The sequence below is a fragment of the Salvia miltiorrhiza genome, chromosome 8 (genome assembly GCF_028751815.1).
Source record: "Salvia miltiorrhiza cultivar Shanhuang (shh) chromosome 8, IMPLAD_Smil_shh, whole genome shotgun sequence".
NCBI classification, from domain to species: Eukaryota; Viridiplantae; Streptophyta; class Magnoliopsida; order Lamiales; family Lamiaceae; genus Salvia; species Salvia miltiorrhiza.
In genome coordinates this window covers 45,035,213-45,107,301 of record NC_080394.1, presented here as the reverse complement: position 1 = coordinate 45,107,301, position 72,089 = coordinate 45,035,213, and the positions used below count along the sequence as shown (strand labels likewise).

The 72,089-nt window shown below is 40.3% G+C and overlaps 3 protein-coding genes and 2 long non-coding RNA genes across 5 annotated transcripts; 3 read left to right on the top strand and 2 right to left on the bottom strand.

Annotated features, from left to right (window-relative positions):
- Positions 1-3,826: 3,826 nt before the first annotated feature.
- On the bottom strand, positions 3,827-4,216 carry LOC130998537 (uncharacterized). The gene has a single exon (XM_057923952.1). It carries the CDS (start codon positions 4,214-4,216, stop codon positions 3,827-3,829), a length of 390 nt encoding a protein of 129 aa, XP_057779935.1.
- Positions 4,217-29,755: 25,539 nt separating this feature from the next.
- LOC130996770 (7-deoxyloganetic acid glucosyl transferase-like) lies at positions 29,756-44,421 on the top strand. Its single transcript, XM_057922072.1, has 2 exons — positions 29,756-30,358; positions 43,401-44,421. Exons 1-2 carry the CDS (start codon positions 29,878-29,880, stop codon positions 44,321-44,323), a joined length of 1,404 nt encoding a protein of 467 aa, XP_057778055.1. The 5' UTR covers positions 29,756-29,877; the 3' UTR covers positions 44,324-44,421.
- Positions 44,422-45,876: 1,455 nt separating this feature from the next.
- Positions 45,877-47,374, top strand: LOC130996807 (uncharacterized). Its single transcript, XR_009092819.1, has 2 exons — positions 45,877-46,486; positions 46,562-47,374. It is a non-coding gene; the product is annotated as an uncharacterized LOC130996807 (long non-coding RNA).
- A 544-nt stretch (positions 47,375-47,918) lies between these two features.
- LOC130998536 (copper transporter 4-like) lies at positions 47,919-48,754 on the top strand. The gene is made up of 2 exons (XM_057923951.1): positions 47,919-47,938; positions 48,250-48,754. Exons 1-2 carry the CDS (start codon positions 47,919-47,921, stop codon positions 48,752-48,754), a joined length of 525 nt encoding a protein of 174 aa, XP_057779934.1.
- A 938-nt stretch (positions 48,755-49,692) lies between these two features.
- LOC130996803 (uncharacterized) lies at positions 49,693-51,311 on the bottom strand. The gene is made up of 3 exons (XR_009092815.1): positions 51,178-51,311; positions 51,012-51,084; positions 49,693-50,920 (listed from the first exon to the last, which is right to left on the bottom strand). It is a non-coding gene; the product is annotated as an uncharacterized LOC130996803 (long non-coding RNA).
- Between the last annotated feature and the right edge of the window lie 20,778 nt (positions 51,312-72,089).

The window sequence follows — 72,089 nt, the reverse complement described above, 5'->3', positions numbered from 1 at the left end:
CCAAAACTAAAAAAAAAAACTAGGGTTTGGCCCCCCTAGGGTTTGGAATTCGCAGCTAGGGTTTGGAAACCCTAGCTGCCGCCGCCTCCCTTGCACAGCCACCCTCCGCCGCACAGCAGCACACCCGGCGCTGCAGCAGCTCGCCGGCAGTAGCCCTAGGCGGCAGCCCCCTGTGCGAGCAGCAGCTGCCCGGCGCGGCCTCCAGCGCACAGTAGCACAGCTCGTCCAGCAGCCTCCAGCAGCTCCAGCGCACGGCGATAGCAGCGGCAGCAGCTCCAGCAGGCAGCAACAGCAGCAGCAGCAGCGGCAGCGCGCCGCCCGCCGGGCGCGCACCGTCCCTGCCGGCTGCTTTCCCGTCGCTCGCCCAGCCCGAGCCCGCCTCGCCTCACTTCAGCGCACGTCCTGAACCGAGAACAGCAGCGGCCGCGCGGTGCCGGCCTGGATGCGCTGCGCACGGCGTGCTTGCACCCGTGCGCGCGCTACCCCTCGGCACCTGCAGCCCCTTGTGCTCGATTCCGTACGTTTCCTCCTTACACCGTTCATCGTCATTGATTCGTCGTCGTGTTCGTCTCGTTCTTCAGTTTTACAGATTACAAAGGAAAAACAAATACAATTTGAAATCGTAATCTAACCACGGATTTTCTCGTGGTGCAAAACGATTACAACATCAAACGACGTATTCCACGAATCAACAGACCAAGAAGAACAACAGCAGTAAAAACAACGCACATTATTAATCGTACATAAATTAATAATAGAGCCAAGAAAATAATCCTGGGCTCTGATACCAATTGAAGGAATATTAAATTGAATTAACGTTCCACTTTGCCCGATGATCGTTTCTTGGTTATTATTAATTTATCATACAACGATTAATCCTAACATGCTCCTATGAATTTAACAGCTGCACATAGGTGTTAGGAATTACTTACTTGTAAATCGGATGCACAGATGGTTGACGATCGTGTCGAGTAACTCCAGTTCTGATCTTCTCGACTGTATCCCGCTCAAGTCTCACTGTTGGATGGACAACGAACTGTGAGAAATTCCAAGACAGAAAGCTCCCACGTTTCCTGCGCCTCCTCTCAGTTCTCAAAACCTAATAATTATCAGTGTGTGTTTCCTGAGAGCTGACAGCTGTATTTAATAATACAGAATAGGGGGAGGCGCCAGTTTTAGGGTGTGGGGCGTTTTTTGGCTCTATCTGGGCTGGGAGACTTTGGGCCAGTCCAGGGACCAGATACAAGGAATAAAGATGGGCCTCAAATAAATTAATTTATCTATGGTCAGCCCAGACCATAATTAATTTATAAATATCAGTTCATTCCACTAGAGAACCAATATTGACTTACCCCTTTATTACCGGTGATGAGTCGGGGCTTGTATTTAGACTTATTAAAACCTCGTATTTAAAATATCCGACATCCATTAATTAATTAGAGCTCTGACAGCCTAAATTAATTAATCTCTTTGTAATCCTTAAGCAGTACCACCCAAACCTTATTATTGCGCCTGAACTTAATCAACCTGCAGGGTTTAGCGCAATAAACATTATTGAGCTCCTTAAGGGGATGTCATTATCCTATACGGATACGAGTACCAATACAGATAATCAGATATCATATATTAACCGCTATCACCCAAGATACAGAGTACTCAAGTTACTATATAACTCTCGCTCATAGTAAGTCAAAGTGATAGACGAATCAACATATATATCTGACATCTTATTAGTATTAAGATCTTATAAGTCACCGAGATCTCTAATTCTTCACTTAAGTCAGATAGAAGAATGTATCTCATTGTGGTCCTATCAATACGTATTACGTACCAGTATAGATAAGTAGTCAAGACAAACTACTTCCATCTATACCGCAACCTAAACCAATAACTTGTCCTAGAGTTATTTCGGTTGTGATCATATTATATCTCTTAAGGTTAATCCAATTATATGGTCTTCTGTGATCTACAACACACCACATAATCTACTTATATAGAGATAAAGAACATACATATGCAATCATGAACCCAATCAGATAGGAGATTAAATAGTGAAAACAGGAATAATTGTATACAAGCATAAAACGTTCTTGCTTTCAGTATACAAATCCAACATCCGCCTCAATCTTGGTGTTCCCCTCCTCGATCTCGATCTCATTCAATTTGGCAAAAGCGGTGGTGAACTGGATGCAGGAAAGCCTCTGATTAGGCTTGCTGATGATGGAGTCGATGTGCTCGATCAGAAAAGCTCCAAAGTTGAGCTTCACCCCGCTATGCATTGCCCAAAGGATGTACAGATCCTTCTTGGACATAGCATTTCCGCTGTCAATTTTGCCGAAGAGGGAATACGAGAGAATGCGATGGCAAACCCTCAGTGCTGGGTCGCGAATCCTATGCCCCTTGACCTTCTGCGTCTTAAACGATCCTCCATCGCCGATGTCTGCCCACATATCATCCCACTCTTGTGCAGTGAAGGTGGGAATTCCTCTCTTCGCGTCTTTGTACTCCTTCTTCTGTAGGTCTTTAAGCTTCGCCATTCCCAAATTGAGGTTGAGCTCATTCACGGACATATATCGGGTCTCCCCATTCATGGAGAAACTCATGCCCAGAGGTCCGCAGGTTTGGTTGATTTCTACTTGCATAGATTTGAACACTTCTCTCACCACCTCCTCGTATGCGTGCCCTGGCCAATCCAGAAATTCCTTCCATCCGATGTTGTTAAAATACTCCTTCACCTTGTCCACTATGCCCAGAGGCTTCAATGTGTCCATATCCGGGATCTTGGGCACAACAATCCCTTTCACCGCCTTCTTCTTGCTCCTTGGTGCAGATGCCGGTTCTCCCTTGATCATTCGGATCGGGGTCGGGGCTAACACCTTCCTCCTCCTCTTCGCCGGAGTTTCCTCTTGCTCTTCGCCGGACTCCCCTTGCTCACTCTGCATCACCGAACCAGAGGATTCGTTTCTTTCATTGGATGATCCTTCGGCCGGCGTGGCCGATTTCTCGGCCGCCGGCTTCTTTCTCTTCGGAGCAGTGGGGGTGCGCTTCTTCTTGGATGGCTTCTTCCTCGCCTTCCTTCGCCTTTTCCGGTGTCGCTTTGCCTTCTCTTTCAGCTGCATGCGGGTCTCCGGCGCCGAGAGTAGGGACGTCTATCTCCGCCGTGAGTTGCTCAATGGCATGTTCGTCCACCGGCGAGGGGCTCTCGGTTTGCGGTAGGGTTTTGGATGAGGGAGTAGGTGTGGTTTCCATCGGGAGTGGTTTTTTACGTGGGGTTTTCTTCGAAGCTTTTGGTTTTGACGGTGATGGGCTCTCTCCGGTGAGATCGATTTCTGTTCCTTGGGGTATGCCTCGGAGTTTGTTTTTGGGTCTGGTGGAGACCATGGTGGCTGGGTGGTGGTTTTGTATTCGAAAGGCCGAGAAAGGGGGGTGGTGATTATGGGAAGTTGGATGGTTAGGGTAGTGACGTCGTGGGTAGAGGTTTTAGGGTTTTGGGGGTATAGGGCTGACAACTGTCACTTGATGTGACGTGCGTCAGGCGGTTTCAGCCGCGTTTTGCCCGAGAGCCCCCTTTCTGCTTTGGAATCAATGCTCCTCCAATCGACTGCTCTTTGCCCATAACTGCTCCCCCTGTATCTGTAAAACACATTCAAACTTCCGCGAAGGCGCGAAACTCAAACTCGCCCACAGCTGTGGGCATAACCGGGTTCCTAGGAAAACAAAAAACGAAAGCGAAACAAACTAAAGAAAATAAACTGAACGAAAATACCAGGTTACCTCCTGGCCAGTGCCCTATTTATCATCCCGGGCATGACGTGATACCTTTCACTTAATCCAAAGTGCTTGTGGCTGGGTCGAGATCCAGTTCCTCCCCAGCGTCGGGTTTATGCCCATAATAGGCTTTCAGCCTTTGTCCATTCACCTTAAACACTTTCCCAGATTTTGGATTTCCGATCTCAACGGCTCCATTTGGGAATTGGGTCTTCACCACAAATGGGCCGGTCCACTTGGTACTCAGCTTGCCTTGTGCAAATTTGAACCGTGTCTGGTACAGGAGAACTTCTTGCCCAAAGCTGAATTGCTTGTTTGTGATCAAGGCATTGTGGCTTTTTTTCATCCTTTCCTTGTAGAGAACAGCATTGTCATATGCCTCTCTCCTGATTTCTTCGATCTCTTGGATCTCTAGCTTCATTGCTTGCCCTGCCTTTGTCCCAGTCATAGTTCACTTTATTCACTGCCCAGAAAGCTTGTGCTCCAATTCCTCCGGTAAATGACACCTCTTGCCATACACCATTCGATATGGTGACATCCCGAATGGAGTTTTATATGCAGTCCGATATGCCCATAAGGCATCTTCCAGCTTAAGACTCAAGTCCTTCCCTGTGGGGCCAACGGTCTTTTGCAAAATCGTTTTGATAATGTGATTTGAGAGTTCAGCCTGTCCATTGGCTTGTGGGTGGTAGGCTGTCGAGACCCGATGTTGGACTCCATACTTTTTGAACAAGTTTTCGACCGAGAAATTGCAGAAGTGGGATCCTTGGTCGCTGATGATTGGTCTGGGCACACCAAACCTGCAAAAAATGTTAGTCTTCAAGAAATTCACCACTACCTTTGAGTCATTCGTCGGGGATGCTTTTGCCTCCACCCACTTGGAGACATAATCCACCAAAAGTAGGATGTACAAGTTTCCTCTTGAACTGGGAATGGGTCCCATGAAGTCCGTTACCCAAATGTCAAAAATCTCTACGGGCATAATGGGCATCATGGGCATTTCATTCCTCCTGATTATGTTTCCTTCTCGCTGGCATTGTGGGCAATTCTTGCAGATGGTGTAGCTGTCCTTAAAGATTGTTGGCCAATAAAAACCACACTCCAGAACCTTGGCTGCAGTCCTCTTATGCCCAAAGTGACCCCACACTCCTTTGAATGACAAAATTCTAGGATGCTTCTTTGCTCATCTTGTGGGATACATCTCCGAAGCACTTGGTCCCCGCATTGCTTCCACATATACGGTTCGTCCCAAATATATTCTCTGTTGTCTTTGGCCAATTTCTTCTTCTGGGCATAAGTGTATCCAGGGGGTACATATCCAGAACATAGGTAATTGCACAAATCTGCGTACCATGGATCTTCCCTCCTTCATTGGGCATAGAACAATTGTTCATCCGGGAACATCTCCTTGATTGGTTCCCCTTCTTCCTTCCTTACGATCCTGCTTAGATGATCGGCCACTTGGTTTTGTGCTCCAGCCTTGTCCTTTATTTCCACGTCGAATTCCTGTAGAAGTAGGACCCATCGGATCAGCCTGGGCTTAGACTCCTTTTTGGCCAGAAGGTATTTCAGGGCCGCATGATCGGTGTAGACTGTGGTCTTTCCTCCAAGCAGGTAAGACCTAAATTTTTCAAAGGCGAACACCACTGCCAACATCTCTTTTTCAGTCGTGGAATAGTTGATTTGGGCTCCATTCAGTGTTTTCGAGGCATAATAGATGACGTGACTCTCATTTCCCCGCTTTTGCCCAAGAACTACCCCTATGGCATATCCACTGGCGTCACACATCACCTCAAAGGGCATACCCCAGTCAGGGGGTTGTATTATGGGTGCGGAGATCAGATTGTTCTTCAAGATCTGGAAAGCCTCCTTGCAATCCTCATCAAAATTCCACTCCACTTCGTTTTGTAGCAACCTTGTCATAGGTTGGGCAATTTTTGCAAAGTCCTTCATAAACCTCCTGTAGAATCCAGCATGCCCAAGGAATCCTCATAACTACTTGATGTTCGTTGGGTATGGTAGCTTGGCTATGATTTAAATTTTCGCTTTATCCACCTCTATTCCTCTGCCTGATATCACATGTCCGAGCACAATCCCTTCCTTGACCATAAAGTGGCATTTCTCGTAGTTCAACACCAAACTCTTGTCAACGCACCTTTTTAGCACCTTCTCCAGATTGGCTAGGCATGAGTCGAAGGTTTGCCCATACACTGTGAAATCATCCATGAAGACTTCGATGCAATTCTCAAGGAGATCCGAGAATATGCTCATCATGCATCTTTGGAATGTGCTCGGGGCGTTGCATAGCCCAAATGGCATCCTCCGGTAGGCAAACGTCCCAAAAGGGAAAGTGAATGTCGTTTTGCCCTGTCCTCCTCCGCGACCCAAATCTGCATATAGCCCGAGTATCCATCCAGAAAGCAAAAATATTGATTCCCTGCAAGTCTTTCCAGCATCTCATCGATGAAGGGCAAAGGGAAGTGATCCTTCCTCGTCTTCTGGTTGAGCTTGCGGTAATCAATACACATCCTCCAGTCGGTTTGCAACCTTGTAGCAATCAATTCCCGGAATTCATTCTCCACCACTTGTATGACCGACTTCTTGGGCACAACGTGTACTGGGCTTACCCACCTGCTATCGGATACTGGGTATATTATGCCCAGATCCAATAGTTTGAGTATCTCTTTCATCACAACTTCCTTCATGGCTGGATTTAGTTTCCTCTGGGGATCCCGGACTGGGACTGCATCTTCCTCTAGTAATATGCGGTGCATGCATACAGTAGGGCTTATGCCCTTAATGTCGGCTAGGGTCCATCCAATTGCTTCCTTGTACTTCCCCAAAGTCATTTTGACTTTGTTCTCGTCTTCTAGTGTCAACTCTGAATTGATGATTACGGGCAAAGTGTCGTCCTCGCCCAAGAAGATATACTTGAGGTGTTTGGGCAAAGACTTCAGCTCGAGCTTGGGTGCCCTTTGGATCGATGGAACAAGTCGGTCTTCTTCCTTCAGGGTAGGGATTTTCAGCGCCTCAGTATGGTGGACCCCTCGCTCCACGCATTAAGTACCTTCACCGCCTCTTGCAAATGCTCCTCTTGCAAGTCCTCCTCCATTATGCCATTCTGGATTATAGTGTCATATGGCTCCTTGAATGCTGTTCTGGGCAAAACTTCCTCAACAACCTTTTCGATCAAGTCGACACTTTTCACCATCTCTGTATCGGCTGGATGTTTCATGGCATTGTATATGTCGAAGGTTATTGTCTCCCCTTCAAACTGACATGTCAGCTTGCCCGTATCACAATCAATTCGAGTCCTGACAGTCTTTAGAAATGGTCTGCCCAGAAGCATGACCGGATCTCGTACTTTTGACTTCCCCATGTGAAGAATGTAAAAGTCCGTTGGAAAGATGAGTTCCTCCATTTTGACCAGCACGTCTTCCAATATCCCTTCTGGGTAGACATTTGATCGATCTGCCAGTTGGATCACCACTCAGGTGGGTTTCAGCGGTCCTATCTCCAGGTCCTGGTACATGGATAAGGGCATAACGTTGATGGATGCCCCTAAATCGAGCATTGCCTTCTCCACCTTCATGGTTCCTATTACACATGGAATGTAGAACATGCCAGGATCCCCACATTTTATGGGCATATCTCATTGTAAGACCGCAGATACGGACTCGCCCACTTGAAATTTCGCATCATCAGTGTATTTGACCTTTCGAGTACAGAGTTCTTTGAGAAATTTTGCACATCTGGGCATAGAGCGTAGTGCGACCAAAAGGGGCATATTGACCTCCACCTTTTTAAAGATTTTAACCAGTTCGGTTAATTCTTCATTCTCTTGTTCCTTGGCCATTCTGCCTGGGAAGGGGATTATGGGCTCAGTCTGGCTTGATTTCTCTTTACCTTTCCCTGTCGCCTTTTGCTTTGCCTATTTCTCTTGGGCAAATTCTTCCTCATCTGCTGATCCCATTCCGACTTGCTCGTTAATCTCCAGTTTTTCTTGGTTTTTCTCTTTATCAACCTCGAGCAACTCCTTTCCTCCTCTGAGCGTCATGGCATTCACTTTCTTCACCTCCACTTGGGATGGGAGTGCCCCTTGTTTGCTTTCAAGTCTGGCGACTGCTTGGGCAAGATGTGATAGTTGGGAGTTCACATTCTGCATTCCTCCTCTCGTCTCCATTATGAACTTTTCGGTCTCTTGCTGGAACTTCACTTGTTGTTGAGCCATTTGATGCACGAGCTCTGATAGGGAGGATCCTCTTGCCTGTTGCGGTTGATGCGAGTATTGTGGTGGGTTACTCGTCTGCCCTTGGTTTGGCCCCAAAAAGTTGTTGTTGTCGTACCTAAGGTTCTCATGTTGCCTCCATCCTTGATTGTTGTACTGCCGCCTGTAGGGCTCAAAAGGTTTTTGATTTTGCCCTCCATTATTTCCTCCTTGTTGTTGCCCAATAGCATTAAGCTCTTCATATTCGAAAAGTTGTGGACATTCATCGGTTGCATGTGAATTCGCCATGCAAAGCTGGCATGCCTTCACAGGCTTCCGAATGTTGGGAATCCCTTGATTGGGTGTTCCTTGGTTCGTCATAAATTTCTCGAACATGTTGCAAAGCTTGTCCAACTTTACGTCTTGGGCAGAAGGAGCTTGCACAGGAGTAGTTCTGACTATAGTCCCTTTCCTCATCTCTCGATTCCTCTGCCATGTCGGCTATGAGCTTGAAAGCCTCCGCTGCGGATTTGTTTAGGATCGATCATCCACATGCAGCGTGTAACCATTGCCTATCTTACTTTTGGAGTCCTCCCACAAAATACCGAATAAGATCATGATCCTGTATTTGGTGTTGTGGGCATTTGGCCAGCATCTGCTTGAACCTTCCCCAGTACTCATATAGAACTTCTCCCGATCCCATCTTTACGTTGCTAATTCGAGTCCTCAAATTTTGGATCCGGGCAGTTGGGAAGTACTTTTCCAAAAACTTGCTCTGCAACTCCTGCCAGGTCCGAATGCTTTCTTCGGGAAAATCATACAACCACGCCCTCGCTCCTTCTAATAGAGAGAACGAAAAAGCAAGGAGCCGGATGTATTCGCCAAGTGCTTGACTAGCGGTGCGCACCGTTCCACATGTCATCTCAAAGTCTTGGAGATGTCTTTGAGGGTCCTCTCCGGGCATATCACTGTACTTGGGCAAAATCTGAATGAGAGTATGCTTAAGCTCCCAATTTCCAGTGATCTCCGGCAGTACTATGGCTGATGGCCGGAGGTTCAAGTTGTTCGGAAACATCATGTCTCGGAGGGTCTTGTTAGCGTTGTCATTCTGCCCTTCCGGATTTTCTGCTATCTCTCTCTCCGCTTCTAACTGTCTCTCTCTTGCCTGTGTTTCTTGTTCTGCCCTGCGTCTAGCACCGTTGTTCTATCGAACAAGTCGCTCAATCTCCTCGTGGAACAAAAGATCTTCGTTACCTGCACTCCTAGTACGATGCATACACAAACGTGAAGGCAAAACTCACACAAAAATCACAAAAGAAATTACTAGCGCTCTCAGTTCCCCGGCAACGGCGCCAATTTGACGAAGCTGTCGTTTGAGCTTTGTGCAAATAAAATATCCTGTGCCCACAACTAGACTAGCTATTGGTAAGTCCAGAGTCGAATCCACAGGGAACTGAGCAGTAACTCCTCCTGCAGGGGTGTCAATAAAAGGGTTTTGTTTTCTGCAGTGTTCTGACCACAACGTGCTTATGGGCAGAACGGGTATCCAACCTAAACTGAAATAACAAAGTAGATTAATCAAATAACAAAACAATTCTGACTTGGGTTCGAATCACTAAACATGAATTAACACTCGATCATTGGTGCAAAGATTAATCACTATATTCGCATACCAGTGGTTATAGGCATAAGAATTGTTGTGCCCCTATTGTCACTCGTCACGCACACAACAAACCCCTTGCCCAATCTATCCTTTCAGTTTATGATCCCTTAGAAGGATCAGCTAATGGAAATCAACTACCCCGGGCAACATCCACGCTCTCTGCGATGGCCTATCGCTAGTTGTGCTTTGCCCAGAATGCTTTAAGAACTAGATAGACCCACTTGACTCTTACACCGATATTTCACAGCAGTCACGGCTCCAACACCAGTTGTACTATTTTGGAGGTCAAAGGCAACTCGCCTTATGCCCAAATTATTACTTGTGACCAAAACTCCCTAGTTAACTAGTGATCAGTTAATTAACCAAGTTGTTATAGTCTTATGGGAATCAAACCTAGTGTATCGGGAATATGCTCATACAGTTATTATGCCCAAATTAGACCTCTCGAGTTTATTCATTCATGCTTAGATCATTTTGCCCAAATCAGAATATAAAACTTAGCCAACCATAACGTAAATAACACGAGCAAAAGATTGAAAGGAAAACATAACTGAAATTTAAATTACTTAAATGAAAGTAAAAGTACCTACGGCCGAAAGTGTCGTGCAAAACATAAACAGAAAAGTACGAGATTATGCCCACAGCCTGGGCTAGCTTCACTTCTTAAACAATGCACAACATAACGGAATTTTCGCACCCTTGGCTTGAGAAGCTCGTCGGGTATTTATAGGAGTAACTAGGGCAACAAGGCCCAGCCCATGACGTGCGGCCGGATCCATGCAAACATGGAGATGCTTATCCTTTTTCAGACCTAATCTTCATGAAGATATGTTTCCTTTTGGATAAGGCGGTGGTTTGGCCTTATCGGTCTCTTTTGGATAGCTGCCGCCTTCCGCCCTTTTCGGACTCCCACTTGCAATCCTTCCTCGCCCGTCTGTTGTGCCTCCATCTTCTTCCCCTGCCTTCCTTCTCTTGCCTGCCAGCTCTCGTGCGGTACTTATGGGCATAAGGGATGGTTTTGCCTCCAAATCCCCTTTGCTTCCGGCGCATACCTCTTTCACGAGAAGTGACAGCACTTTCGACCCCTGGAGCACCTCTTGCCCACAAGCTGGTCCTGCCATTGAACTACGCCCTCCCAGGCGACCAAACGACACAAACACAAGGAAAAAGACTCGATCTAAACTTAAAACAGACACAAAAATAGAGCACAAACCTGGGCTCATCAGTCTGCCCAAAGATATCTACATTGCGTCGAAGGCATTCTATGACCTCCCTCTCCAGCTCTAGAGACATCTCAGTGCCCACTCTGGTGGTAAATCCAGACTTCCCTGGGAATAGATCCACCAGCATGCACTGATCATCCGTCGATAACATGGGCTGTTTTTTAGGATTCTTCCTCAACTCCTCCACTTCTTCCCTCTCGGCTATGTTATCCGAGCTTGTTATCAGCCTGAGACTCTTATTAGCTGGCCCCTCCTACTCGCTCTGGGAGCGCTTTTCCCCGGTCTGTGCTGTCAAACTGCGGACGAAGCATTATTTCTAAGTAATTTGATTTCCGACCACTTCTCCTATCCTTCCTCCTTCCAATGGAAATTTCATCTTCAAATGATACATAGATATTACTGCTTGAAAAGCGTTCAAGGCTGGCCTCCCCACTATAATGTTGTAGCTAGGGCGAGGAAAATCGACCACCAGAAATTTCAAGATCCGAGTCCGCGAAGCTCCCTCCTTTCCCCATGTCATAGGCAACTCTATCGACCCCAGTGGTGTGATAGGCTCTCCTGTAAACCCATACAAAGGGTTGCTCGGTGGCTTCAGCGCTGTGTTCAAAGCCATAGCTGTCAAGCAATCCTTATATATAATGTTGACAGCGCTACCAGAGTCAACAAAGATACGGTGCACGGTGTAGTTGGCCATATCTGCCGAAAAGACTAGCGCATCATCATGCGGGTGAATGAGCCCCGCGTGATCCACTGGCCCGAAAGAGATGGCCCGCTCCCTCTTGGCTGTGCGAATCGACATGACGTGGCTGGGATAACTGCCAGCTCTGGCGGCGCGTATGATCTATTTTCGAGCTCAGTTGGATGTGGGGCTGTTCTCCTCCCCAATGATCATGTGCACCTGCCTCTTATTTTCCCGGGATGGGGTAGCCCTGCGACCACCACCCCTATTTCCCTGATCCTGTGCAGCCCTGTCAGGGTAAGAATTGTTTTATTGCTATGGTGGTGGTGTTTGCTTAACAAACTGATCCAACTTTCCCTGTCTTACCAGCACTTCCAGCAGATGCCTCAAGTGTCCACAATACTCTGTGGGATGACCATAATGGTTATAGTATTGACAAAGTAGGTTGTTAGGCCCGGGCTTGGCGGCCCCCTCAACATAGTCCCTTGGAGCTCTGAAAAAACGCTTGTTCTTGATTAGATGGAAAATCTCCTCCCGAGACCTATTCAATGGTGTTTGATCAATCAATCTATTCACACTACTAACTACCCTTGCCCCTTGTTCAGCTCTGGGGGCTGGAGCTTAGTACGAAGATTGGTAGGTGGGCTGTGCTTCCCTCTGCATCACTCTTGGGGGCAGACCTCTATAGGGTGCTCGCCCTTGAAAATAGTTCTCTGCTTATTCAGCCCTTTTGGGCTTATTACTTTCTTGCTCTGCCTTTCGGGCAGCTCTGGCTTCTTCCAACTGAATATAGCCCGAGAGACGGTCCAAGATATGCTCAAAATCCCTTGGCTGCCTTATTTTTAAATTATCAAAAAAGGCACTAGGTCTCAACCCTTTCGCGAAGGCATAGCCTTTGATTTGTGACTCAGCCTTGGGCACCTCCAGCGAGGCCTTGGATCTTCTAGGATGTCTTTGGAAAAAGAGCTGCCACTAATTATAGCCCTCCCTCCGTCATGGAAAGAATGATATCGGCTCTCACCGCCTCCCTCATGTGGAGATTGTTGAGTAACGTTCTTGCACTTGCTCTCTTCATCCCGAGTGTCATAGCTACTCATCTTCTCTCCAGCGAGAGTGTTTGTTTAGAGAGCTTCTGCCCTTAGAACGAGGAGACGCTGCCTGTTGACTCTTCTTGTGCCCAGTAACTTTACTTTTCCCCTTCTCCATTGTTTTGTCCGCAATAACTTCCTCTAGATCCTGAATGTGTTTCTGCATGATCGAGACCCTTTTCTACAGCAGGGCTGATTCAGCCAGTTCTGCCCCCTTTTCCAGCTCTGCCTCCTTGCCACGGCGATTGCTGATTGGTCTGGTCTGGCTGGAGGTATCCTCCAAATCCTCAATTCCTTCCATATCCCCCGAAAACTGGGGTCCCACACAGTGAGTGTTTGGTATATTTTCAGTTCTAGTTGTTCTGGTTCCCGCTGGGGGGATAATCACAGTACTCTTGATCAGCCCTGTCGAATGTTCAGCCCTGGCGCTCTCTGGTAAAGCCTGTAATGGGCGAGAAAGCCTTAGAATTTCCAACCCTGCCTCCGGAACAACACTTGAGCCCAGATTCGGGAAGAATGCAGAGGTTCCCATCATTTGTTTCGTGCAAGCATAGCTCAGAAAAGGACAGCATTTGTTCAGTCATAGTAACTGAAAGTGTTGCTTCCATCATACTTTGATATTAGGCACTGTGTTAGGGCAACACACCAGTGCACACAGAGAAAAATTGCAGCGGAAATAAAAATGGAAGACACAAAGAGCTGGAAAAATTCTTCAAGTTATAAATTATAACTTGAAGACGCCTTATGGCAAAATGACTAAATGGAGAATGAACACTCACGTTCAATACCTTTACAATGAACTAGGTATTAAACTCTAGACACTCTCACTAACAAACAGAAACTGGATTCAAGAGCTATACTCCGAAATCCGACGAAATCAGTGTATGCTATAAACAATGTTATCCTAACACTCTAAACAGCATTCGTACACAGATCACTCAAATGACTCGATTTTGATCTTCAAACTTCGTGATCTGAACTGAGACTTCTCCTTGGTATATATAGGCATCTCAATCTTGCTTCCCAAGGCTTGAAGTCGTGGCTTTGATCATGGATGAAGTGGCCGTTTGATAGTTGTTGGATTTAGTCCACTTCTCCCTTGATTTTAGGAGCTGCCAACAAGCTCCTCTCTTTTCTCTCTCTTTATCTCCACTTCCTCCTTTTTAGCAACTGAAACTCTTCCCCTTAATACCTTATTTGCAGCTTCAAATCTCAAGTCTTGACTAGGTCAAAACTCCTACAAAAAACACATGTCCTAGGAATGTTACTTCGTTCACACTCCTCTTTCCAATTGTACTTAGCTTCTTTTCTAAGTAATTGGGTCATCGGTCTTGCTATCGTGGAAAATTCTTTAATAAACCTCCGATAGTAACCTGTTAAGCCTAAGAAGCTGCGAATCTCGTTAGGCGTAGTTGGTGATCTCCACTCATGTACAGCTTGTACCTTGGCGGGGTCAACCTTAATCCCTTTGGATGAAGCAATATGTTCTAGGAACGTTACTTCGTTCAACCAAAATTCACCCTTGGTGAATTTGGCGAAAAGCTTCTCAGCTCTAAGCGTTTCCAACACTACTCTCACATGTTGTTGGTGCTCTTGCTCATTCTTCGAATAGATGAGAATATCATCTATGAAAACTAGGACAAATTTCTCCAGTTATTGATGGAACACTTGATTCAGGTGATCCATGAAAACTACTGGTGCCTTTGTCAAACCTAATGGTATAACTATGAACTCATAGTGCTCATACCTCATTTGAAAAGCTGTCTTAGGTATATCCTTCTGTTAAAATTTCAGCTGGTGGTAATCTGATCTCGAGTCAACCTTCTAGAAAATGCTCGCTTCTCTTAATTGATCAAACAAGTCATTTATCCTTGGTAAAGGACATTTGTTCTTGAGTGTCAATTTATTCAGCTCTCGATAACCTATGCACATTCTCAACGTGCCATCCTTCTTTTTGACAAAACGGACTGGTGCTCCCCACGGGGATACACTAGGTCGGATAAAACCTAGCTCAAGCAGTTCTTGTAGCTGAATTTTCAGCTCTTGTAGCTCCTTAGGTGCCATTCTGTAGGGTACCATCGACACTGGTGCTGATCCAGGTTCTAGATCGATAGTAACCTCCAACTGTCATGTTGGTGGCAAATCCTGGTAAGGTCTCGGGAAGTACATCTCTATATTCCCTTACCACTACTACATCCTCTAAGTTTTTACTTGATTCTCCTTCATCATTCAAGTAAACTAGGTAAGCTTGTGCTCCTTTCTTCTCTACCAACTTCGACGCTTGAAGTGCCGAAAGATTGGAACTCTCTTCTTTCTATTAATGCCGTGAAAAACATGTATGTTCCTTTCCAGGTGGTTGGAAAGTTATCTGTATCTTCTTACAATCACTCGGGGCAAAGTTCTCTGCTAACCAGTCCATCCCTAGATTAATGTCTACGTTCCACATAGGCATTAAGTGCAAGGTTCTTATTCTCATCTCTGGTGATCCTAACTCAAGCTCCAAGTTAGAAATTACGTGAGAAACTGTAGTAGTTCTTCCTACAGGAGTGATTACTCTCAACTCGGGACTAGCTCGTTTTGGCTCGAGTTTGAAGGTATCTACTTCAAACAATTAAATAATGTGAGGCTCCTGTATCAAACAGAATCCTGACTGGTACATCCTATAACTTGCCCCTACCTCTCAGGTTTCCCTGATTTTTCTCTCGGGCTGCTTTTGATTTAGCGCAAAGGCTCTCTGATGCTGTGGCGGCTGTGGAAGTTGTTGTTGCTGCTGCTGCTGTTTCTGTGGACATTGCGGTTGACGCTGCTATTGGGGCGGTTGGGGATATCCCATGATGGTGCTCACGGGTTGAGCCGAATTCTGATTAGGCTTCCCTCCTACCATTTCTTGTTGTTTACCCGGGTAGTGTGACGAGTAGTGACCAGCTTGTCCACAGTTGTCGCAACTATTATTTCCAGCTTTGCAAACGCCCAAGTGCATCTTGTTGCACTTGGCGCACGGCGACGTCCTCTATTGTCCTGATGACTGTCCAGGATATTGTTGTTTACCCTGTTGTTGATGGACTTGTCCTTGCCACGGCTTTTGTTGCCATGTGCTTTGTCCTCCCACTTTCTCTTTCCATTACGTCCTGGAGGTACAGTCTGTTGTCCTCTAGGTGTTTTTATCTGAGTCAACGGCAGTGTGGGTGACTGAAGTACTTTCTTTGGCTGTATAGCCAACTCCATATCCAAGGCTCGATTTAAGGCCTCGGTGTATGACAATGCACTCTATCTTGCCAATACTACTTTAAAGTCTTGCCTTAAATCGGCACATAAAACTCAAACATCTTCTCGTCAGTATCCATCTTCTGATGAGCGAAACGTAATAGCTCACAGAATTCTCGGTTATACTCTACAACTGATTTCTTTCCTTACATCCAACTTCGATATTCAGCCTCTCGCTGCTTACGGTACTCCTCGGTACATACTTCTGAGTAGCCTTGAAATGTTCTCAAGTGTAGTTTACCAGTTGCTCGGGTGTCAGAGTCTTTTGACGTGTCTCTCACTAGTCTTATACATCAAAAGAAACTACTAGGACAACTCAAAAGTTGTAAGAGTTCAACCCTAGAATGACATCAAAACAAATTGTTGCAAACAAATTTGCTCAAGAGACTCGAATGAATGACCAGTGGGTAGAATGAAGTAACTACCAGGTCGAACAAAATGACCTAGAGTAAGAACTCATCTGACTTTTTCAACTGAAAGTTGAAATGCGTTTATAAACCCAAAACACGTCTACTGAGATTTGGATCACGCGGACTGGCCAGGTCCAACATAATCACTCCCCAGTCACACGGGAATTACTATCCCGAACTTGAAAATTCTGGGTCCTTGAGACCCTCAACATACTATACATAAGAAAACTTATGTATGCAACAGCAAGCTAAAAGCTTCGTCTTTGGGTCTTTGAAACCCTCAACTCAACCATCACTCTAAGCGTCCTCGAAACTCAAGTTCAACTCACTCACTCAACTCTAAGGAAACCCTCACGGTCACCTCAACATTCATCTATGAAGCAATAAGCACTCACGAATTGCTAACATAAAGACCACTCTGGTCCACTAAATATGTCCATCAGTAGAATGCCTCTTTCTTTTGAGGACTTACATAAAGGGGTCATATAAACCCTACGAAAACCATAGTATCTATCGTGATGTCCTTTCTAAGCTAACACCATGAATAGTACTATGTCTCGGTCTGGACCTCCTACGGTAATTGCTACCTGTTAACTCCCCTAGTTGCTGCTTTAGCACACTAGGAACATCCATCTATCTAATATTAGTAGGGTACTATATTCACATGCTTATCTATCAGCATGTGAAAAGCTCAAGTACCAGTATCTCCTAAGTAAGTTATATACATTGCAAAGTAATTGAAACTAATCAAAAACGAGGGTGTACCGCTCATACTCTCAAGATCATCCTTAGCTCTAGTCTACATCGACTTCTCTTCTCATCCTCATTAACTCTAGCCCTCCTCGGCTACTTCTCATCCTCATCAACTCTAGCCTACATCGGCTCCTTCTCATCCTCATCTACTCTAGCCTTCATCGGCTACTTCTCCTCATCCTTATCGTTTATCATTTTATCATCTTTGGTAACCGATACTGAAGGATCGACTCGCTATTTACTACACTCTTCTGGAGTCCCTGGTAGAAAACAGGCATCCGGGCAGTAGATCGCACAGAAAATCTGGGTATCTGTAACAAATCCCATCTCCTGTGGGTCCAGTACTCAAGGCGACACGTCCCATCATATTGAGAGGCTTTCTTCCTTGGTCAATCCTACCACTCGATTGGTAGCACCGGGACTAGGTGCACGATGCCATCCAGTCTAGTAACAACTATAAGGTTTACTCCCTTTCATAGTCTATGAACGTGTGGTTGAAAATCTGCTAGGGTATCTCTGTACCACATACTATACGCCTCATCCTCGTATCCGATCTTCCCTGAGTTCGATCTCACAGCAGTCCACTTTCGTGCAGTGCCAACAGTCCTGGCCAACCTATAAGGAGAACTTAAAGGTGACTCTAGGAACTAACTCTACTTGGCTTAAGTAATAGGGATAATCAAAACATAACTTAAGCAAACTCATACTAAGTAGTACTGTTCTCTTAAAACTCAAGCTCAAAACATCTAAATTCTCATCTCGTCCTATCTTTACTTAGTAGGTAACCTCTTTAAACAATGATATTAGATCACTTAATCTAAATCATCGTGACTCAGTAAGACAACTCAAACAATTCTCTCTCAAAGCCATCTCCAAAGACTATGGCTCATGATACTTTTTCAAGTACCATTCAAGTTGCGTGCGCAAATACTTGCGTCACAAAACATCTCAAACATATCGTACAAAATCTCATTGCAGCATGCTAATAACTCATCATTAATCATGCTATTATGCTCAAATTCATATCTCATACAAACAAGTACTTAAAGCAGTTGCTAATTCTCTCAAGCTTTAGCTCTCAGTTCTCATTTCATCCTTCTACTTAGTAGAAAATCTCTCTTAATAATGACATTAGATTCCTTCATCTAAAATACATCACATCATAACTCATCATATAATCTCAACATCATGCTCTTCAAAATTTAATGACAATTAAACTTTGAACTTTTACATACCTCGTTGAGCTTGGTGTTATGGTGCGCTGAGCTCACGGTTGTTAATAAATATTGGCCTAGTGACTCATTCTAGACTCAACTCAAGACTTCTAATTCAGAGCTTTAACCTACAAGCCAAAGCTCTGATACCACTCTGTCGCAGCCCGCCCTAACTAGGGATAGTTAGGCCGAGTGATCCACGACTAGGGATGGGGTTAAAGAAGAAGGGGAAGAAAAGGGGCGTCATTTATAACCATAAAACTTACTCATCTTAATAAAACTCATCATTTTTACTCATTAATACTCAATTGAAAGCATTACTGAAAGAAGACATAAAACTTAATTAAAGTGTTAATCAAGTTAATACATCAACAGAAACCATCGTCTTAAACTTAAAGTACGACATATCAATACTAAAAGTATTCTGCAGTGGAAAAGTAGCTAGACATATGTATAAAGACATATTCTAGATAGGTTACATATTTATTAACAACCCTGTAACTCCACTCAATGCAGCACCATCATCACACCGGCTCAACCTGCACATTTTTGAAAAAGATATGCAGGGCTGAGTACAAAAGTACTCAGTGAACACATGCCAAACATCTCATGCATATAACATCATACATATTGTCATTGTCATTTCATATGCAAAACATAAGGGATTTATCTAAAAGGCCTTATGTTCGCTAAACTCATTTTCTTTTCGCAAAGTTGTCTGCGCAGACTTTTCTCATCAAGTAAGTATCGTATCTATTAACTCATGTACTGAGAGGGAGGCCTCTCTCTGCAGCACTGTGATCGGCCAACCTGAAAGATGACTCACGACCACTGTGTACACTAATTCTACCTTGCGTAGAACCGATATCATTTCTCATACAGATAGATAACATACCAAAACATCAAATATTTGGCAATGCAATAACTTCAAAAATATTTTCAATTCAAGCTTTGAAAGGAAAATAAAACATCAATGCATTTAATATCCATTTTAATCATACATCATACATCATACATCATACATCAATACATCAAACATCATACATCATGCATCATACATAATACATCATACATCAATACATCAAACGCATAAACATCTTAATTTTAGCGTAGAAAAGTCCACCTCGTTGCGTCTCTGCAAACAGGTAACGTCACTCTCTCCCTCTCAAGTCGTCACTTCCCAAACAGACCTTCATTGTTATGAAGAATCGATGAGAAGAAAGATCATCATAACAGAAAACTCACTAATTAAACTCACATAGGAAAAGTAAAACTTAACACCTTAACTCAACTGCCCTGCCAGCGCTGACTTGGCAGCCAGAGCTGACCTCACGGCAGAGCTAACTCGGTAGGGCTGAAACTCACTCTACAGAGCTGACTCGGCAGAGCTGACTCGCCAGCCAGAGCTAACCTCCAGAGCTGACTCAACAGCCAGAGCTGACTCGCCAGCCAGAGCTGACCTCCAGAGCCAACTCAACAGCCAGAGCTGACTCGCCAGCCAGAGCTGACCTCCAGAGCTGACTCAACAGCCAGAGCTGACTTGCCAGAGCTGACTGAACAGCCAGCGCTAACTAGCCAGAGCTGACTTCCAGAGCTAACTCGCCAGAGCTGACTTTGGTCAGCCAGAGCTGACTTCCAGAGCTAACTCGCCAGAGCTGACTTTGGTCAGCCAGAGCTGACTTCCAGAGCTAACTCGCCAGAGTTGACTTTGGTCAGCCAGAACTGACTTCCAGAGCTAACTCGCCAGAGCTGACTTTCCAGAGCTGACTTTCCAGAGCTAACTTATCAGAGCTGACTTTGGCAGCCAGAGCTGACTTTCCAAAGCTGACTCACAAAGTTCAAACTCACTTATGCTCTGCAAAACTCATGCAACATCCTACACATTTCCTACCATTATTCCAAACATCAAACTAACTCTAACATGCTCAACCTCCATCTTAGAACTCAATAACACACCAAAACCCTTAACATGCATCATCTTCAACCTCACGGAAATTGGTTGCCAAGAACTTCAAACTTTGGCAGCCAAGAACTCGACAACACATTAACCTAGCTCAAGAAAAGCTCAAAACTCACGACACATTCAGCCATGCTCGATCAAACCTACAACTTATCATGCTTGGAAAAATACAATTTAAACATATAATCATCCTAGCATGCTCCTAAACACATATATCAAGTCACAACGATTAAATAAAAATCGAAGGACGAGCTATGACGACGAACATAGCTGGCTGCCCTCCTGGGTTACATAGCTATGGTTCGAACCAACCTTAACTCCTTCATTAAACATGCTCAACATCTACCCAAGAACAACATACTAAAATTTCACGACGATCCGACGTTGTTTCAAAATAAAGTTGAGAATCGACGTTTTTCTACGCCGACGAAAATCGAAAAGAAAACCATCAAAACGTAAGGAGAGATGTTACCTACTTAGATATGTGATCGAAAAGATGATCGGCGTTCGTCTCGGTGCTCAAATCGGAGCTCAAAAGCTCGAACAAGCTTTAATGCAGTTCTTGGTGTGTGAAAGTGTGTTTTGTGCGTGAGTGTGAGAGAAAGGGTGGCTGCTACAGCCACCTTTATATAAGGCATGGGCCTTGGGCGGTTGGGGGGGGTGGTCATGGTAGGGTAGGCCTAGATATTTAGTCGTTAAATATCTCGTTTCGTCTCGTCTCGTCTCGTTTTAACGACTAACTACCCGTACTCTTCGTTACTCGCCCTCTCAACCTCTACTCACCTTCATTACACTCGTAATTCTATATAAATATAGAATACTCAAGCTCGTTCTCGAAATTCTGATAAACGAGCTCGGTTCGTTTATCGAGAAATTCTGATTCACTATTCACTCATCGTCCAAAAATAAAAACTTTCGTCGTTGGACTCGTATCGAAAAACTAAGAATATTTCTCGACGACGTGCACGTAAGATTTTGAAAGTCGACAAAAAGATGAAATAGCAGTATTTTACTATTCATCGTCAAATAATCAAAAACTTCAAAAACGTCTTAACGGACTCAGATCTCACTTCCGAGTACACCGTTCTCAATCAAATAATTATCTCAAATTTTTTGAATACTCTAACTCAATTACGGATATAAAATCCCACATCATTCTCACATCATCATTAAAAGAACATCACAACAATTAAAATATAACAAGAAAACTTTGTATAACTCCTCATCTCTATACAAAGTAATTAAACAAGGGATCTAAACCTTAATTACTCAAACTCAAGCAATTAAACACGTCATCAAAAGTCCGGGTATTACACCGAGAGAGAGAGAGAGAAAAAGAGAGATAGATCGAGATATATATATATATATATATATATATGAATAATTATATCTCTTATTTTGTGTGTAGGAATATATCCCAAGAAAATATATCTATTCACGTGTGAGGAAAATTTATCTCAATTATGATATTACCAATATCATAATAACAATGCATCAATAAATCATATGTGAATATTCTACTAAGTAAAATATTTATATCACATAGACATTTCAATAAAAATATAGGGCGAAGATAGGTTTCTCAATAAAAGAATTTCTAAGACTCGAGAAAATAATATCGCCTCTTATTAAATTCTCAAAAATTCTTATCTCAATTATTCGCCCATGCGCATAAATACTCTAGCTACTATTTAAAAACTTAATTTAAGTTCGAGCTAGGGTACAAATAGCTTCTCAAAATACGGGGTGTTACACCAGCTTCGCCTGTAGAGCCTCCCTATTCATAGACCTCAGCAGGGCTCAGAGGTCCAAGGTAGCCACTGTTTCAGAGGTGGCGCCCGCCAGTTCTGCTCCTTTCCTCCCTATCTCAGTGACCATATAGGCCAGCCCTGGGGCAAAGTAGCTCAGAAGCTCGGGGGTATTCGCGAAAGCCTCCAGTGTCCCCTCGAACAGTGTTTTCAGGAATTGGTGGCCTTGAGGGATAGGAAGAATTCGAGCATTTGATCCCGGGCCCCGAAGATATATCCCTCCTAGTGGGCGCGGACGCGCGCCTCCCTCCATCTGCGTTTGGATTCTTCATACTCCTGGGAGTAGCGGTTCTTGAACCTGTACCAAAGCTCATGGTTTTCCCGTTTCTGCTCTAGCAGCCCTGACTACAGTAAGTCCTTCTCCACTTCTACCTCTGCCAGCCGAGCTTTCAAATGAGCCAGCTCCTCTTCAGCAGCGCTGTCTCTAGCCTCGGCCTCAGCAGCCTCTTTTTGCTTTTGATCTCGGGCAGCCATGGCCGCAGTCAGGTGCCTCTCAATTTTGCCGAGGCAGCGAATTCAGCGTATAGCCTCCGCTCTATGGACTTCCTCCTGAGAAAAGAGAGAAAGGTTCAAGTAATAAAACTCAAGGAAAAAATAGAGAGAGCGGAAAAATAAACAAAAGACAGACGGGACTTACGGTCATGTAGAGCCGCCCAAGAGTCTCGACCAATTCTTCATTGGGGATAGCTAAGGCGTAAGCCTTGTTGTCCGGATGAATTCGAGCTAGCATCTGGTCATAAAAATCCCATCCCGACAGATGACTGACGGGATGGAGAGTGATGGTGATCTCCTTAGTAGGGCCGGTGGGAGAGCTGGCAGGCCCCTTGCCCTCTCGTGCCTCCCTTTGCCTTTTTGCCAGCTCCTCAGCCTTGGAAGGAGCTCGTTTGCACTTGGGAGGTTGGGCTGCCGGCCTTACAGTAGAGACGGGAGGCACGTCATAAACGTGGACCTCCCCGCTCGCTTTCTCATAATCATTTTCATCCTGCAGCCCGGTATGGACTGTTGAAATAGGCTTTAGCGCAGTCCGAACTAGGGGAGAGCTAGGCTGTAAGAGATGGACGGTCACGGGTACAGCGGAAGAGTCCTCACCATCCAGAGGGATATGCACGTATTGGGGCTCTGCTGAGGCCCCCATTTGCTCTTGGGATTGGCTGACACTTCGGGAGGTGTCAACCGCAGACACGACGAGAGAGCTGGCGGGCACAGCGTCAAGGTCGGCAGCTCTGCCTCGAGGGCTGCTGGAGCCCTCGTCTCCAGCCACTTCTGGAAGAGGAAGTAGGTCCTCGCATAGTGCCATCCAATCCATCCCTAAAACATCAGAAACATGTCCATAAGAAAAACAAGATATATTGTAAAATAGGGAAGTGCTGACAATGGTGAGAGAGGAATCCCCCTCTTTACCTATGCGGGATTGGGGATAGCGAGAAAACAACCCGGTGGCCGCCAGCGCTGAGTCGTTCTCCACAAGACGCTTGGCAGGGAGGAATCGACTGAAGGTATTTAATTTATTAAGGATATCTAAATCCTTAGAGGAAGGAGGGGGAAGAGAAGCAAGAATTCAAGAGTGGCGTTCGGGATGCCATTTCACGTCCCGCACCCCGACAAAGGAAATCCAGGTTCCTTTGTCAGTGTTGACAAAGCAGTATTTATTGATAAAAATTTTATCAGTAGGCAACTTTCTAAGGAAGGTGGTTTTGAATTTTTTGTGAGTGGAGAAGCTGTAATGGGTGTTGGTCTTTTTAAGAATTTGGGTTTGACAGAAGAGTTGCGCCGTGTCACCGCAGCCGTGGTACCCCACCACGATATGGAAGAAAAAAGCCTCGTTGCAGCGCTGACGGGGCTAATTGGAATAAAGGGATGCGGAAATAATTAGAAACCTCCACTAGGAAGGGTGGAGGAAGCACTACTAGAAAAACGCTCATAGATAACGCTTAAAAAGCGTCATCTATGCGCATCCACAAGTGTCAAGAATAGACATGTCATCTATGTTTCTCGATAAGATGACGCTTAAGAAGCGTCATCTATATACTCATACATGACGCTTTTATAGTATAGATGACACTTAAGAAGCGTCATCTATGAGCGTGTAAATGACAAAAGTGTTAGTATATGATAAATATATGACACTTCATGTTTTGATAGATGACGCTTTATCACTGTCATCTATAACTACTATACATGACGCTTTTTAACCGTCATGTATCCATACAATAGATGACAAGTAATAAGCGTCATCTAAGTTGTAAATAGATGACGTTTTTTATGTTTTAGATGACAGTTTTTCACCGTCATCTATTATTTTCGAATTTCATTTTTTTTTTTTGAATTCCCTATTTTAAATTTTAAATCCAATAAATTGTATAATATAATATTTCAACACATAATTTAAATTCTCAAAAACACATCCATACATTAATCATCCAACATTAAGAATCTTACATCCATATTATAATAAAATATACTACAGGTTTGGGTCAGTGTTTGAATCCACCCTAAGCTAATACAAACTAAAAAAGTAAAGTAATTTGAAGTAGCAACCGTTGGAACCTCATATCCAAAACTAAAAAAAGTAAAGTAATTTGAAGTAGCAACCGTTGGAACCTCATATCCAAAACCGACGAATCTCTTCATGAACCAATATTGCCTTTCACAAGTCAATCTACAAAGCAAAGTAGTTTGAAGAGTTATATGCATTATTTGGACATTATAATAGTTAGATATAAACTTTATGAATTTGACAAACCTCATTGATCACACAAGAGACCCAATCCTCACGAACCTCGTCAATCTCACGTTGCGAATACTCAAAAAATAAAATAAATATGTAACTTACTTAAGGGACAATCATCTCCTGGGAGTTTATAATTAGGGCAACAGCCATCAAAAATCATCCAACAAATTCCACAGATTTCATCTTGGGCATCCCATGTCCAAGATGCAACAACATGGCACCAGAAAATTTACCAAGGAAAATATGTTAGCTAATGTGATAGATTGAAAATATGTTAAGAGCAGATACATATCTATTGAATAGAATAACTTTTGGATATCGAAATCGGAACAAAACATTGAACCAATAGACCATAAAACTAATCTAAAATATAAAATAAATAGACCATAAAATAAAGAGATTCACGAAACTAATTCTAATCACTCATAATTATAATTAGTGTATAATAATTAGTGTTCACATACCGTAAAACATGTGCAATCACTTTCAGGAAATGTTTGTAAGAACAAAATTTCAAAGACCAAAACAAGAATCATCAATATAAAGAAATTCAATAACAGAAATGCATGAACTTTTACCAGCAAGACTAGTCGAAACTGCAACATCTGCAATTGATAAGCTATAGCTAGCGAGAAACGTATTCAGCAGTAGATACTCATCACCAAAGCTGCATGCTTCCTCAAACTCAGATCTAGAAGCAAAGAATGATGCATAATCAAGCCATTCATCGATCTACAAGACCCAAAAATACAATTAAAATTACTTGATGATCAAATGACGAACTTACAATTTGATTGATGAATTCTTGGGACTTGGGAGCAACCTTTGAAAAGGGGAATATTTTCCATGTATGACTTATACAGAGTCTGAGATATCTGGAAGAAATAAATGAATGTGTCACTGAAAATGTTCATTTTATTCCTTGAGTATAATTACACATGGCGAAGTCGAAACGTCAAGCAAAACCGAAAGGGCGTGTTTCAGGGCGTGTTTCTGGGCGAAAAGGTAGTGATGTGACAGAAGTGGGACTGGCACGCATTTAATGTATTTAAACGGGCAACGCTGACGACTCAATGCCGCAATAAGGACAACGCTGACTCGGTGAATACCCGAATAAAAGAGGACGTCGATTAAACTCGAAGAAGACCCAGTTTAACCCGACTGGGGGGAGTAGCTGATGAGGAGTAAAAATATGCATTATCCCAGCATGGAAGATTCAGCGCTGACCTTGGAATGATCGGAATAAGTCAATTCTGGGGTTCTGCGAGTTGACCGCACAATAAAACTTGTAAAACGTGACCATAATAATTCTACGCTAGCCGAGTGCAGTGCTGCGGTTGGGGATGGGCTGAAATCAAACTGGCAGGGCTGACAGCGGCTGAGCCGAAGAGTAACATCTACTACGAGGAAGGAAGAGCATGAGGCAGGACTGTCTTTGAGCATTCTTAGGGTCTTTTCTCACTTAGTGTAGGTCAGGGCTGCGATCCCAACTTTACCATTATACCCCTCTGTACGTCTCTATAAATAGAACCATTGTACCATAATGTAACTTATGTGATTCCTAATACAACAGTTTTTACTTCTCTCATCGATTGCTCTCAACTTTCGCTCAACACACAACAGGTAAACTCTCCTCAAAACAACCCACCGAAAATGAACTCATCAATATGAATTCACAATTGAATTACCAGCGTTGGTTTGTGAATTCACAATCAATAAAACTTGAATTCACAACCAGATTTATGAATTCACATCCTGCTCGATGAATTCACAACTGAATCGTTAGTGTTGTTTGTGAATTCAAATTTTAAAATTTGAATTCACAACTAGTTGTTTTAGTTGTGAATTCAAACATTAAAATTCAAATTTACGACTACTTGAATTCACAGCCAAAATAAATCCTGGTTCTGAATTCGAGTTTTAAAAGTCAAATTCACAACTAGTTGTTTTGGTTGTGAATTCTCGAATTCACAACCAGTTTGATGAATTCACGGCTGAATTGCTAGTGTTAGTTGTGAATTCGAGTTTTAAATCTTGAATTCACAACCAACTCTATTGCTAGTTGTGAATTCACATCTAATGTTTTTAGTTGTGAATTCAAACTTTAAAACTTGAATTCACAACCAAAATAAATTCTGGTTGTGCATTCGACTAGTTATGAATTCACAACTAAAAAATTCTGGTTGTGAATTCCACTTGGTTGTGAAATGCGGAAAATTTTACAAAGGGTAGTGTTTGAAGGGGTAAAATGGTAAGTGTGGGTATTTTTTAAGTTTTTATCTTAGTAGGTAATTTTTAATTTTACTAAAAAAAATAGGGTATTTTCAAAATCCACTTTGAAAATAATACTATGTGAAATTTATGCTAAATTTTATGGATTCATTAATAATATTTAGTCTAAACATAATTAAGTAGTAATAATTAATTTAAACGTTTAACTTATATAAAGTTAAAGAAAAAAAAATAGAATTACAAATACTTAAATCTATCTATCGACAACAATTTTTTTTTTTTAAGGAAAAAATGTATATCCTATAGAACTATATATTTCATCCACAAAATTACAATTTTAATTTAATTTTTTGCAAATATTCTTCGTGAAACACATCATCAATAAAATATTTATCTACTTAATATAATTATAACTTTTATACATTTAAAGTGATGTAAAAGGTAAATTAGTAAAATAAAATAATTTTATTCTAATCCTAAACTTTATTTTTAGCTACCAATCATAAGAATGAAATAAAACAAAAAAAATTACAATTTCATTATTTTGGTATTCCTTGTGCATACCAAGCATAGCTGCATAGAGATCAAGATTTGTCATTAATTTCTCATTTTCATTCTATGCCTACTTTCATTTCATCCACCATCATTCTATTCCTTCGTAACAATCATCTTCTGAATGCTTTATTCTAATTAAGTGTTACATGATTATTAAGAGATATAAATTTGAAAAGAAAAATATAAATATAAATGAAAACAAAAAAAAAAAAATAAGCAGTAAAGGGCACCTGTTGGGTTTCCCCCAAACACTTAGCTATCAGTTCTATTGGCATAAATACCATTCGTTAATATATTATCTTTTAATAACTTTTTTGTATATTATATACTCCCTCCGTCTCAATATTAATAGTTCGTTTCTTTTCGGCACGAATATTAAGGAGAGTTATATTAAGAGATAAGTTGTGTGGTCCACTTCTTTAATGTTATGGTTAATTAATTTTAAATATTGGTAATAAAAGAAAAACTCTTCGTTCAAAATTATGATGTTGCTGCCGCCGGCGCTCTCATCACCGGCGAGGCTGGCGACGGCGCCGCTTCCCTTCACCTAGTTGTCTCCCTCCACCCCAAATCCATCTACAGACATTTCAAATAACAATGGATCCATCCACAAATTCGAATAATAATGGATCCATCCACAAATCAAAATTAACCACAAAAGAATAGTGGATTCAAACAAGATAAATTTAAAATAATAAAAAATCAACAAAAGAGGGTGTAGGCAGTAGAGCCTCTGTTCTTCGATTTTTCACAGATCTAGACGAGGTGGTAGTGGAGGAGGCGGCGCAGATCCGACGGAAGTGGATGAGACGTCGTAGATCCAGCGGAGGTGGAGGAGATGTCGCCGCCTGTAACCCCTTTCCATATCCTGCTCTCTCTCTCTCTCCTCCCTTTCCCAGCTCGGATCTGAACCCCTCCTCCGATTTATTTGTATTTGGGTCCAAAATTGATGAAAACGTCAAGTGCTCTCAATGTTCAAAATTGATGAAAATTGATGAAAACGTCAACTCAGCTTGGACATTGTGTTTTTGAAAAGTGACGATATGCTTAGAATGATAACTTCTTGTTGCAATTCCATGGCTATAGAGGAATACGGGAAGTCTTGAGCCCTAATTTTTGGAGGTGGATGAATCAGTGGATGAAAGTGGAGGACGAAGGTCGGAGGCGACACGATGGCGGCGGAGGCGGCACACCAGTGCAGGAAAGGGGAGAGCGTAGGCGGTGGGTGGAAGCGGCGAGGGATTAGAGAGAAGTAGAGAGATGAACAGGGATGGGACGAGTATTGGGAACGAACAATTGAAAAATTAGGTGGAGGAGAAAAAGGTTTGATAGGTTAATTAAGAATTTTAATTGAATATTATGAGGTGGTCTTCTGTACACCCGGGTGTACCGTACACCCGGGTTGTACCTGACCCGGATCCTACCCCTAGTTGGACTATCCTGATCCATTTTTTTTTTTTTTTGAAATGACACTAATACTAATACGAAATGGCACTGACACCAACACGATCTTGAAATGACACTTATACTATTTTGTTTTACAAATGACACTATTTCGAAAATAATACTAACAATATTTTGTTTTACAAGTGACACTAACATTACATTGAAATGACACTAACACTATATCGAAATGATATTAACACTTGACATTCGAGTAGGATAGTCTACTTGAATCAGATGCAAGTGTCGATCCCGATCGGGTACGACCCGAATGTACAAGAGATTTTGTGGAATATTAATTATAGCTCAAAAAGAAAACATGTCATTATATATGGGACAACCCAAAAAGAAAAACAGACCATTAATATTGAGATAAAGAAAGTATATACTCCTTCCGTCCACAATTTAATGCCCTATTGTGTTTTTTGTACACTTTTACTCTTCTTTTTTTTCTATATTTACTAACATTTGCCACTAATGGACCCACCTTAAAACACCTTTATCATTTTTATATTCTATATTTATTACACTTTATCACTAGTGGACTCACTCACAACACCTTTATCACTTTAGTCAATTATCTTTATCACTTTAGTCAGCTACCCTTATATTTAATCCACATCACATTTTCAGCTTTCTTAGTCTCCCCGTGCTCACACCCAAATAGGGCATTAAATCATGGACGGAGGGAGTATATTGGACCCGAATACGAATCGGGTCCAGGCGCTCTGAAGTCTGACTCTGAGCTCACCAAACACCACCTCTAAAAAATATCGTGCACAAAATAATATCTTTCACAATTATATATGGACGGTAATTGACATATATTCAAAATCTCCTCTACATTTTTCTACAATAAAAAGGGGAATAGTCATCTGGATGGATAATCGTGATCCACATGTGGTGATCTTACCGTTCCCGGCTCAAGGCCACATCAAGCCGATGCTGATGTTAGCCGAGCTCCTGAGCCAGGCCGGCCTCGCCATATCCTTCGTCAACACTGAGCATAGCCACCGCCGCCTCCTCGACGGAGCCGCCTTCCGCCGCCGCTGCCCGGGGATCAATTTTCTTACCATTCCCGACGGACTGCCGCCGGACCACCCGCGAAGCGGTCCTGGTATTGTGGATCTATTGCTCTCAACGAGTACCGCCTGCGAACCGAATTTCAAAGACCTGATCGCGTCTATGAGCCACGCGCCGGCGTGTATAATTTCCGACGGAATCATGTCGTTTGCCGTCGACGTGGCGGCGGAGCTCGGGATTCCGGCGATTGCTTTTAGAACTTACAGTGCTACTGCGACTTGGACCTACTTTCATCTCGAGAAGCTCATGGAAGAAATTCCTGTTGTTGCAAATGCAGGTAATTTCAACTTCATCCCAATTTATTTTCTTATCTGTGTTCTTGCACTACCTAATTTGTGTTTGAGCGAATTGGATTCAAAGATTCAAGAAAGATGAATATTGATTAGTTGTCTTTGCGGTTGGGGAGATAATTAATTAATTTATTTATTTATATTATGCCAACATGGGAAAATATAGCTTAATTTATGTCCCAATGTAATACTCTCGTAATGTCTCACTTTGTTTAAGTGGGACGTCTCGATACAAATATTTCATTTCCTTTTCTGCAATATATTCTCTCTCTATATTTAATATTTAAATTATTTTCATCAATCCATTTTATCTATTTTTTACATATTTTTTAATCCCCATGCCCGAAAGTTATGAGACACTATTATTGAGACGGAGAGAGTATTATATTTATGTTTTTTTTTTTTCGAGAGAATGTGATATATTATGTGTTAGTAATTAAAATTATGTGAACGGGGATTCCAAATTTAAAGATTTAGTTGGAAACTTTCCTCGAAAAACCGAATAGAAAGTGTTCGAAAAATAAATAGAAAAGGTAAAACCTCAATTGAAATATGTGATAATCTATACGCAAATTGAAAGTGCGAAAAACATTATTGGAGTTTGAACGAATCAAACAAATAAATAATTCACGTGAAGGGCGAATGAATTACATAGTTGAATCATACAGCTGAGCAAAATATCAACTTCAATTCGTCTCGTTAATGAACCTCACTGGCAACATATTGTTTGTATTGTAGTACTCTGTGAGGCGTTTACTTTAAAGAATTAATATTGATGGATAAAAATAATAAAATTAATTTTTTATTTATTTTTATGAATTGAAACTTTAATATTTCAAGCCCTTGATTATTTTTATTATTCAAATTAATTTTATTTTATTCCTATCTCATGAAAATAGTGGGATTAGCAAACTCTCTTGAGGATAAAATACTCAATCATGCATGTAATCAATCTTACAAAGTAAGCGTCGCCTAAGAGTGTATTTGGTACACTATATAAGCCATGATTGTTAAATAATCTTGGCTTATCTAGACGTTTGGTAGTCCATATTATTTAACAAGATCGGTCCATGATAATAAAGAACCCAAGTCGGTCCGTGATAATAAAGAACCCGGTCTTATTCTACTATTTTACATTGATAATTAATACCACTTTCACCCCCATATTATTCATCCTAGACTAGATAGATAGTTAATCTCATCTTTTCTATATTACTATTTTGATTTTATTAATCACGTCATTTCTAAGCATGGATATACTAAATACATCCTAGGAAGGGGTTATAATAGAAACCAACTCTTATGTGTTAACTAGGAACCATTTTAGATCTTTGATTTATTTTAATTGGACGGATATTAAGAAGTGATTTTCATAAATTATACCCTTTTAAATTGCTAAAAACCGGGAGAAAATGACATCTACCAATAAAGGGAATAACGATTTGATTTTAGCAAATCAAATCTTCCAATTACCACGGGATTTCATATACTATATATCCCTATATAATTTACGAATTAAAATAATTAAATTAAAAGAGGTTGAAAATATTTAGCACTAAATTGGGATGTAATTAGCAATTAAAAATCAGGTTATTAGCATTTGGGTTAATATGTAATTAGCAATTAAAAATTAGGTAATAAGCATTTAGATTAATATATAAATATCAAGCTGCTAGCAATAACCAACTTAAGATCTTAGAGTAAAATTTTATCTAATTAGAGGATTAAAAAATTAATTTGGATGAGTTCATTCAATGTGAAGTTACATTCATTAGAGCATCCGCAATGGGGTTACATGATAGCTTACATGATAGCCTACTTTATGATGGGGGACCACATGGTGTAAAGATGCTGCAGTGGGGTTACATGATAGCTTACATGATAGAATTAGTTATAAAGAGAAGAAAAATTGAAAAAAAAAAAATCACACGGTTTAAAGGGCTACACGATAGAACGTGTAGCCCTCGTGTAAACCTCTCCCGCAACGGTTACACGATAGCTCATTTACACGATAGCCCTATCGTGTAATGGCTATCGTGTAACCATTGTGGATGCTCTTAGTGATGGAAATTAGACACGAATTCAATGATGGAAATTCATTAGTAATTGAAATTCCCAACTGCGTAAATATTGTAGTCGAGCTTTGGTAATTAGTCTCGAATTGAATAAGCGTCAACATCTACATCGGAAAATACAAGAAATTAGGATGGAGTTATAAATATCATTATTATTTTCTCAATTTAATGAATTAAAAATTTTCTGTAAGCTCTTGGGAGAGAGAGCTGAAATGCTTGTTTAACCATAGTATAACATTTTAGATTTCCATAAATACAATATTAAAATCTTACTATATAATTTAAAATTGTTAATAAGAATTGGAAAATATTCAGCACTGTTAGGTCCTGAGGGTCTCGAATAGGTGTATAGGGGGGGAGGGGGAATACACATATTGGCTATTTTAAATCAAATCCTCAATCAGAGGGATCTCAGTCAGAGATCAAAACGAAACTTTACATGCAAACAAAGACGCATGTTTTACTGAAATCAGTTTTGACCAAACATGGTTGACGACTGATATTGAAAGCTCTTTAGTAAAGAGTTATCAGTTAAGTTGCTGGAACTTAACTGATGCAAGTAAGGGCTTCAGTCGAGTTTGCTAAAACAGAGATGATAACACTATTCTTGACTATCAGAGGATAGATTAGCCAGACTGATATCATACGCAGCGGAAATTAAACTTAGTTTCGCAATAGCCTCGGTGGAGCACGTTGTTGGTTATTAGGTTTCTCTTTGCAGTTAATCAGTGTTCAGTTTATCAATTGAAATAACACAAGTAAGAATGTAAAACTGAAAACTGTAAACAACACAGAGACTTTTACGTGGTTCGGAAAAACCCTTTCCTACATCCACGGTTGGTTGATCAGACCAACAATCCACTCCGTAAGTGCTTAACAGGTGCACTGCAAACCGAACTGTGTGCTTGCCGGGTGCACACAACCGTACCACTGAAGAAAACCCTTCTTCAGTACCCACGCTTCACTCGCGTCGAATTTCTCTTGCTTAGCACAACCCGTGCCAAGACTCTCAGAGACAGAAAACCCTTCTGAAAAGTAACCACCAGATAGGAATGACCTCTGCAGAGATAAGATCCTGAGATCTCTGCATTTAATGCGGCTGTACTTTGTGAGTATGTGGCTTCCTCTGAACGTTGGAAGATCAGTCCGAGGAGGAATATTCAAGTGATACTTGTCTTTAGTATCAGTCCATTGCGCGCATTAAGTAATCAGTCTTCAACTGATACTTCAGTTGGTATCTGCAGTCTTCAGTCTTCAGTCCTTCGTTCTTCAGTCTTCAGTCTTCAGTCTTCGACACCGCAAGCTAGACTAGAAACGAACTCTAACACTTGAGTTCAGAACAATTCTAGTCTATTACAATTAAGACCTATGAATTTTGTTATCATCAAAACAAGGGTTAGGATATTCCACAAGGTTCCCAACAATTTCCCCCTTTTTGATGATGCCAAAACCACACAGTAGTTCTAGACAACAAAAAGACTAAACTCTCAGTACAAGTTCTAAAACTAGGGTGAAAACAGTTCCCCCTTAACAATAGAACCTAAAAACTTGTACTTAGAGTTAACAACGAAACAGTTCTAAAACAGAACAAGGAGAAGATAGAAAAACATAATCAGAGCCTGGACAAAGAGTCATTGTCTTCAGGTTGAGATCAATAAAAAGTTCTTTTCATTAATGAAAGACTGATAAGTCATCAGTCGAGGTACAGAGCAAGACTTACATTGGAGTAAAAAGAAAAACAAAAACAACATGGGAAACCCATGGACTCCAGCAGTCTGCTTGGCTGCGCCTTGAACTTCTTGATCTTCATCTTCTGTCTTCGTGTCTTCATGTTCCTAAGCTTGTTCCACTCTCACTTGTTTTCCGTTGATTTGAGGTCTTTATCCTCTTGGCTAATCTTCCTCATGATCATCGGATGAAATATGATGATCATGTTGCTTAACCAACTTAAGTTCGTTTCTGATGATTTATTTTTTTTCCCCCTTTTTGGCAACATCAAAAAGAAGGACGAACCTAAGAAGGAAGCGAAGACCATGCGAAGGTAAGTTCGCAGGAGGAAGATATTGGGGTTATTGGGGATGCAGAAGGCGAAGGCTTAGAAGGAGGTTAGGAAGAAGAGCGAGATGATGAGAGAGACAAGAAGAGAAGCAGAGGTTTGGAGGGGTGAGGGGACGTCAATTCAGTGGTAGTTGTGAGGACTCCACTGTTGACGTAGCGCCGGTTGACAACGAGCTCCTGCTCATTGTTGTTGCTCCGCATCGAAGCTCCACGAAAGGCGAGAGGGCTTTCGGAGAAGGCGATGAAGTCTGTTCTATTTCAGACAGGTACTTCATGCCGATGCACCGAGCATGAGGATGGAAGACACTCGCTTCACTGGATACAAGTGAGGGTAGAGCAAACTTTGACGTCGGAGAGACGTTGAGATCCAGTGGAAGGGTCCGGTGAAGACCAGGTATGTGAGCGTCATTCTTCCACTCCATGACTTTGCAGTCATAGATTTCTCCTTTAGTCGGAACAATTTTTCTCTGCAACTTTGGAAAGATTGAAAACTTTTCTCACAGTGAAGGCTGTGGAGAGTTGTTAGTTGATGCAGAAAAATCGTGAAGACAACTTGGTATAAATAGACAAGATGTGAACCATGTGAGAAGATGAAAAGTTTTTCGAAAATTGTGTCTAAAATGTATTTGAAGAAAAATTCACGTCCGCCGTCACTGTGAGGGACAGAGACTTCAAAAAGGTGAGAGGCATCATTGCATTCTGTCATGTCAATGAGCTTCTCAAGAAATTTTATCACAGAGGCAAAAAGGTTGGAAAGATTTTTGCTAAAAGATCAGGACAAGTTTAATCAAAGCAGATTTTTCTCTTTTAAAATATTTGTCCTTCTCGGATATTCCATTTTCCAACAATCAGTTAAAGTTTTTGAAAGAAACTGATCAGTTAGAGAAAGATTTTGAACTGAAACTCAAAACTCTGAACTGAAATAACTGATTTTTAAAAGTAAGCTTTTAAAATACTTACTGATCAACTGAACATTGTAGTCAGTTGATACCACTTGATCCTGGTTGAATCATCAGGATGACTTCTTCTTCAGATGAGCGTTCAGACTTTATTGCTTTCCACATCGGCGATCGTAGAATCAGCAGTTGGTTGACCACCAGTCAGCAGGACTGTTTGAGAAGGTCTTCAAACATAACATCACTCTTCAGGGTTGATGAGGCTGATCTTTCCACACAGATCATTGAACATCTCTTCTGGAAGAGCCTTGGTCAGCAGGTCCGCTCTCTGAATAGCAGTGGGAATCCATTCCACAGAGATATTCTTCTTTTCGACATGATCACGGATGAAGTGATGTCGAATAGATAGGAACTTCCTTTTCATCGATCCCATAGTCCTTCAATTGATGGACTAACCACAGGATTTGTGAGCAGCAGCTTCCGGCAGCAACATATTCAGCTTTAGTTGTAGAGGTGGCGACTGATGTCTGCTTCTTTGAAAACCATGAGATGAGCTTGTTGCCTAGGAATTGACATGTTCCGGAGGTTGATTTGCGATCAAGCTTGCATCCACCGAAGTCTGAGTCTGAATATCCGGTGAGCTTGATGTCGTCGTCTGCTGGATACCACAATCCTAAATTGGGTGTGCCTTTAAGATATCTTAGAATCCGCTTTGCTGCATCCAAATGAGCTTCCTTTGGATCTGATTAATATCTTGCACATACCCCGACTTGCAAATGCGATGTCTGGTCTGCTCGCAGTCAAATACAGCAAAGATCCAATGATTTCTCTGTACTTCGTTGAAGATACAGATTTTCCTTCTGAACATGGATCAACTTTCCAGTTTGTGTTCATTGGGATCTTGACTGATTTCATGTGCTGAATACCGAACTTGGCTATCAGTTCCTTTGCATAGTTGGACTGACTGATGAGTATTCCTTCGTTTGTCTGCTTGACTTGCAATCCGAGAAAGAAATTCATTTCTCCCATCATGGACATTTGGAACTTGTTGGTCATAATGTCAGCAAACTTCTTGCACATGCGTTCGGATTTGGATCCGAAGATTATGTCATCGACATAAATCTGAACAAGCAAGAGATCTTCTCATTCTTTGAGAGTGAACAGAGTTCTGTCCACAGATCCTTTCTTGAACCCTTGTTCAACAAGATACTCCGAGAGAGTATCATACCACGCTCTTGGTGCTTGCTTCAATCCATAGAGCGCTTTCTTCAGCTTGTACACCTTTTCTGGTCCAGCAACCTCAAACCCTGGAGGTTGTTATACATAGACTTCATCTGTGAGCACTCCATTGAGAAATGCACACTTGACATCCATTTGGTGTACCTTGAAACCTTTGTGAGCTGCGAAGGCTAAGAAGAGTCTGACTGCTTCCAATCTGGCAACTGGTGCGAACGTCTCGTCGTAGTCGATTCCTTCTTCTTGACTGTATCCTTTAGCTACAAGCCTTGCTTTGTTTCTCACAACGTTTCCTTCTTCGTCTTTCTTGTTCTTGAAAATTCCATTTCAAGCCAATCACTTTAGCATCGTCTGGTCGATCCACAAGCTCCCAAACTGAATTCCGGATGAATTCATTGAGTTCTTCTTGCATTGCGATGACCCATTGAGTAGACTTCAGAGCTTCTTCAATATCCTTGGGCTCTGTAGATGATAAGAAACAGCTGAAAATCTTATCTTCGTTGATGCAGTTCTGATTGATGTCGAAGACGAGGTTGCACATTGATCTCCGAGTCTTGACGCCATCTGATGGTTCACCAATAATGTTCTCCTTTGAGTGGAGTTCAAACCATCTTCAATACTTCTTGATCTCTTCTGGAGATGGTGGGGCTTCTTCGGTCAGAATGGTTCTGAGGTGTTGAGCACCTTCTGGAGCAGGGGAAAGTTGAGCTGGAGCTGCTTCTGCATGTTCAACTCGATCTTCAGCAACTGGAGTTCCCCCTTGACTGATGCCATCTGTATTGGCTCCAGTCTGAACTTCAGACCTTTGGCTGATCTTTTGATACTGAAGCTTCTCAGTATCTTCATCTTTGCCTGGTCCCCACACCAAGACAGTAGAGGGCTTGGTGTTGTGGATTTCAGCTTTGGAACCTTCAGTGTTCTGGATACACTTTTCAGCTTCTTGTTCCCTGAAATCATCTGTAGACTCATCAAAGATCACATGAGGTGTTTCTTCAACACAAAGAGTTTGAGAGTTAAACACTCGATAGGCTTTGCTTGAACGTTCTGTTCCAGAGTATCCAAGGAAGACTCCTGGATCAGCCTTGCTATCGAAAGTGTTTAACCTCTTCTTTTCATTGTTGTGGATGAAACACTTAGAACCGAAAGCATGAAAGTAGGCAATCGAAGGCTTTCTGGTCTTCCATAGCTCGTATGGAGTTTTTCCATGTCTCTGAGTGAGGAAGGAGCGATTCTGCGTGTAGCATGCGTTGTTGACTGCTTCAGCCCAAAACTTCAAGGGGAGTTTTGATTCGGCTAGCATCGTCCTTGCTACTTCCTTCAAAGACCGGTTTCTTCTTTCTGCGACTCCGTTCTGCTGTGGAGTTCTTGCTGCAGAAGTTTGATGACTGATTCCTTGTTCATCACAATACTCACGAATGACAGTATTGAGGAACTCAGTCCCACGATCTGATCTGATGCTGATGATGTTGACTTCCTTTTCAACGCTCAGTCTTCTCAGCAGCTTTGGCAGTTCCTCCAGCGTCTCTTTCTTCTTGAAGAGAAAGATGACCCAAGTATATCGTGAATAGTCATCCACAACTACTAAGGTGTACTTCCTACCATTGTAGCTTCTTGAAGTGATAGGGACAAATAGATCCATGTGAAGTAGATGCAGAATTCTTTCAGAGGAGTGTCCTGACTTTGACTTGAATGACACTCGCGTCTGCTTTCCTCTTTGGCATGCTTCACATTCTTGCTTCTTCTGGAACACAATAGAAGGAAGACCTTCTACCAGTTGATGTTTAGCAAGTTTGTTGATCGTCTTGAAGTTGAGATGGTTGAGTCTCTTGTGCCACAGCCAGTTGAGCTCCGAGCTGCTTTTGCTGATGAGGCATGTTTCTGATGGGCTGTCTTCCCATGAAACGACGTAGAGACTTCCTTGTCTGAATCCTTTCAGAACCACCTTCTTTTGATTGTTTCTAACAGTGAATTCATCCTTCTTGATCTTCACTGTGAAACCGCTGTCACAAAATTGACTCACAGATAACAGATTATGTTTAAGACCAGAAACAAAGCTAACATTACTGATATTGGCGTTACCCATGTTCAGCACACCGTAGCCTTTTATTTCTCCGATTGAGTTGTCTTCGAATGCAACTTTGGATCCAGCTTTCTCAACATACTGAGATAGATATTCTTTGTACCCCGTCATGTGCTTCGAGCAGCCACTATCCAGATACCACGTTCTGATTGAAGCTTTAACCTCTTCCTTCTTTTTGTGTTTCCTGACATTGACCTGCAAGGAAGAGTTGCTTCAGGCACCCAATCAAGCTTTGGGTCCTTCAATGTTAGCTCGAGTTCCCTTTGGAACCCATATCTGCTTCAGAATTGGTCTGGCTGATCTCTTGCGCTTTGTTGATTGTCTGATTGACGTTGTTGGCGCTTCAGTTGGCACACGAGCATTCTTCTGTTGAGAAATTCCTTTAAAGGCCTCACTCTTGTAGCAGTTCTGTCTGATGAGTGGTTGAGGTCTTCTTTGCTCGGCGAAGTATCTTCCTTGAGATACTCGAGTCTTTGCAGACTTATGGAGACTTGATTGATGTCCAGTTGCTTGTTGTCGTGGATGTCGCTTGGCTCGACTGGACTCAGCATTGTTTGGTCTCCATGGATGTTGTTCCTTCTGAAACTGAACTGATGTCAGTCTCTGACTGATGTGGCGTTTCTTCCCCCTGAATTGGTGAGGAAGATTCTTCTTGATTCCTGATGTTCCTTCCCCGATCTTTGACTGAAATTTGCTTTCCAGTCTTCTCAGTAAGATGATCTGGTTGGGGGCCTCCTTTGCTCGTCTGTAGCTCCGTGGAGGTGGAACATTTGATCTTGCCATCAGTCTGCGTTTGCGAACTTCATTCATATCATGATCTCTTGATTCTTCTGATGTTGTGATTTCAGAAGGATCGTCATTTGAAATGATCATGATCTTCTTTCCTTTGTCAGCTGCAACCTTTCCTCCAATGCTTTTAACAAGGCCTTTCGATGGAAAGTTGCTCATCATGGGAGACTGCATCATGCAGTTCTTGACTGTTTCTTCCAGCTTGTGATTGAGCCTCTTGATCTCATGAGATGCTTTCTCACATTCTGAGTTGGATATTCTGAGTTTTTCCTCCAGTCGGCTGTTCACCATGATTAGCTGATCAAGACAAGTTTCATCCGGAAAGTAGATGATTGTCTGATTCTTAGCTCGTTCATCATTGATCTCCTTATCCAAATTCTGATTCTCCTTGAGGAGATCTTCGAACATTTTCCTCAACTGACAGTGATCAGTCATGAGCTGATCAAACTCGTCAGTTTCATCGGATGAGCTATCTCCAGATTCTGAGTGGTCTCCTGAAAGCATCAGGAAGTTATCAGTATAAGGAGTTTTTGAGTGAGAGATTACCTCTGAGCCATTCATTCCATTGTCGTAGCTGTTGTCAGCCACGCTTTCTGATTCATTGGCCATCAGGGCACGGCTCTCATCGTCTGAGCTGGAGCTGTCGAAGTCGGATGTCTTTGGAAGAATCAACATCGTCAGCAACCATCGCTTTCTTCTTCGAAAAGCTGCGATCTTTCTTAGGTTTCAGCTCTCTACGCTCAGCTTGAGTCAGATCAGGGCATTCATTTCGAAAGTGCCCTTTCTTTCTACATCCAAAGCATTCCATGTCTTTGATGTCGTAAGCGGCTGACTTCCTTTCTCCACTTCGATCTGTGGAATGTCTGGAGTTGCTTTCTCTTTCCTTTCCTTTGTAGTGCTGCTTGTGAAACCTTCTGTACTTTCGGAACTTGGACTCCATCTTGTTGAATCTTTTAGTCAACAAAGTATATTGACTGAAGAAGTCCTCTGGGTTGAGTTCCATTGGTTCCTTGATCTGCTTCTTGCCTTCTCTTGTTGAGGCTTTCAGTGCAACTCCTCTAGAGGTTGATGGACCATCTTCGTCTGATCCTCCAGCCTTCTTGTTTCCAAGATTTCTTAGAAGTCGAACTCATTTGCCATGAGATCGGAGAAAAGCTTGTTTGTCGGGAGCTGACTGAATCCAAGCTTATGCTGATGAGCGACTGAGTAGATCTGCCATTCTCCTCGTGGCAGTGCTCGAAGAATCTTCAGGTTGATTTCTCGTTGAGTGTATTTGTCTTTGGAAATGGATTGAACTTCATTCAAGATTTGATTGAATCTAAGTTCCATTTCCTCGACAGATTCATTCTTGAGCATGAGGAAGGAGTCGAACTTCTGGCAAGCTATGGATAGCTTATTCTCCTTGATTTCCTCGGAACCTACGCACATTCTTTCCAGAATGTCCCACATCTCCTTTGCAGTTCCGCACTTGATGATCTTCATGACATGCTTGTCGGGAACGGTGCCGGAGATGATGCTTTTGGCGAGGTTGTCAAGCTCATCTTGCTTCCTTTCTTCTGTGGTGAAGTCTGCTTTTTGCTTGGGCTGGACCTCATCGTAAGGATCTTGTCGTGGATCAACAGGAACCCTTTTGACGGTTTCGGTGATGGTGATTGGTCCGCTGGTGATAACTGCCCAACATTTGGCTTCTGGGTAAACAGAGGTTTGCCTAAGGTCTAAGAGAATGTGTGTAATCAGCAGTGACTGATTTTGGCTTTGGAATTCTCTTCTTTGATTCAAGCTTTGGAGAGGTTAAGCTTTAGGCTGAGTAGCAATTTTGGCAGAGCTTCAACTTATGTCGTTGAATCGGTGAAGGTTGAAGTGATCCTCGAGCGCTATTTGTAGGAGAACTCTTGAATAGATCCGTTGGCGTAGATCGTCCTCAAAATTTCTTCCGTTGGAGAGCAATTCGAATTTGGGCTGAGGCTTCAATCTTCAAGGTTCCTTGTCTGGGTGGAAACGGCTCTCTTTGATGGACAGGAGATGTGACGTCTCTGAAAAGTAACCACCAGATAGGAATGACCTCTGCAGAGATAAGATCCTGAGATCTCTGCATTTAATGCGGCTGTACTTTGTGAGTACGTGGCTTCCTCTGAACGTTGGAAGATCAGTCCGAGGAGGAATATTCAAGTGATACTTGTCTTTAGTATCAGTCCATTGCGCGCATTAAGTAATCAGTCTTCAACTGATTCTTCAACTGATACTTCAGTTGGTATCTGCAGTCTTCAGTCTTCAGTCATTCGTTCTTCAGTCTTCGACACCGCAAGCTAGACTAGAAACGAACTCTAACACTTGAGTTCAAAATAATTCTAGTCTATTACAATTAAGACCTATGAATTTTGGTATCATCAAAACAAGGGTTAGGATATTCCACAAGGTTCCCAACAAGCACTAAATTGTAATGTAATTAGCAATTAAAAAATAGATAATTAGCAATTAATTTAAAATAATTATTCATTTCTCTAAAGTGTCGAGGCTACCCGATGGAAATAGATCGTGTCCAACCAAAACCAAAGAAAAAACGTCATGAGTCCAAGAAGGTCAGTACCATATGAGCTCCACCACCAAAATCCGACGAAAAATAAATTACTTTTAAGCTAATCGATACTTTAGAGCAATGACTAATTATTTTAAAAAATGCTAGTTATTTGATTTTTAATTGCTAATTATGACACAATTCGGTGCTAAATACTTTCTAATTCTCTAGATAGTATTTATTTTTAAGTTCACATTGCCAAAAGCAGAATCAAATGAAAGTAATGAGATTTAAACTAACAAAAATAACGTAATTGCTAAACTAATTAGAGAGAGAGAATATATTTAACATAATTAATATTATTAAACAAATATTAAGATATGATGGATCCCACTAAATAAGGGGTACGGTTAATTGGTTTCACAATATTTAATTGATTATTAATTTATAGACGTTAAAAATCAATAATTAATCTTGTTCGTAGATATTTAAAAATGAAGGGCTCATATATTGGTTTCTAGTTAACACATAAATTACAGTTTTCATTTGATCTCTCCTCATACATCCTAAACTTATGTATGTGTGTTTTGTTTTTTTGATTAATTAATAATATTAAATAAAAAAATTTAAAGGCCGCCTCATAGAGGATTTGAACCCAAGACCTTTGACTTTAAGTATTAAAGTCTTACCGCTTGGCCAACACACGCACATTAAAATTATGTATTGTTAGCATTGTACTAGTGTATGTGTTAGCATTGTAGATATATATTGTTACAACAATATGTTAAATTATTCAATTTTAAAAAGTCTTGAATGACACTATGATATTGATACGTTAGTATTTTTTTTATAACTTTTGTCAAATTACTTTTTGTTTCTTTGTTAAAAATTAAGTAGGTTAAATAAAAATAGGTATTTTTAATTGCGATATTGGTATGTAAATACTCGAACTTTTTCCATTTTCTGATTTTACATCCGAACTTTAAAATCGACCTATAAATATTTGAACTTTGTATTTTTTCTAATTTTGCACCCGACGAATTTTTACCCTCAAATCGTTGCTGACATGACATTCGAATTGAGAGGGAAGTTTGAAATGCATAATGAGACTGAAAAATTTGTTGTCAATATGAGATCTATAACAAGTAATTATGGGTTTTGCGATGTCAATATCATTGCCATGTCAGCAACAATTTGTGAATAAAAATTCATCGATCGCAAAATTAAAAAGAATATAAAATTTAAGTATTTATAGGTAGATTTTAAAATTAAGTGCCAAAACTAGAAAATGGGAAAAGTTGGAGTATTTACATACCAAACCTTTTTAATTTGGAGGTTGATATATCAATAATAAATGGATGGGATGAAAATTGGTGGCAGAAAGTGAAGAGTTGGAGAGGCGAGTCCGGTGCGTTCCCGGTCTGGAAGACATCCTGCGTCAACGCGACTTCCCTCAGTTATGCAGTTTAGGTCCCCGCAGCCCAATCATGCAATTCTACATCACTCAAGCCGCCAAAATGCGCAACGCCTCCGCTCTCATTCTCAACACCTTCCACCACCTCGAAGCTCCCATGCTCTCCCGCCTCCGCTCCATCTTCCCTGCAGTTTACGCAGTCGGCCCGCTTCGCTCTCCCGCTTCCTCCACTTCCACCAGTCTGCTGCAGATGGACCAATCCTGCATCCACTGGCTCGATTCCCAGCCGCCCGGCTCGGTGCTCTATGTCAGCTTCGGCAGCGTCGCAGTGCTCACCCCCGACCATCTTATGGAGTTTTGGCACGGATTGGTCAACAGCGGGAGCCCCTTCCTGTGGGCCATACGCCCCGACTTGATACGCGACGCCGATAGCTTGGCCACGCTCCCCGTCCCCGAGGAGATGAGGACGAGCGAGCGCGGCCGGATCGTGGGGTGGGCCCCGCAGGAGGAGGTCCTGGCCCACGACGCCGTGGGGGGGTTCTTGACGCACTGCGGATGGAACTCGATTCTGGAGAGCGTGTGGGCTGGGAAGCCCATGATTTGCCGACCCCTGGTGGCGGAGCAGCAAGTGAACGGGAGGTGCGCGAGTGAGATGTGGGGGTTGGGGTTCGATTTGAACTGCGTTTGTGACCGATCCACGGTGGAGAGAGTGGTCAGGGATTTGATGGAGGGTAGTGGGAAACAAGGGATTTTGAGATCGACGGCTGAGATGGCTAGGTTGGCAAGGGATAGCGTTCGTGATGGTGGGTCGTCGCATACAAGTCTCAACAGCTTGGTTGCAGATATTAAGATGCTGCACGCAAAAGCTCAAAATTCACCTTCTAACTAAATTTCTCCAAACTGTAATACATATATTATCACTACCGAATTGTTATTTGAGATGAGGAGTTTACATTTTATAATTTAATTTATAAGATATTTGATTAAGTGTTTTTATCATTATTATTAATGTTTCTTCAATTTTATAAAATATAAGTCAAGCGAAATTTGTTCAAATAATAAAAGTTACTCCCTCCGTCCCAAACCAAATGTCCTATTTCTTTTCGGCACGGAAATTAAGAAATGTGTATAAAGTAGACAAAATGGGTTGAGAAATTATTTAAATATTAAGTATAGAGAGAGTGTGTATTGCCAAAAAAGGAAACAGGATATTGCGTTTGGGACGGCCCAAAAAGGAAAACAGGACATTTCGTTTGGGACGGATCGAGGGAGTATTAGTTAATGATCTGAAGGATGTAGCCCCACGTGGATCGTTTCTCAGATGTCATAATTCACCATACAACGATTAATTCATAACATGCTCCTATGAATTTAAGTGTTGCACATTGGAGTTAGAATCACTACTTGTGAATTGGATGCAGAGGTTGTTAACGGCTGAATCGAATGACTCCAGTTCTGACCTTCTGAACTGTATCCTGCTCAATTGTCAATGTTAGGATGGACAACGAACTATGAGAACTCCCACAGAGAATTCGACCACCTTGAAATCAGCGCCCCTTGCTGCTCTCTCTAAAACCCTAATTTTGTGTGTCTTATTCTGAGAGTAGATATCTGTATTCAAAGACAAAACACAGTCCTAGGGCTCCAATAACTATAATAGGCGTCCCTTACTCCTTATTGGGCTCAGGAGACTTTGGGCCAGTCCAGAGATCAGATAGAAAGAATAAAGATGAGCCTCTAATGAATTAATTCTTATGATCAGCCCAAACCATAATTAATTCATAAGTATTAATTCATTCTACTAGAGAATCATTACTGACTTACCCCTTTATTACCGATGAAGAGTCGGGGCTTGTATTTAGACTTATTAAATCTCCGTATTTAAAATATCTGACATCCATTAATTAATTAAAGCTCTGACATCTTAAATTAATTAATCTCTTTGTAATTCTTAAGCAATACCACCAAACCTTATAATTGCACTTGAACTTAATCAACATGCAGGGTTTAACGCAACAAACCTTATTGAGCTCCTTAAGGGGATGTCATTATCCTATACCGGATACGAGTACTAATACAGATAACCAAATATCATATATTGACCGCTTTCGCCCAAGATACAGAGTACTCAAGTTAATATATAACTCTCACCCATAGTAAATCAAAGTGATACACGAATCAACATATATATCTGAAATCTTATTAGTATTAAGATTTTATTAAGTCACCGAGATCTTGATTCTTCACTTATGTCAGATAGAAGAATACATCTCACTGTGATCCTATCAATACGTTATGACGTACCAGTATAGACAAATAGTCAAAACAAACTATTTTCATCTATACTGCAGCTAGACCAACGACTCGTCCTAGAGTCATCTTGGTTGTGATCTATTTATATCTCTTAAGTTTATTCCAATTATATGACCTTCTGTGATCTGTTAATCACCATATAATCTACTTATATCGAGATAAAGGACATATATATGCAATCATGAACACAATCAGATAGGAGATAAAATAGTGAACACATGAATCATTGTATACAAGCGTAAAACATTCTTGCTTTCAGTATACAAATCCAACAATCTCCCACTTATACTAAAGCAAACTTTTAGTATACAATGCGTCTAAATACAGACTATTACAATACTATCACTTCTCTCATTTATACTAAAAGTTTCCTAAGTGGGTGGCATCAACCGCAATCCTATCCCTCGAGCATGCATGGTTCTCGTAGGCCTTCTGCGGTAAGCCCTTTGTGAAAGGATCAGCTAAGTTCTCCAAGGTATTGATCTTCTCAACCAACACATCTCCTCTTTGTACGATTTCTCGTATAATGTGGTACTTTCTCTCTATGTGTTTAGTCGCCTTGTGGGTCCTGGGTCACGAAGAACTTTATTTCTTTTATCTCTTTACCGATACTTCTTCCTTTTCACTGATTTTCTGTATTTTTCTCATTTCTTCGCACTGATTTCGGCCGCAATCGTGTCTTCAACGTTGTCTCTCCTAAGATTCGTGCTTGTTCTTACTGATTTTGTGGTCTACGAAGGTATTAGGTTTTTTTTTTTGCTTTTCTTTTGCATTTTTGTTCGTTCTAATGTTGTTTTCTTTTGTTTTTCTGAAGTGATTGTTCGGATTTCGTCGTCTGTTTCTGTGCTTGTTCTTCATTTGCTCCCCCAATTCCAAGGTATTAGGGTTTTTTTCGGTCATTTTTTCCCTTTACTGATGTCTTTGTTTATGATTTTTTTGTTAGAAATACTTGTTTTGTTGTTATACCTGCTGTGTTTGTTAATTTTTTTTGCATATGTTCATTTTTTCTTTGATCTGTTGTTGGTTAGTTCTTGTATTGTTTAGATCTAGAGTTTTTACATCTGTATTGTTTAGATTTGCTCTGGATTTGGTTCGTTGTTGATGTTTTGAAATGTCCATTTGAGAGAAAATAAATTTATTTGCTTTACTTGATTTAATTTCCTGAATTCTGAAGAAACTGATTTGAGAGATCGTTATTTTTGTACATTTTTGTGCTCGTGTATGGTTGAGTGTTATAAGAGAAGATAGGTCGTATATAACAAGATATTTTCGCATCTAAGTATATATTTCTTTCAATAAGTGTATTGTTTTTACATCAAATGAGTTGAGCTCATTTTTGTGCTTTTCTTGGCTCCCCAGGTCCTGAGGGTTGCTGGGGACCGGAGTGGGCGAACTTGCAGCCAAAGGGCACCCGTGGCCCGCAACAGGGGCGCGTGGTGTTGGGATCTTGTGTTAGAACATGTGAAGATTGTAAACATTTTTCCAAGATTGGATCAAGAGAGTGTGAGAAGCCGTTTGAGGCTTAATTTACTAGTTGAAATGTGTGCATTTCCTTGGATGTAATGTAACATAAGTAGGATTTGTACCTTTTTTCCTCTATCATAAATTACATGGATGGCTTCATTTTTGGTTGCTCTACATTTTTTTTTTGGGTTAAATTTAAAAATCGTGCCATGATAAATTTGAATCCGATATCTTGGCCTCAAACATTAATTTGGGCTTGGATAAATACATAAATTCATTTTTTAGTATTTAACATGAACTTTAAATTCTTGTTATAAATATATGAACTAACTTACTTTTTGGTATTTAACATAAATTTTGAACCTAGTTATAAATTCATGAAGCTTTAAACATTTTTAAATTTTGACTCGTTTTTTATTTTTCTCAAATTAAAACTTACTTGGAATGCTTGAATCTTGACGTGAATTAGAATAACGAAACTAAACTTGTGCGATCCTGAGAGTTTGAATATTGTCAATTGATTGGCATCATTCAATATTTTTCATTTTATCTCTTCAGACCATAACTAATCGATTTAAAAGGATAAATTGTCGAGTCTATTCAGCTTAATCAAAAATTTCTATTATTTTTCTGTTGGGAAATCCGGGCGTTTCAATGAACCCATTAAACAGAGCTTATGCACATTTGCTTATCCAATTCCAAGAAACATGAACTCTCTATTCAATAGGTTCTGTCGCACTTTAAAGCTGCATTTTTTCCTCTTCATTAGTGCATCTTTTAGTGCACTATCTGAAAAACCAAAAAAAAAATAAAAAAAAAATTGTAAGGTCAATTTAATGTAATTGGTGATGAAACAACGCTGCCTTTCCCGACCCTACCCACTCAAATTATGCAAAAACTTCAGCTTTGAATGTCTGCTAAGATTGCTTGCAAGATAGCAACATGCAAATATTCTCTCATAAGTCATAACAAACAGAAAAGAAAATGCTCAACTTTTACTTTTTTTCACGAACAAGTTAGAATAAGATCTTGAGAAAGTACAACTTCCCATTACTTATTTAAGTCCAAATCTTCACCAATTCAAATCACCAAAATTAAAACCAATTCATCAAATTTGATTTTGCAGCTCTTCACAACACCATGTCCTCCGCGGCCCCGCCGCCTCTGCCGCCAGGCCGCCCACATCCACCACCACCACCCGTTTCACGTGGCCTTTTACTGGTGCAAAGAGGCCCAGTTCCTGTTTCCGGGTTGGCCCGATAACAAGCCGGGCATGTATGCGGTGTCACTGGTTTTTGTATTCGCTTTGGCCATTTTCGCCGAGTTTTTGTCGAACCTCAATTTGGTCAAACCGGGTTCGAACCGGGCGGCGATGGTTTTCTTTCAGACCGGGTTCCATGCGGTTCGGGCCGGATTCTCGTATTTGGTGATGTTGGCCGTGATGTCGTACAATGGTGGCGTGTTTATTGCGGCCGTTTTGGGCCATGCGATTGGGTATGTTATGTTCGGAAGTGGGCTTAGAAAAGGAACTAAGCCCAATTGAATGCTATGATGGGCCTCTTTTGGGCTTATCTCCTCCAATAATTTCTTTGGCTGTTTGATTTTGGGACTTCTTTTTGTGAGTATTTATATGCATGAAGAAATGAACAAGGAGTTGATAATTCAATTCCTAGTGAAAGTGGTTATTTGATTCTTTTTTATTGATCATGCGAGTACTAGCTTCACATATTATTGTAATTTATTTTTCAATTTTTCAAAGATTCTTCAAGATAATTAATAATCTCTTGCTATTCGTCTCGTTTTCCCTCATGGTGATTTAATATGAGAATCAGTGACAGAGTGGAAATGTTATTGATATTGTTTTAATTGATTATGCGAGTAGTACTCGTCTAAGAAAAACAAGGCAAACTGGATTTTTACATGTCGTTTTCTTTAATGGTGATTCAATATTTTAATTACAAAATAGCGACAATAAAGTCATAGAATTAGTTTAGATTCAAACAGCGAGTGGAGTGATATGACTGCCCCCACTGAGTTGGCTCTCATGACACTACACCAACTTCAAAATTATTGCAAATCAAATTATCAATATATTTTTATTACCACAATAATAAGATCTGATTTCGCACTAGATGCAATAATATCTAAATATAACAAAATATGAGTATTTTTTCCCAATTTCCCACCAAGAAAACTCTCAACTCTTGCTACATATATATAGTCACTCCATCCGGAATTTAAATTATTTTATTCATATTACATTAGAAAGTCAAGAGCTAAGTAATATTCGGATTTTTTTTTTTTTGGGGGGGGGACCCTAACTACAAGTGTACAAGCCCATGATTTCAAACTCAGCTTTTGAAATTCTTGCAATTATGCAGCTACCGTAGCTTCAAAGTCATACAAAAACAATGATATCATCAAAAAAATGGCACTTGAGATATATAGATGAATAATTAGTCCCAGCCTTTTCAAAAGCTTAAGCAACTTATGCAATCATATAAATATAATCCATTCCACCAAACCTCAAGAAATACTATATGATTTGGGTGGTGAGCAGAGTTTAGTGTAAATGGAGGTGTCTTCAATCTCATATTCATATAGCAGATTTTGGAATTGGTATTTGATGAGGCTGTTGCCATGGCTGGCCTAACCACCAATCTCCATATGACTATTGTTTCTCTCTCTTGTTGGTGTTTCTGCTCACCTTCACCGCCGAGTTCTGCTCCAACTACCCCATCACCCGGCGGCGGAACCTGGCCGCCGCTGCCGCCTTGCGGGCGCTTCAGATGTTCATGACTTACTTGGCCATCATAGCCATAGTGGCCACCGATTTCGTCTTCTTTGCCTGCCGCCGTGGCCGGACACGCCGCCGGAAATCTTGTTGCCTCTCTCTATCAGTATCACATTGAGGAGGTCGAGTCTACGTTGTATGACTATTATTATAGTATGTGATGTATGTTTTATTCAACAACTTCTATCTTGTTTTTTCTTATTTAATTCTATTTTCCATGTTTTACTACATTTCACTTTTTATTCCGAAACATAGTTTTTGTTTTTTGAATTATCGTGATACATGAGATTTTTATGCTTCTAAATATATTTGGATGATTTGTGATTTTAGACTTTTAGCTGTTACAGAGGAAGAGGACGATAGGGATAATTCAAATAAATCCATTTCAACCAGCAAAACATCCCTACTCCAAAACTTCTGGGCAACTTTTATCCTGAAATTCACATGTATAAAATTACAGATATTCACATAATGTGTCGTAATTTGTTAAATTAAAATATGGAAAATGCACACCTAGTGATGACATTTGGGCAATATATGAAATGTAACACTAATTTGCAACATAAAAATAACTAGACCGAGTGATATATTATCTCTCAAAAATGTAAGTTCCTCCTCTAGATAAGAGATAATGTTTTATTGGAAGTTTGTCCATATTAGAATGTGACAATATGGATCAAAAAAAGAAGAATGTCACAATATGGCACATCTATCTAATCCAAGAGTTGTAAAAAGTTTTCTGCCACTAGGCCATAATCTGGACCATATGCTCGCAGGCGGAGGAGCAGTGGCCTCAAGAAGATGTTCTTTAAAGCATCGGCATCAAGGCTTACACCAGGAGCCTCTTCTTGCACCAGCCTCAGAAATCTCCCCTGCTTTCTTGTCAAACAACCCCTTCAACTGTTTATGAATTTCCTGCATAATCCAGCCACGCGCTTTGGTATTTGTTTGTTCACATGATTATAAGTGTTCCACAATTGAGGCAACATTTAATTTTTATACTAACCTGCTCCTCCTTTTTCAGTTTAAGAAGAGCTGCGTTGGCGGATTGCTTCTGATGATTTGTCAACGCGCATCATCTAAAAGTAAGAAGAGTGATTCAGATACGAGATTATAAATAACTAAACGACCGCTTTTTGACCACACAAAACATTTCAATGACGTTACTATACCTTATTGAAATCTGCTCTAGCTTCTTCAAAATTACCAACAGCCATGTATGCCATTCCACGGCGGTACAGAGCTTTGACATGAGCTGGGTTGGCGTCCAATACCTGAAGAAATGCATTTAGTCGGTTATTTCATGAGAGCAAAAAACTAGCTCCCAAAAAAAAAAAAGAGAAGCACTTACGTGAGCGCCGGCTTATTTCTGCGCGCAGTATGTGAGCGCGGGTCTGGGTCGGGTCAGACCTGAGATCCGGCTCCAATTTATATTTAAAAAAAAATTGCAATGACTTTATTACTAATTTTATAAAATGTGAATGAAATTGTTACCAATTGAGAAGGTAGCACAGTGGTTTGGGCCTATATGTAGCCGCTGGGTTGTGGGTTCCGAATTCCAACTCCCCCCCTACACATTATTTTTAGGGTAATTTATGTATAAATACATGAACTTTACTCATTTTTAGTATTTAACATGAACTTTAAAATCTAGTTATAAATACATGAACTTTAAATTTATTTAATTTTTGACTCATTTTTCATATTTGATTAAATTAATGCTGACATGTCAAAATTAAAACTTAGTTGGCAAAATTAATCCTCTAGCTGACATCTGACTAAGAAATTTCCTCTCATCCATTCAATTTATGCAAAAAAATCTCTTTGACTTTTACTTATCTTTAGACCCGCCCTACGCCGCCTCACCAAATCGAAGTTTACTATTGTGTTGAGTGAGGGGCTATTCATTAGCGGCGATGGTGTAGACGAGGTGTCGTCCTCATTGGTTTTTGAAAGTAGGGGCTGCGGCGAATCACCATTTGAGGCTGTGCTATTTTCCAGAGCGAGGGAGCTACTCCTTCCAGGTTGGGGCGTATCGCAAAATCTCCATATCTAAGATGATCTCGCTGGTTGTTAGAAACGGCGGCGGCATATATTTCGTGCTTCTAACAAAAGATAGAGAGAGTAAATGAAACGCCTTTGCCTAGTGAGGCCTCCGTGCGCTAGCTGCTATCTCCATGCAATGAGGGGGGCGAGGATCGGGGAAGTGATTTGGAGATTATAAGATAGAAGAGTGTGAAATGAGTTGTGGTAATGCTTCTCTTGCTCTTGATTTAATGTCTTCGCTTTCAACATTATGCGAGTTAGGATGTCTAGACAGTGACTTTAGAGGTAGAGGTAGTGTAGATGGTGCAGAAAATCTGAGAAAGATGGGATTTTTATGCTTTCTCGTCAAGAAAATTCGTGTTTCTTGCATAAATTGAATGGAGGGCGGGTCTACAAATAAGTAAAAGTGAAATGGATTTTTTGAATAAATTGAATGGAGAGGAGGAAATTTCTTAGTCAGATTGTCAGCTAGAAGATTAATTTTGTCAACTAAGTTTAATTTTTACATGTCAGCATTAATTTCATCAGTTAAAAAAAATGGGTGAAAAATTAAATAAGTTTAAAGTTCATGTATTTATAACTAGATTTTAAAGTTCATGTTAAATACCAAAAAGTGAATAAAGTTCATGTATTTATACATCAATTACCCTTATTTTTAATATTTTCATTCTTTGTTTTGAAGTGTTTTTTACTAACAAAAATAGTGTCAATGTTATAGTATTTTTAAAGTATTTTTTATTAACAAAAATAGTATCTATGTTATATTGTCATTTCTTTTCTACAAACACGATTTTTAATATTTTTCATTTCTTTTCGACAAACACGATTTTTAATATTTTTATTCTTTGTGTTTAAAGTGTTTTTTACTAACAAAAATAGTGTCAATATTATAGTATTTTTGAAGTGTTTTTTACTAACAAAAATAGTGTTAATGTTTCATTCTTTTTCAAATCCACATTAAAGTGTTTTAAAAGTTTTTTTTACTAACAAAAACAGTGTCATGTTATAGTGTTTTTAAAGTGTTTTTTTACTAATAAATATTGTGTTAATGTTTCATTCTTTTCCAAACCACATTAAAGTATTTTTAAAGTATTTTTTACTAACAAAAATAGTGTCAATGTTATAGTGATGAGGACTGGAATACTCATCAGTGCTGTGCTTAAGGGCAGGTTGGCAGAGATCGCCTCGCCAGAGTGCGGCATGGCAGAGCCAACCTGCCAGAACCAGAGTTGGCCTCGCCAGAGCACAGAGCTACCCGCCTTGTCAGAGCACAGAGCTGGCCTCGCTAGAGCACAGAGCTACCCGCCCTATCAGAGCACAGAGCTACCCGCCCTGTCAGAGCACAGAGTTACCCACCTGCTAGAACCAGAGCTGGCCTCGCCAAAGCACCGAGCCACCCACCTGCCAGAACCAGAGCTGGCCTTGCCAGAGACAGAGATGCCCGCCTTGCCAGAGCCAGAGCTACCCTCCCTGCCAGAGCCAGAGCTACCCACCTTATCAGAGACAACATACCAGAGCAGAGTTGCCAGAGACAACCTGACAGAGCAGAGCTACCAAAGACAGCCAGAGACAGAGTTCAACCAGAGAATACCTAACAAAGCAGAGCTAACAGAGACAGCCAGAGACAGAGTTCAACCAGAGACAGCTCTGCCGAGAGAGCGCTTCCAGAGCCAGTCTTGCCAAGAGTCAGCTTTACCACCAAGTTGGGCTTCATGGGCTTTAGGGTTAGGCTCAATTAGTTATCTATAAATAGGGCTCTTGTACATGAAAAAAGGGTAATTCATTCAAGCAACACACTTGTAATATGTAACTCTCTCTAAAAGTGTATAGTAAAAACGACGAAGAACCTCCCGTGGATGTAGGTCTTGATGACTGAACCACGTAAATCCTGTTGTCATTTTTATTCTTTTCGATTAGGGTGAAGTTTCTTGTTTCATCATATAGTGTTTTTAAAGTGTTTTTAGTAACAAAAATAGTGTCAATGTTATAGTATCATTTTTTTTCGATAAATAAATGACACTACAAGATTTCAAAAGACACTATAATATTTCAAATGACACTTTAAAATTTAGAATGACACTTCAACACTTGAAATGACACTTGAAGAATTAAAATAATACTTGAAGAATTGAAATGACACTTTGAAATTTTGAATACACTTCAACACTTGAAATGACGCTCGAAGAATTGAAATGATATTTGAAGAATTCAAATGACACTTTAAATTGATTGTATCCATAAAAATTGATGGTTTATACCATCACTAACACAATACACCAACAAAAACGCAACAAAATATTGTATCAATAAATATTTCATGAACAATATACATTTGCATCAGCAATCGAGCAACAATGGTATCCAAAAAATGCACCAAGAATCCAAATACGTAACAATATTCCAGCAACAATTCAGTGACAATGCACCAAGAAAAAACCTTCAATATTCTGCTGAAATGGAAATTTTATTGAAAAAAAAAAGAAGTTTGGAAAAAACCTTGAAAGCACAGGCGCAAATAAGGAGTTGCGCCTCAAAGAAGAAAGCCCAAAAAAATGAAAAAAAAAAAACAACAAACCCTCGCAAAAAGGGAGCAAACAACGCAAAGGGAAAGCAGCAACCAAAACAACGCAAGGAAGAGCAAGCCACCCTTCCGGCCAAGGCTGCGTAGAGCAGAGTAGCAGAGCCAGAGCAGCAGAGATAGAGCAGACTATACCAGAGCAACTGAGCCAGAGCAGACTGCACCAGAGCAACAGAGACAGAGCAGACTACACCAGAGCCGACCTCGCCAGGGTAGCAAACACCAGAGCCGCCAACTCTAGTTCCCTAGAGCCAGAGCAGACTCAACTCGATAGATCCAAAGCAGACCAGCATAAGCTCGAAAGATCCAGAGCAGACTAGAACGGAGGGACACAAGAATTAAAATGACACTTGAAATTTTGAATAACACTTCAACATTTGAAATGACACTATGATATTTCAAATGACACATCAACACTTCAAATAACACTTGAAGAATTCAAATGACACTATGACACTTAAAATGACACTTTGAAATTTACAATGACACTTCAACACTTAAACCCTAAACCCTAAACCCTAAACCCTAAGACCTAAACCTAAACCCTAAACCCTAAATCATAAATCCTAAACCCTAAAACCTAAACCTTAAACCCTAAACTTGAAAACTAAACCCTAAACCCTAAATCCTAAACCCTAAACCTAAACCCTAAAACCTAAACGTTAAACCCTAAACCCTAAAACTGAAACCGTAAACTTGAAAACTAAACCCTAAACCCTAAATCCTAAACCTTAAAACCTAAACCCTAAAACCTGAATCCTAAACCCTAAACCTAAACCCTAAAACCTAAATCCTAAACCCTAAACCTAAACCCTAAAACCTAAACGTTAGACCCTAAACTCTAAAACTGAAACCCTAAACTTGAAAATTAAACCCTAAACCCTAAACTTGAAATCTTGTAATGTCATTTGAACGGCGCTCATTTAAGTTTTTGTGAAATTGTAAGCTTTTCAAAAAATATAGTGGAAAATGGGAAAAACACCATGGATGTAGATCATTTATGATCGAACCATGTATATCTTGAGTCGTTTATTCTTTTTTTTATCTTTTATATTTTGGGAATTATTTTGAAACTCATCAACTGGCGCTGTCTGTGGGAAATTCCGAGCTAAGACGTTGATGCCCGATTTTGATCATTTTTTGTTCGTCTTGATTTTCTAAATCTGAGGGATATTGATGGGTAGCTGGGTTCAACAAAGGGAATAACAATTTTGTTCTCTTAGATTCGTTCTCGTATCGGAACTTATAAGGGTTTTCGCTGATTCATGGCTTAGGGGATTCCTCATAATGGGGTTTTTGAAAAATTCTAAAGAGGAAAAAAGGGGGTTTATCCCGATCTGAGTTTGGGAAAAATGTTATTAGGAAAAAAGGAAATCGGCTGAAACTTGCAAAAATCCGTTTCAAAATTACAACAGTTGAGGGGATTCATTTTTTCCAATCCGAAATTTTCTTCGAAAACAAAAATCCACCGGCTCCTTTCGAATTCTTGATGAAGTTCTACCTATACTTTATTCTCCAGTTCTTCATGTGAATGAGGGAGAAAACCCAAAATCTATCACCATCTTGGGTAAAATCTTGAAGTCGGACCTTATCACCACCGGTCACGGGGACCTAGTCCGCTAGCAGTAAACCGCGCGTCGCCGCCGCGCTTGTGGCCGGCCTCTGGCTATTGAAGAACCCTATGCCTAAAATCGAGCTTATGGGCAGCTATCAGACTTTCAGATCAAGAATGATGGCGGTTTCGGTGCAAGTGAGACGGTCGATTTAGTGACGGAGGACTTACTGCGAATCAGATTGAAAAATTGGGGCTTTGACCAGACCCAAAGAAACTTTCAAAAGGGAAAAAGTCCGTCCCTCTCGGCATTTTCGAAAAATAGAAGATGAAGATGAGCAAATCGCAAAGGGGATTCCACCCATCGAGCAATTGCTGAATTTGAGTCGTGGCAACTTGAAGAGAGTGAGGGATTGAGCCGGAGAGGCGGTTAAAGGAGAGGTACGCGAGATGGTTGAGATTGGCGAGGGATGAAAGGATGTTGCCGTTGAGGGTTTAGAGTGTGCGGGATCATGGTTGTGCCATCCGCACCGCTGCGCTGATGCAGTGCTGCATTCTCGCGTGGAGAATGCTTACACGCTGCAAAGGATAAGCATAGTAGCCTCGAGGTTTGAGAGTGTGGCGAAGGTGATGAAGAACAGGAATGCCGATAAAGTTGTTGAGTCCGACAAAGGATATGGGGAACTTGTATGTCAACTTTGTGACTATGAGGGCACCATTGTTGCTAAGGGGAAACAGGGATGGAATTCAGAGTTGTGATCATCAGAAAAATCTGGATTTAAGTCCAGTCATTTCAATTCAAGGCCAAAATCTTGGTTGTTCTTTCTTTTTGTTCAATTTCCACTGAAATCTGGTGTGCATTTTCGCAGATATACGTGGGATTCTATATCCAATTTTGTGTCCGCATTAACGGACTGAGAGATTAATTAAGGGGTCAATGGGTTCCAATCTTACAGTTCTGGGCACAGGCCAATCTTGCGCCTTATTTTTGGGACATTCTGAATTCAAGAGATTACGCCATGGGGCCCTTTTATCAATTTTTTATTAAGGGTGCAAAACGAATGCTCGGTGTCACATCTGCAAAAGGAGAATAAGCTGGAAAAGGTTGTCACTGCTGTTCTCAGTCCTAGATCAAAGAGGGAGAAAGATGGATGAGAAATTCACTCAGGCTTACATGCACGGTACCTCCCGTCACAACGAACCTCCAGCCCTGCGTAGGACTTTTTCGGGTAATGAGGCAGACCAGATAACTCAGCTATGGAGGGCAAACGATATCCTCGCACATTGCCTCTTGAACGTAGCGTGACAGCTCTGTGAGTTTATTAAATCACGGAGGCGAAGATTCCAGTCCTGCTAGGGACCTCTCGACACAAAGAGAGTTACAGCCGTGATCGAGACTAAAGGAGAGTACGCAATAACTCTGATTGGGACTACAGGACATGCAATTGTTGGATTTGTATACTGAAAGCAAGAACCTTTTTATGCTTGTATACAATGATTCCTGTGTTCACTGTTTTAATCTCCTATCTGTTTGTGTTCATGATTGCATATGTATGTTCTTTATCTCTATATAAGTAGATTATATGGTGTGTTGTAGATCACAGAAGACCATATAATTGGATTAACCTTAAGAGATATAATATGATCACAGCCGAGATGACTTTAGGACGAGTCATCGGTTTAGGCTGCGATATAGATGGAAGTAGTTTGTCTTGATTACTTGTCTATACTGGTACGTCATAACGTATTGATAGGACCACAGTGAGATGTATTCTTCTATCTGACTTAAGTGAAGAATCAAGATCTCGGAGACTTAATAAAATCTTAATACTAATAAGATTTCGAATATATATGTTAATTCGTGTATCACTTTGATTTACTATGAGTGAGAGTTATATAGTAACTTGAGTACTCTGTATCTTGGGTGACAGCGGTTAATATATGATATTTGATTATCTGTATTAGTACTCGTATCCGATATAGGATAATGACATCCCCTTAAGGAACTCAATAATGTTTATTGCGCTAAACCATGCAGGTTGATTAAGTTCAGGCGCAATAATAAGGTTTGAGTGGTACTGCTTAAGGATTACAAAGAGATTAATTAATTTAAGCTGTCAGAGCTCTAATTAATTAATGGATGTCGGATATTTTAAATACGGAGATTTAATAAGTCTAAATACAAGCCCCGACTCATCACCGGCAATAAAGGGGTAAGTCAATATTGGTTCTCTAGTGGAATGAACTAATATTTATAAATTAATTATGGTCTGGGCTGACCATAGATAATTAATTTATTTGAGGCCCATCTTTATTCCTTGTATCTGGTCCTTGGACTGGCCCAAAGTCTCCTAGCCCTAGAAGAGCTAGAAATCGCCCCCCCCCCCACCATATTGACGCCCCTCTCTCTCTGTGTTTTATTATAAAAATACAACTGTCAGCTCTCAGGAAATACACACTGATAAAATTAGGGTTTTTGAGAGCTGTGAGAGGCGCAGGAACACGTGTGGGAGATTTCTGGCTTGGGACTTTCATAGTTCGTTGTCCATCCAACGGTGAAAGCTGAGCGGGATACAGTTCAGAAGATCAGAACTGGAGTCATTCGATTCGATCATCGACAGCCTCTGCATACACTTTTCAAGTAAGTATTCCTAACACCAACGTGCATGTTAGGGATTAATCGTTGTATGATTAATTAATAATAATCCAAGAAACGATCATCGGGCATTAGAGTATTAATTCAATTTAATATTCCTTCAGCAATAGCTCTGATTGGCACTTCTCATGAGAACTTTTGGCTTTTCATGAGAACTTTTAGGATGAAGGGTATACGACGAGCCACGCCGGCTGTTTCACTCCAGGTCTCCTGGCACAACATTTCCAACCATGTGGGTACTTGTGATTATTTGCTAAACTTGAGATTCGGAGCAAAGTTGGAGTTGGGACAACCTTATCTATTACTTGAGAGATCTTTTGCGTGGAGGATTTCCAGCTCCGATCTGAATTGTATGCAACAATGAACTTTTAGCTCTGACGGGTCTTCTCACGGGCAGGTTTTCAACCCTGCCGAGTCTTCTCGCACAGTGTGTTTCCAGCTCTGACGGGTCTTCTCACGGGCAGGTTTTCAGCCCTGCCGGGTCTTCTCGCGCAGCATGTTTCCAGCTCTGACGGTCTTCACACGGGTATGTTTTCAGCCCTGTCGGGTCTTTCTTCACAGCATGCTTCCAGGCCGGCCGGGTCTTTCCACAGCGGGTTTCCAGCCCCGCTCGGGTCTCCTCGCGCAGCGGTTTTACAATCCTGCCCGGGTTTCTCTTGCCCTGGATTTTCTAGTCCTGCTCAGGGACTTCCAGCCCTACGTTTGTCTGTGAGTTGGGATGGGACGCGATAGCGTTACATTATTCCATAGAACTCGTGAATTGGGGTGTGACATGACAGCCCTATGATATTCATAGGATATTTGAACTGATAGAGGACGCGACACCCTTGTGTATCACATGTGGGAAGCACGGACAGCAAATTCTTTAGTTATGATTTTTTGTTGAAACATCATTCCTTAGCCTCTTGCAATCTGACTTCGCTCATCTCTATTGCAAATTTTCTTGAGATTTTATATAGCTGTTATTCTGTTATGAAGTCGAAGAGAATTTAGTTGGGAATTATCCTATGACATTGGGCTTTCGTTCTCTTCATGGTTTATTGGGGAGGATTATAACTCTAACACTTGGGCATAATCATGATTTATGTTATCTTTGATGGGATTTGTGAATTGTAACTTCATCTTGAAAGTTGCACAACTTCTGCATATGTGCTGGGATTTGAAACACGAGTTGAACTCTCTTATTTTATGACATATTCTTCCTCGCATATCTATGATATATTCTTGGCAATAGTTCACATATCACTAGAAAGGGAAAGGGTTCAATGAAATGCCAAGTCAAATAAAATGAGTTTCTTGGTTCTGGGATAACACTTCTATCTATGGCTTTCTTCTATATTTTACATGTTATAGGGCTATATTACAATCGTGCTTGACTTCTAAAGTACACGCACGACACTGGGGGGGAGGGGGAGTAGGGGGTGTATACCCCCGTCACCTCTCATATCCTATTTTTTAGGGATAAAAAATTTAAAATCTAAGGAAAATGGGTTAAATTTTTAGATGCTGCATAAGTTCGAGCTCTCAGAGCTGGCTTATCGCGGATCCCAATGCTGGTAGTAGTGCGAGCACTTAGGACCTAAAAGTCGCCTAAGCGCGAACTCCCAGAGCTACCTTAGCGCGGACATCCGGAGGGTTAAATTTTTAGAATGTCGCCTAAGTCCGAGCTCCCAGAGCTGGCTTAGCGCGGGCAACTGCCTACACCAGATCCCAATGCTGGTAGTAGCGCGAGCACTTAGAACCTAGAAGTCACCTAAGTACGAGCTCCTAGAGTTGTCTTAGCGCGGGCATTAAGAGCATTAAGTTGAAGAAGCTGCCTAAGCGCGAGCTCCCAGAGCTGCCTTAGCGCGGGCATTAAATTTTAGAAGCTGCCTAAGCGCGAGCTCCCAGAACTGCCTTAGCGCGAGTATTAAATTTTAGAAGCTGCCTCAGCCGCGAGCTATTGGAGAGAAAACTCAAAAACAAAGGAAGTCGTTGGCCGTAGGCACGACGATAACAATCAAAGAGTGGGTTAATGAGCACGTTTGAAAGGGAGTTTCTTCATTCTTGTCATTATTGTTGTTATTCTAAATATTTTGACAGGGTTGGAATATTTATGTGCCGACAATTATTTTGCAAACTCATAGTACTTATTCTTGGATAAGTGACAGGGCTGCAGGGTTGAGACACTTGGACTTTACTTGGGAGAGTAGCACAACGTTGACTCTACACAACATTTCACTAGTTGAACATGAAGAAAACCTGGTTCAACCGGACTGGGAGGGGAGTAGCTGATGAGGAGTAAAATATGCATCAGCACTATACACAGTGGAAATCCCATCTTTGGCCGGATTGCCTGTGAAAACTGCTAGCTTTGGGGTTTGTATCGAGCCTTGCCGGATTCCAGCGCTTCCAGAGCCAGCCTTGCTGGATTCTAGTTTTGCCAGATTCCAGCGCTTCTAGAGCTAGCCTTGCAGGATTTTAGCCTTGCCATATTCCAGCGCTTCCAGATTCCAGCTTTGCCGAGAGCCAACTTTGCCACCGACTTGGGCTTCATTTCTCTATTTCGTGGGCTTTAGGGTTAGGCCGAATTAGTCATTTATAAATAGGGCTCTTGTGCATGGAAAATGGGGGAGAATTTCATTCATTTCTAGCACTTGACTTGTAAATTGTAAGCTTTTCAAAAAACATAGTGGAAATTGGAAAAAACACGTTGGATGCAGATCATTTATGATCGAACCACGTATATCTTGAGTCGTTTATTCTTTTTGTTGATCTTTTATATTTTGGGGAATTATTTTGGAACTCATCAAGTAGTTTCTCATCTTAACTAATGACTCTTTAGTACTTCACATAGCGAGATTATATAAATAAGCATTATATTAAATATAAATATAGATTTAAAATTTGTAAATAGAAGTACTAAATAAAATGACATACATAGATAATAAAACAAAATACATTAAAAAGAATTAGAACAATCAAAAATAGAGAGAGAAAGTTTGCATAGTGAAAAATGGCCTGAAATGAATTGATATTTATAGGCTGAGTGTTCAACAAATTGGCTCTAAGATTGCCTGTTTTTAGATTTCAAATTTCATTTTGGACGCCAGTTTTGGAGCCAGAATTAATTGAAGCAGCTATACCCACATGTATAAAGCAGAATGGATCAATTTTACTGCAATAAAATAAAATAATATTACCCATTAGATAAATTTGCAGCCAAATACTCAATGGTTAATAGAATGTATGACTTGGTGGGAAAACGGGTTGTGCAAAAACTATGCATTACACCATTCTATATAACATTTTCTATTTATAATTACCCCCATCACCAACTACTTGAAAATAGACTTAAACACTTAAGACTACACTTACGTCACTTTCTACTAAATAACCCTTTTATGTATGGGCTAATTTACGTTTCCCAAAATAAATAAATTAGAAGGAACATAATTAGCCATTTATTGAAACTACCCACTAAGTGGAAGATCAAGAGACTTCTTCACTTCTCCTTCATCACAAAACAAACCATTTATACAATTCCTGAACTTTCACTTCTTCATATTTCGAAGCATTCAACAAATCCTCTCCATTTGCAACGCTGTGCGCAACATCATCAAACGTTCCAAACTTCGAACGATAAGTAATTATATCTATATCTATACAACTTAAGTTTTGGTAGGATATATTTCATGATAAATTTGTTGAAGGAACAATTTTTGAAGTATTCTTTTATGAATTTAACTTTTAATTCATATACTTTCGCGTACAAGTAGATAAATTCGAATTGCATGTATTTGCTTGAGTTTTTGTGGATTTTGTTGACAAATCCTTCAAATATTTGATATTCCTTCAAATATTAATTTTTTATTCCTTCAAATCCTTCAAAAAAAAAATATTCCTTCAAATGAGAACCTAAAAGATTTTACTTGCTAACCACATAAAATTTTACTCTATCTATCTCACTAAACTATCAACATTTTAGTATTTTTTTTTATTAAAAAAAAAACAGTTTTATACTCATTATGCATTTTTATGTAACCTTTTTTAAAGAACAACCAACTTACAAATAATTTTTTTTTTTGTGAAACCAACAAAATATTATATTTTGTATCTTGTTGATTACTTCTTTCTATTTTCCAAAAAAACTTTAATATTAATTATCAAACTGTACAATCACGGTTCTATAATATTTCAAAGTTTATTTTTATCTATTAATAACATCACATTTATACTATGAAAGAATTCTACATACACCTACAAAATACTTCTTTGTATTTTCTAAAAAAAATTTATATTAACTATGAAAATATACTATCTTATTTCGATAATTTTTTAGAGTTTTATTACTTGAATATATTTTATTTAGTCAATATCATAATCAATTAGCAACTACTTCCAAGAAAATTAATTTTACATTTTTTGCACTTCACACTCCACTTCCATAGGGCTGGTAAACCGGTCGGTTCAGTTAAAACCGAACCGGTTTACCGGTTAAGGGCCATTTCCCTAACCGGTAACCGAACCGATTTTGTGACCGGTTAATCCATTGTGTCTCAATTTGGCAGAACTAACCGGTTAATTCGGTTATCCGATTAACTGAGTTAACCGGTTAGCTGAATTAACCGATTTTTATTTAAAAAAATTCAAATTTGTAGAATGTGTACAATAGAATTTGAACTCTTGACCTTTGGAAGAAAGAAAGAAAGAATTAATCAAATAATGATTTGATTTCTATCAATTATCAAACACCACCACCATTAATCAAATAATGATTTGATTTCTATGATTCTATCAAACACGGTCCACCACCATTAATCAAATAATGATTTGTGAACATTAATCTTAATAAATCAGAGAGAGAGAGAGAGACAAACACCACCATTCTTCTTAATCAAAGCTCTGAAATTGGCATACCAATTGATAATGATAAGAGTGTTGGTGGTGGGGGGAGCGGCGGCGCCGGTTAATTCCAAACGGCGGCGCTACTTCGTTCCAGAGGGCGGCGACGCTGGTTCGTTCCAGAGTGCAGCAGCGCTGGGTCGTAGAAGACGACGGCGTCAGGCGTCAGGCGACGCCATGGCGTGAGGGAATAGGGGTGGCCGTTGGGCGTTGGGAATAGAGGTGGCGTTGGGAACTTGGGAATAGTGCAGCAGCGGCGCTGGAGGGGAATACACCGGCGCCGATGGCCGGTGGGAAGAGCGCCGGTCGCCGGAGGGAGCCAAGGCAGACGACAAGTTACAGTGGAGCTGTGGAGTGGAGGCGTGAGTGAAGGACCGAAGGTTGCAGGCGTGAGTGGTGGAATTGAAATGCCCTAGTTAGTTTTTAGTTTTTAGTAAATGTAATACAAAATTAAATTTGTTAATTAATTTAAGAATTAAACCGGTTAATCGGTTTAACCGGTTAAACCGATTAACCGGTTAACTGTAATAACTCTAACCGGTAACCGAACCGAACCTGTAAAAACCAGTTTTCGGTTAACCGATAATCGGTTTTTCCGGTTCGGTTACGGTTTTAACCGAAAAACCGGCACCGATTTACTAGCCCTACACTTCCATCCTTCTTTACAACTAACTACATTAATTTATATGCATTTTACGGTGGAAAAAAAAAAAGCAACACATTAGAAGCCATTTATTGAGACTACCAACAATAAGAAGATGAAAAGACTCATCACAATTCTCCAACATCACATCCACACAAAATTTCTTTGCCATCTTGCAACTCGCTCGCAGAATATCCACCAAGGCTTCAAAGATTTTGAGGATAAGTAGTTCTAACTCCCCATTACCAATAAATAGTTTAATCTCTTAATATATACTTATGCAGTTTCAGTTTTGCACGAAATATTTGTGGATATATTTGTGCAAGAAACAGTTTTACAACTTTGGTTTTCTAATCTAAAAACCTAACCTGTAAATCATATCGTTTGCATTATTGTGGATTAGTTTCAATAGATAATTTCTCCGTACATATCAATTATTCTTTCCTAGGTTTTGTTAATCATATAGATTGTATTTGAATTTATGTTGTGGATCGTTGACATATATTATATACCTATATTATGTTTCTGCTTCTTATGTATGCTGTTTTTTTTAATATGATTTTTGCATACACTCTTTGTTCTTTATACTTATTTACTTTGCATAATAGAATGCATGAACCGGAATTCACAGTTACTTTAACAAACGGCTATGATCAAAGTTCAAGAATCAGTATTTGGTACTTCTTATCCCTAATTAATGTTTTGCTGAAAGTTCAATTTTTTGGAGGATTCAAATGCAATGAACTAAATATTTCCACATTTATGTAGTTGATTCCGCATCCATTTCATAAAGAATATGAGCCCTACTTCAGCACCTCAATGCAATTCAGGTTGCAAACAAATATAATCAGAAACATCACTATGGAAAAAATACATATTGGAAACAAGAGCGTGTCGATTTAGGCATTCACAACCTGTATCCAAGACTTACTAAACGAATTCAAGCGTCAAAGTAGGGATCGACTGGACGTTCACTCTAGATTTGGAACATAAAATATTTGATATAACCGTACAAACGAATGCCAAAACTATTCAAGAATGATGAAACACTCGAAAGGCCTGATCCAAGCATTGATACATCTCTTCAACCACCACCAAAAGTAACTGACACAACACTCGCACCAACTGCTCCACCACCCAACGTTCCGGAATTTAAGATCACCTATAAACAAAGCTTATACTACAAAGTGGTCAGGTCACATCACTCTATTGTTTACTACTTGCTTTTTTATATACTTAATCTAATGTGTACATTAAATATTGCAGACAGTGCCAAGGCCTTTATATCATGCTTATCTGAGAGGACAAAAACACGTGCTGACGTGCAACTTCATTTTGAAAGTGCAAAAAGAATGTGGCCAATCAGAGTTGTTGTAAGGCATCCATCTAGCCCGATAATCGAATTAACAATAGGATGGAGAGACTTCACACTTACAAGCGCTTTACGTGACAGCCTCAAGTAGGAAGCTATCTTTGATACACAGAACATAGTCATTATGTTTAAACACTGTGATGATAACATGTAGAATTGCATATCTAAATATAAATTCCATATTACATGCCTTCGTATGAATACACTGTGAAAAATACAAACTTTATGTTTAATTTAGGGTTAATTGCTTGTAATATCACAAACTTTCAAGAAAATCCATTTTCCCCACAATCTTTAAAAAATCCACAAATTATCAAATACTTTTTAAAACTGTTCAAACTCCCCATGTAAACTTTTATGATAATTACAGACCTACACCACATTCATACAAAATTATAGAAAGAGCCCCATATTTGTTCAATATTTGTTCAAAATTATAAAAGAACCCCAATATGATATTATTCAGACAAAATTACCCTTATGAGTTTTCCATAATTATAAAGCTATAATAAAATCATAAAATCATAAAATTCTAGTCTATTACAAGGAAAACCTAAGGATTTTAGTATCATCAAAATAATGATTAGGATATTTCATTAAGTTCCCAACAATTTTCTCCTTTTTGATGATGCCAAAACCATACATCAATTCTAAGACAAGAAAAGAGTGAGCAAGAACAACAAGTTACTAAACAGGGTGAATACTATTCCCCCTTAACAAGATAACCTATTAACTTGCATTCGAAGGGAAAAACACAACGGTTCAAAAAAACTAAACGAAGACATAACTGAAGTAAATAATCAGAGTCTGGACAAAAAGATATTGTCTTCAGGTTGAGATCAAAAGAAGTTCATTTCATATCATTGATAATTGATGAGAAATCAGTTGAGGTACAGAGCAGAGCATACAAAACGGAGTAAAAAGTAAAACACATAGAAACCCATGGACTCTAGTAGTCTGCCTGTTTGCACTTTGAACTTCTTCTTTGATCTTCATCTTCGTCTTCTTCTTCTTGTTCCTTTGTTCGTTTCTTCTTCACTTATTTTCCATTGACTCGAGGTCATACTGGTTCGTCATCCTAAAACTTCTGGTGATCCTTTTGCTTTACCAACTTCAGTCTTTCAAGAAGATGCAGATAACCAACTTTGAGAAGGTGTTTCTCTGACTTCTACTTTCCCCATTTTTGGCAACATAAAAAAGAGAGAGCTGATGATGGAAACTATGATCAGAAGGTACCCAACTCCGACTCTTAGAAGCTCGTAAGAAGATTCGAGAGGAGTGTGAGTACAGAGATGCAGAAGGGGAAGACGCCAGTGGGAAGGGAGATGATGAGGGAGACGGAGAAGAGAAAGAGGGCTAGGGATGGAGAAGAGAAGCATGGATGAAGAGAAGAGGAGGGGCGAAGAGAAGAAGGTGAGTGGGGTAAGGGTGAGTATGCATAGCTCTTTGGAGATAGTCATGTAAGAGCCGCTATGCATACGGACCTCAAAGATGAAGATGAGGGTTTGTGATGGAGAAAGGGGGAGAAGTACGGAAGAGGGGTGTTAGAGGGAAAAATCGAATCAGTGACAGTCGTGAGGACTAACACTGTCGATTTGCCGGCATAAGGTCTTTGTTGAGAAGACCATGTGCGGCTGGGGATGTCGGCGGACAACGAGAAAGAGCTCGTTGTTGTAGCATGCGATGGAGGTGGAAAAGATATGTGAGATGAGCTTGATAACCAGTTGAAGTAACCTTTTGAAAAAGGTAATTCAAACGGTATCCTCCATAAGCTTAGAAGCTTCTTGGCGCCTGACATTAGGATGGAAGACACTTTTGTCGTTGCATATAAGTGAGAGTAGTAACAAACTTGACTTCAGAGAAGTGTTGTGATCTAGTGGAAAGGTCCGGCGTAGACCAAGTGTGCGAGCATCATTTTCCCACTCCATGACTTCGTTGTCATTGATCTCTCCATTGTCGGAACAAACGTTTTCTGCAACTTTAAAAGTGTTCTCACAGAGGGATCTGTGGAAAGATGTAAGTTGTGAAAAAGTTGCAAGTGAAAAAGTATTTAAAATACTAAGTAAGAGAAGATGAAAAGTTATTCGATTTTCGTGCCTAAAAGTATTTTGAAGAAATTTTCACGTCCGCCTGTCACTACAGATGATGGAAGCTTCAAAAATGTAGAAAAATGAATAAAAATCATTGCAATTTGTCAAATCAATGAGATTTTCAAGAATTTTATTTCAGAGGCAAAAGAGTTGGAAAGAAGCTTAGTAAAGGATCAGAACAAGTTAAAACATTTTAAAATCCAATTAAAAGTACTTGTCCTTCACGGATATTTCATTTTTATTTCCAACAATCAATTAGAGTATTTGAAAGATACTGATCAGTTAGAGAAAAGGTTTTAAACACTCATAACTGAATTAACTGATAGACAAAAAGTCAATGTAAGTTAAAGATACTTACTGGTCGACTGATCATTGTAGTCAGTCGATACCACGATTTGAGTTGACTTTTCAGAAAAAGTTCCCCCTGGGATGAAGACTCATCTTCTTTGATTGCTACATCTTCAATTGAGGAGCACCGGTTGACTGAGCATCAGTCGTCGTGACTGCAGTTGAAATCTTCAAGAGCAGCATCATTCTTCGGGGTTGATGAGACCGATCCTTCCACAGAGATCATTGAACCTATCTTCTAGAAGAGCTTTGGTCAGCAAGTCTGCTCTCTAAACTGCGGTTGAAATCCATTCAACTGAAACGTTCTTCTTTTTCACATGGTCACAGATGAAGTGATGACGGATTGCGATATGCTTGACTCTTGTGTGGTGAACTGGATTCTGAGAGATTGCAATATCACTGGAGCTGTCGCAATAGATTGAGACTTCATTTTCTTCGATACCATAGTCCTTTAGTTGTTGGACTAGCCATAGGAGTTGTGAGCAACAACTTCCCGTAGCAACATATTCAGCTTTAGTTGTAGATGTGGCGACTAAGAGTCAGCTTCTTTGAAAGCCATGAAATGAGCTTGTTGCCTAGGAACTGACATGTTCCTGAAGTTGAATTCCGATCAATTTTGTATCCTGCAAAATCTGAGTCTGAGTATCCGGTAAGCTTGAAGTCGTCGTCAGCTAGATACCACAGTCCTATGTTGGGCGTGCCTTTGATATATCTTATAATCCACTTTGCTGCATCTATATGAGCTTTCTTTGGATCAGACTGATATCTTGCACAAACTCCGACTGCAAATGCAATGTCTGGTCTGCTAGCAATCAAATAGAGTAGTGATCCAATGATTTATCTATACTTGGTTGAAGATACAAATTTTCCTTCAGATCCAGGATCCACCTTCCAATTGGTGTTCATTGGAATCTTGACTGATTTCATATGCTGAATGCCGAACTTGTCGATCAGTTCTTTGGCATACTTTGACTGGTTGATCAGTATTCCTTCTTTAGTCTGCCTCACTTGTAATCTCAGAAAGAAATTCATTTCTCCCATCATTGACATCTGGAATTTGTTTGTCATAATATCAACAAACTTTTTGCACATCTTTTCGGATTTGGATCCAAAGATGATGTCATCGACATAGATCTGAACAAGTAGGAGGTCTTCTCATTCTTTCAGTGTGAATAGGGTTCTGTCAACTGATCCCTTCTTGAATCTTTGTTCAACTAGATACTCAGAGAGAGTATCATACCACGCTCTTGGAGCTTGCTTCAATCCATAAAGCGCTTTCTTCAGCTTGTACACCTTCTCGGGTCCAGCAACCTCAAACCCTGGAGGTTGTTCCACGTAGACTTCATCAGTGAGCACTCCATTGAGAAATGCACATTTCACATCCATTTGGTGTACTTTGAATCCTTTGTGAGCGGCAAAGGCTAAGAAAAGTCTGAATGCTTCTAGTCTGGCAACTGGGGCAAAGGTTTCATCGTAGTCGATTCCTTCTTCTTGACTGTATCCTTTGGCCACTAGCCTTGCTTTGTTTCTCACCACGTGTCCTTCTTCGTCCTTTTTGTTCTTGAAAATTCATTTCAAGGTCAATCACTTTTGGATCGTCTGGGCGATCCACTAATTCCCAAACTGAATTCCTGTTGAATTCATTGAGTTCTTCTTGCATTGCAATAACCCATTGAGTGAACTTTAGTGCTTCTTCAATGTCCTTGGGCTTGGAAGAAGTGTTTGACGATTTGGCAAGTAGCTTACACCGAGGTGATCATGGAGAGCCAACGATTATCCTCGAGGTGGTTGCATCCCAAGATCTGTGGATCATGCATGCTTATTTTGGGGTCCCTAATTCGAACAACGACATCAATGTATTTACATTGGACTATTATCAAAGATTTGATAATTTGTGTAATTTTTAATTTCTAATTTTTTTCTATTTTAATTATAGTATAATTTTTTAATGTAAATTCAATAAAAAAATTATTTTTAAAATTCAATATTTATTTTATTTAAAATTTAATTTTTATAAAATAAGATGTAAAATCTATAGAACTCTCGTTCCCAACTGATAAGTCTATAATGAAATTAGCTCCTCCTAAATATCTCTATCATTTTAGATGCTCTAAACGTGGCCAAATGTTCACGAATTAAGTTCCAAGGTGTCCGGCCTGTAATCAGTGCCTGCAGTCACTATTTAGCTCACCTCATTAATAATCAATGTCTTCAACGATAACATTTTATAGTATTTGTTTATGTTTTTTATTTAAATAATCATTCATATTTCTCACTGTATTAGGTGTGTGTATATGGTGTAACATCCATTATTTTAAGTAGTGTGACATCATAAGGTTAACGAATATGATATAAACTCGAATTAACTCCAACTACAAGATTTTGTTGATATTCTTGTTGGCGGGGATGGTAATATCCAAGTGTCCTTACTTTTCATTTATCAAAGCGTTTGAACTTTCTCTATTTTATAAGTGTCTATTTTCGACCATGAAACCTAACTTAGTTTAAGTGATAAAATTGTGGCACCTAAATTTTGTTTTTTTTGAAAGATTTTGAGTTCAATCTCAGTCTACGCATAGTAATTTTTTCATTTTTATGTGAATAATAATCTCACCTGCTTGCGGGTAGTTTTTTCACCTTTATATGATGTAGAGGTCTCCACTTACTTGCGAATTGCTTATTAAATTATATAATAGATACATCTTCTAATTATAAAAAAAAATGTGTATTTTCTATAGTTGATAAATTTATTATAAAAAATTTAAAAATAAATTTCTTCTTTTAAATGTCTCTTTCTTTTTTTTTCCGATCTTTTATAATCGTAAATTTCAACGACAATTGAATTGGAGGACATTATTAGAAACCATAGTAAAAAAAACTATATATAGAAAAGGAAAAGTATGAAATCCAAAGTGCTTAACATGATTACGTGACACCCTAAAAGACTGTTTGGATTCTGATAGTTGGTAAGCAACCGTTGAAAGTAAGAAGCTTACATCTTACTTAATTAAGGGGTTTTATAATATAAGGCCAAAAGCAACGTTAAACCACTCCTCCACATGTTGGCAGATGTGCTCATAAAAAACCACCACATAATACTAAAAATTGGGCTTCGCCGATTTGGATGTGTTACACTAATTAAACCCTCCGACGTTATTAACTCGATTATTACAATGACTGAAAGCTCCACCCTTCATTATTTTCCAAATTAGGCCGTATAACCTCACTCACGTAAATCCTACAATAAACCAAAACTTCATCAAATTTCATTTGTTTTAGTACTTGATTTTACTACGTGTTTCTTTCTTTTACCGAACGAAACTCCTCGCCTAAGTTCCGAAACTCGAACATATCATCAGTGCTACATGTAATACTCCTATCAACTATTTTTACGTTCATATTTATGTAATTATTTGTCGCACCTCATATACAAAATTCTGACTCAGCCACTTCATACAATAAACAAACTGAAGAATGAAAATTAATGTAAAATGTAATGATTTTGGTTGGTTGTGTTTCCTTAAAGAGATTCAAGTAGTGAGTTGAGGTAGAGAAAGTCAAGTAATGTATATAAACTACCAAGTTGATGGACGGCACGGCACGAACAAAAAACAAGTAGTGCAAGTGTAACAACACTAAGTCAATCATGTCACACACACAATTAATCTTTAAAAACATGGGAGTATTGTAATAGAGAGGCCGCCACTACTCCATCACAATCGAATTCCCGTTTAATCTCTCCCACTACCTCCCTCAATTCATTCCATAATAATTGAAATACTTGACAAAATTTAAAAAGATTTATAGGAGCCATTGTTGGTGTAGGATATATTTTGTATGGGTAGGATATGATTTGATTTTAATAAATTGGTTGGTTGGAGGATAGGGCATATAACATGAGGGGTGTTGCCACAA

What these genes read in the sequence shown, in the direction of transcription:
- LOC130998537 (XM_057923952.1), bottom strand. Translation starts at nt 4,216, where the DNA reads ATGACTGGGACAAAGGCAGGGCAAGCAATGAAGCTAGAGATCCAAGAG.
- LOC130996770 (XM_057922072.1), top strand. Translation starts at nt 29,878, where the DNA reads ATGGATAATCGTGATCCACATGTGGTGATCTTACCGTTCCCGGCTCAA. An exon ending in TCCTGTTGTTGCAAATGCAG is followed by an intron (nt 30,359 to 43,400) that starts GTAATTTCAACT and finishes AATTGGTGGCAG; the next exon opens with AAAGTGAAGAGTTGGAGAGG.
- LOC130998536 (XM_057923951.1), top strand. Translation starts at nt 47,919, where the DNA reads ATGAACTCTCTATTCAATAG. An exon ending in ATGAACTCTCTATTCAATAG is followed by an intron (nt 47,939 to 48,249) that starts GTTCTGTCGCAC and finishes ATCTTGAGAAAG; the next exon opens with TACAACTTCCCATTACTTAT.